The sequence below is a fragment of the Gasterosteus aculeatus genome, chromosome 15 (assembly GCF_964276395.1).
Source record: "Gasterosteus aculeatus chromosome 15, fGasAcu3.hap1.1, whole genome shotgun sequence".
In the NCBI taxonomy this organism is placed as follows: Eukaryota; Metazoa; Chordata; class Actinopteri; order Perciformes; family Gasterosteidae; genus Gasterosteus; species Gasterosteus aculeatus.
Genome location: NC_135703.1, coordinates 17,158,411 through 17,230,499, shown reverse-complemented (window position 1 = coordinate 17,230,499; position 72,089 = coordinate 17,158,411). Strand labels below are relative to the sequence as shown.

The window sequence follows — 72,089 nt, the reverse complement described above, 5'->3', positions numbered from 1 at the left end:
GTAAAGGAAGTCTTCCTTCCTGAACTACTGCTTAAGCTCCATTCTTGGTACTGCATTCATCCCACTGTTAGATTTGATTGGTTTCTGTCAGAGTGTACAGAAACCTACTCATTGTTTTAAGTGCACACTCTTCCTCGTTTTGGTGTATGGTATTGGGGTAGAACATTTAACAGTCTTTCCACAGAACCGCACCGAAGTCATCATTTCATAAACTGTAGTCACAGCTACGGAACCTAAGTGTGCTGCCCAAGAACCCGTTGAAATGGAGACAAGCAGAGCGGGGGATCCTATACTCTTTATACTATACCATCCCATACTCTCCACAGCCTCCTCTAAGCCCACAGGGGGAGGGGGAGGGGGTTGAATTAAGTAATGAATGGCATGACAGATTGGCAGAATGACTGCCAGAAAGTCAGAGTCGAACCTTTAAACCGTTAGCACAGGTGCACTTTTCTGAGAGTTGTGGTTTTTAAACACAGGATGTTTACTTCAAACAATTGAAATGAGTAAATGAGTGCATGCATCGAATCCACCAGCAGAAGATATGCAGGTATCGGTTGATAAGCCACATCCTGTGACTGAGGGCCTTTACATGTGAGCAGTGGACTCACTCTGAATGATGGTTCGAGTTTGCAGGAGGTAAAAGGCCCTGTGTGGACGGGTAAAAGAGGCAGGTGATGGGGAAACAAGGCAATGTCCAAGGGACAAGATATGGAAAATATGAATATTTTGATTTCTGCAGAGAGAGGTCAACATCTATTGACAGTATAAATAATAAAAAGCAGAAGAAATATCCATGTCATTTCAAAAGGGTTTGCAGCGTTCAGGGTTTTTTAGTCTGATCATTTTTTGAAAAAGGGTTGCTCTAGTTTATACACTAGAAATAATTTGAACCCTTTCGTCAATGTTTTGATGTTTTTAATCATGGCTGCACTGAAGGGTTTTTCTTTTTCCCTCTGCTTAATCATACCATTTCTTTTACAGTCTGCAGGTGTACATTTAAAAATACCAAAAGCATTGACCGACAAACTTTTGAGATGGATAAGACCAAGAACCTTCAAGGCCTCACAAAGACAAGGCTTCCATATATCACATATCTAGGTCCACATTGGCAGGAGATCTTACAGCTCTTTGTGGGGCTGAAACATTACAGTAAATCACGGGTGGGCAGTTCTTTTTCTCAAGGAGGCCACATGACAAACACTGCTGTTGTGGAGGGCTGGACCAATGGACTGAACTCGATCCTGCACTATATTATAACAATAAATTATAAAAAGCCGTACATTGAATGGTTTCGATAAGCTGTGAGTCGTAAGATCAAATATTATGATCAGTGGTGGAATGAAACTAGTATATTTACTTAAGTACTGTACTCAAGTACGAATTCAAGTTACTTTATTTGAGTATCTAAATTTTACTCAACCATGTTCATTTGATTATAATACATTTTTAGTAAGCTTGAATTACTAGTTACTTTGCTCATAATCATTTATAATAACCCAAAGTGAACAACAGATAATGGAGCAAAGCAAACAAAAAGGTGACCGCTCTCCGCTTTTCCTTGTTTGAACGCTCATTATATTAGATGTTATTTAGCTGACGCTTTTATCTAAACCGACTTACAATAAGTGCATTCATGCACTTATTTTGCTATAGATAAGTGGTGTTACAAGTACAATTTAAGTGCTACAGTTTATTAGTCTTTTAGTGGAGGTAGAGTCTGAAGAGGTGTGTCTTTTGCTCTCAGTGAGGAGGAACAAGCAGTTTAGCAGATGCGGAGAGTGCAGGTTGGGATGTAGGGTTTGACCATGTCCTGGATGTAAGCTGGACCCGATCCATTCACAGCATGGTACGTGAGCACAAATGTTTTGAACTGGATGCGGGCAGCCACCGGTAGCCAGTGAAGAGAGCGGAGGAGTGGAGTAGTGTGGGAAATTTTGGAAGGTTAAAGACCAGTCGAGCTGCTGCATTCTGGATGAGCTGCAGAGGTCGAATGCCGGTAGCGGGGAGACCAGCCAGGAGAGAGTTGCAGTCGTCCAGACGGGAGATGAAAAGAGCCTGAATCAGTACCTGCGCTGCCTTCCGAGTGAGAAGAGGACGTACCTCCTGATGTTGTAGACCGTGTTGTTGCAGTGATTTTGAGAGTCAGAGAAAGTTGGCTGTCGAGTGTCACGCCGAGGTTCCTAGCAGTCAAAGTGGGAGTTAACCAAAGTTGCCAAAGTTCACCGTCAAGTCATGAGTCGGAGAATCTTTTCCCGGAAAGAGAAGTAGTTCAGTCTGGTCGGGGTTGATTTTCAGATGCTGAGTGGGCATCCACTGAGAGATCTCAGTCAGACAGGCAGAGATCCCTGCCGCCACCTGGGTGTCCGAGTGAGGGAAGGAGAGAAGTGGTTGGGTGTCATCGGCAAAGCTGTGGTAGGAGAAGCCATGCGAGCGAATGACAGTGCCGAGACAGTTGGTGTAGAGCGAGAAGAGGCGGGGACGTAGGACGGAACCCTGAGGACAAGGGGAGTTGGTTAAAGATCGCACGTTCAAGGGTTTTGGACAAAAAGGGAAGAAGAGAGACCGGTCTGTAGTTGTTTTCTTCAGAGGGGTTGAGGGTTGGTTTCTTCAGGAGTGGGTTAACTCTTGCCTCCTTCAGAGAATTGGGAAAACAGCCAGAGGTTACCAGGGTAAGAATTTGGTTAGGAGACAGGGGGGTGAAAGAGGAGAGTCAGGGCGATAGAGGTGAAGCCAGTGGGACGCAAGTAGTAGGGGGTGGGTTTATACATCTACTGAATACGTGTGTGTAGACACACAGTATGTGTGCTGAAAGTACCAGTGTACTTCTGTGTGTGTCTACCCCCTGTGTTTCAGTTAAGAGCAAGAAATATAGTCTTTGTTGGGCTTCAACAAGTGCACTGAAGTCAGGCTGAATGTCTGAGGTTGAGATGAGAAGGACATCTGACAAGTGATCATCAGTGAGAGAGGATATGTATCTGGATTTGTTTAACTTCATCGCAGAAAATGTCTGTTTATAGATGTAGGTAAAGAGAACCAACATCTTCTGAGCCTGCCTCCTGATGTGTGAAAAGTTCTCCTCTTTGAGGGAAGAATAACAATCCAGGAGTGATTCCAACTTTAATTGGTCTGCCAGTACTGAAAACGACTGCAGGTCAATGATTTCCAGCTGCACATCACTGGGAGCATTATCCACACTGCACGTGAAGGGAGAAGAAAACCATGTTCATTTCACTATCAACTGTTTTAAAGTCTTGGAACTGCAGAGGGGATCAACTGGTGGTGGCGTCTACCATAAACTGAGGCCACAACCATCATCTTCTCCTGAGGCTACAGAGGCGCAATGCAACAGCTTCATTGACTTTTTCAGATCAAAGGTGATATAATATATGATATAACTAACATATAACTATTATAAATATCACATAATACATATTATATTAAAGGATAAATAATACAATATAAATGTATTTATATAGAATCTATTAGAGCATGTATATGTATATATTGAGATGCACCTATAGTTTGTTGGGGAAAACCCGATCAGTGTGTTGAGACCAACTAAAAGGTCCCACAAAACTTCACACAATGAAATACTTTGGATAAAAACTGCCTGTTTTCATCCACGTCCTGTTTGTGTGTCATTACTGCAGTCCTGTGTGCGTCGCAGCACGGTAGCGATGTTAACTTTAACACAGCGACGTCATATAATAATAATATATGGTGTTAGCATTATTATTATTATGATATCACTCATTAACTTTAGCAGTGCTTGGCTAACTGTTTCTTAGACCCGCTGCCTTGGGACCATGCCCGAGCCCAGGTGAGACATGCAGACATGCAGAGAGGATGTGCAGGAAAAGCATACATTTTGCGCAGATTTTTATTTACAAATATTACCGGGTATATAATCTATGTTTGAAATCTATGTTTGAAAAACACAAATATCACATATAACCAAAATTATTAACCTTCAAATTCAGTCTGGCTGTGTCCCACCTACTCTCAAGGTCACTGCACTCCATTGCGTTCTCAAGAAGCGCACCCCCGGGTCCTGGAAGTTCTAGCCAACCACTGTCATGGTTGTGCAGGGCTGAAGCCATGAGCTATAACAACGACGCAGAGTAGATCAGCATTCTCTTTTTTAACTGAGCCGTGGTGTGAAAGGTAAGGGGTAGGTGTGAAAAGCACAGGATAGTGAAAATTACGAATAGTCTTCTACTTGCATCGGACTAAGGACTCATGTCTTTTCTTGTCTTGCTGAACCTCAGTGCCGCATTTGATACCATAGACCATTGTATCCTGTTGCAGAGACTAGAAAGTTTGATTGGTATCAAAGGAACTGCACTCAGCTGGTTTAAATCCTATTTATTGGATCCCAGTTTGTGCTTGTAAACGGTGAATCCTCGAAGACCACGAATGTTGGTCACGGAGTCCCACAAGGTTGTGAACTTGGACCGATTTTATTTACCCTCTACATGCTTCCTTTGGGCGATCTTATTAGGAAACACCGCATAAACTTCCATTTTTATGCAGACGATACTCAACTGTAATTGTCGATCAAACCAAAAGAGACCGACCAGCTTGTTAGACTTCAAGAACTTGGATGACCTGCAACTTCCTGATGCTAAACTCAGAAAAAACAGAACTTATCTTGATAGGCACCAGAGCACCTTCGAAGTCAGCTCTCACATGATACCAGAACAATTCCATCCATAAAAAGTGTATCTTCAGTGTATCTTCAACTCTCATATAAAGATGACTTTAAGGACTGCCTTTTTTCATCTACGGAATATATCCAAAATGAGGAACTTCCTTTCTCAAAGTGATGCAGAAAAACTAGTTTTGTGCGTCATGCTAGTTCAGTTATCAGGCTCCTATATTTTCCACTTTCAGTCCGGGGGGGAGACACGGTCCACTCATTTAAGATAAAGCTTAAAACTCTTTGATATTGCTTATAGTTAGGGCTGGCTCGGGTTAGCCTGGACCAGCCCTTAGTTAAGCTGCTATAGGCCTACATTGCCGGGGGACTTCTTAGGACACACCAAGCTCCACACTGTCTCTCTCGCTTTCTCTCGGTCTCTCTCCTTCTACAAATAATTCACGTCTTATTAATGCAATTTTTTGTGCTTTCTTGCCTCGCAGGTGTCCGTAGATTGTAGTTCCGTCTGGACCCTGGTCCTAACCCGTGCCTGGCCCCGCGGAAACCTACTGCTTCTTACACTATTAATCTTCCCTTTTCTATTACTGTAAAACTTCTTACCACCTGCCTGGGTCCACACCCAACCATCTATCTCTAATCTCTAATATTCCCCTGTACACAGACCACCTCCTCATGACGTAATGGTGACCTGCCGAGGCTTCTTTTGGCTAAATAAAGAGGGATAATTGGCTATTATTGTCTTCCCCAGGCACTGCTGCAATAGTGGCGGCAAAATGCTGGTGTCCAGATGCCTGGACCCCGGCTCTAAGGGCCTTAATTAAAGTGAACCTCAGGACCCGGAAAAGGCCAATTAGAAATACTACTCCCACATACAGCCTCCAGAACATGCGCGCGCGCACACACACACACACACACACGTCACATAGATGCCACTATCCACTTTCTTAATAACTCCTCTTTTTGCCAATCTTCCCCTAATCTCCTCCCATTTGCCTGAATGCAGGTTATGGAATCAAGGTTGAGGGTGAGGGATATTTTTTTTCTTTACACTGAAACACATTAATTCATCACACAGGTCTGTACGACAATATGGAAATTGCTAATTTAATCAAATTATTAAAAAGTGATACCCTTTGGATAACGTGGAACAAACTGCTATGTGCTATGCTAACTGTATGTATATATATGTGTATATACGTATGTATGTATGTGTATATATATATATATATATATATATATATATATATATATATGTGTATAGTGGTGAATATGTTGTTTATTTGAAACTTAATTGTAATTGTTGCATGGGAACTTGATTTTGCGGAGACTGGGCTTTTGTCTTCACCAAGGTCTCTTCTTTCATTTTGCTTTTGTATTATTCAAATAGTTATTTTGTTATCATACATATTTTCTTTCCAAGGCAAAAAACGGAAATGAACCTGTTCATGACAGGAACTCTCTTCCTATGAGTGGGACTGCTTTTTCAGAAAGCTTCTGCACTTTTTGCATTGGGAAACGCCTTTACTCCACTGAACGGTGATTACATTTAAACAGGTGTAATAGCTGATACTGCAGCCATGTGTTGCTTGCTGTGTAGTAGAACACAGTAAATGCATGCTGTCATAATCAGATTCCCTCTTCGGGGTTTATGAAAGCTCAGGTACATGAAGTATGATGCAGGGGATAGCAGGAGTAAAAGGTCAGGGGGAATAATTGCTTAATCCGTGAATTAATGAGTCTTTCCAAAGCGATATTTACGCATGCAATTTAAAACCCGGAAGGTATCAGTGGTGTTCAACCAATCTGTTCTATCTTTTGTTTGTGAGACTCATGGTGAAATACATCTCAGATTAACCAGAGCTGAAGTTTCTGCATGTTGAAAAAAGGACCTTTTAGTAGGTTGAAGAAGCAGCCTTACATGTATTTACATTATTCATGAGAGCAATTTGGATAATGCTGCCTCTCACTATTGCTTCCTCTATGGTGTGTTAACATGTATTAAGAATGATTTGATGAGATGTGGATTCATTGGGAATTGGGGTGACAATCACCACTGGAGTAGGTTTGAGTGAGCAATTGGTGAGCTCATGTAACATTGATGTAATTCTTTGGGGAAAAAAATATTTAAATTGATAAACTGGTTTAAACATGCGAGTAATCAATTTTAAAGAGATTTAAAAGAGCCATTCCACCTTCCATGCTACCCTGTGTTAAGTTTTAAAACCGTTTGCGCTTTTCAGATGTTAATTAGCTCCTTGCCATGAACCACGCAACAGGAACAAATTACCATGATGCATGCTTGTTAATATATGGAGAGTCCATCTAACGTACTAATCCATATGAATTTCTGGCTGTTGGTGCTACATGCTACTTTCTGCTGCATTCTCAGCTAATGTCTCTTGTTAGGTGTCAGGCGGCCTAATAACAGTTTTATAGTGTTCATCTACGTTATCTCATCCTTCAACACCTTCAGAAATGACAGAAGGCAACAAAATAAGGTTTGCGCTAAGAGATTGAAATCAAATTTACTGTAAGACATATGTATGAAAAAGGCCATAAAAATCAAGTGAAGTGCCAGGCATAAGAGTGAGATAATTGAACACACACGGTTTTATGATTAATGAAATCAAAGAGACACTTTTTTCCTTAAGGAGGTCAGAGGTTAGCTGTAGAGCTGGTTGGATTAACTCATGTGGGTTCCTCTCAGAGGAGGTCCAAAATACTGGGAAAGACAATGTATGGGACCATCAGACAGGATGTGAAACAAACCGTTAAATGGGTAAGTGGGCATATCACAAATGTTGATAATAATTGCTACTTGCAGTCCTTGCCCCCTAAGAAAACTAGAAGCACAGTCATTTTCTTTCTCCAGTTTATCTGGAAGAAAAAGGAGACATGGATGTTAATATTTCAACTAAGGAACTTGAACATAAACAAGAAAACATTAGCATCAGGCAAGTATAAACATGGAGACTCCTGGAAAACATCCCATCTAGGATTAACACTTTTTCCTCCTTTTGCCTCTGGTAACAAGCCCAGTGATTGGCCAAGAGGGGCTCTTTTCATCTATTAACTTTGAACAAGAGAGTCCTTCGAAAGGAGAGTTGTTCTAAGCTCTCACGCTATCAGTGTAATCTTCTGCCAAAACGAACACAAAGCCTTATCTTAATAATGACCATCAAAATTATATTTTAATGCTGAGATCCGCACTGGCAGTGTACCCCAGAGAAGGACTTCTTAGGGATGAGTGCGACTAGATGTTATCCAGTATGGCGGTTATCAGATCTGCTGCAAAGAATGTGAGGCTTTCCGAGCTGGGATTGATGGAGGAGAGAGACAACGAACCATCCTATTGCCCAGGACAGCGTGGAGGGCGGATGAACGCTGTAACGTGCACACTAGCAGCTGACTGTGCTCCCTAACTGTCTTACACACACTGTGTGAAGACATTCATCAATATGAACGCTCCTCTCTCTCTTCCTCCGTTGGTTTGTCTCTCTGGCATGCAGCTAATCCAAGGGACAGGCGTGGATTTTACTGAGATTCATGGACATAAAACCTCCTCTTCTGCATGTCTGCATGTAGCTCTTACCCTCAGGGGCAGTGATCGTCCTTAACAACCCCCAACACCCCACCCTCCCTTCATTACACACATCTTCCAATAACAACACTACATTGCAGATTTGGAGACCTGATCAAACCAGTTCGCACTGGATAAAAAACAGATTTCATCAAACTGGAACTGCAGATAATCTCATTAAAAACATTGAAGGAGCCTAAATGCCCAAGGCAAAATGATTTCAGCAGCAGCTGCTAAGGGCCCCATAGCAAACCAGGGGACCTGACTTTGCTAACTGCAAGTGCAAAAGTAAAGTCCTCTGCTGTTGAGAAATGTAGCCATTCATGCTAGTTTAATCCTTAACCTTATATCTCGGATAAAGGCATTTACCATATTAATGATAACCACTGACACTATACACTCTAAACCAGCTAACTTCATGGCCAATATCTGCCCATGAACTCCTGTCAAGAGTACCGGTGGACGCCTCTCCACTGTCACTGGACCAAAAAGATATGGATGAAAATCCCACATTATAGATGTTCTGCTGCTGCTACGACAAAGACCACCAGCCAAATTGCAAAGAAATGTATTTGTTTATAAGTAAATTAGAGGAACCAGATGATTGGTACATCTGTTCAAACCCAGTGTTGGTAGCCCCCACAGAAACCAGTGAGAAAGGAAAAATGTGAAACATAAGAAGAAGAGGATAAGAAGATAATGAAAATATAAAGGTAGAGAGGAAGAAAAGATGAGCAGATGGGGATGGGGCTATTTATCAGTCTAATTATGAGCGACAGATTAGAGGCCCCAGTGGAAAGTGGGATGGTCTGGGTCAGGGCAAAAACTCCAGCCGGTTGCACTGAATATTAATAGAAAAAGTAGAGAATGGGGAAGCATTTTATTAGAGACTAATGGTGATTGCGAGTAACCCTCTTCTTCCAATATCTGGGTTGCTTATACCTCTCTCATCTCTGTGGCCTCCTTAAACAACTCTCAGATAAGATGAGCCAATAGAGGGCCACCTTCTCAGATTTCAATATAAGATACCAGATATTAACCCATTGTTAATCAAGGAGAGAATATTAGGGATGACTAGGAGTTGGGCACAGTTTGATTCTGTTGGTTTAACGTTTTTGATTTGCTTTTCAAAACATTCACAAAATGATAGCAGCCATATGTAGTATGTTTGCTTGCTTGCTTATTCAAGTTCACTCCACACTCAAAGTGGTTTGTAAAATGTTTTTTAAAGTTAAAAATTAAGAGCCTTATACCACTTTCTTTTTGCTCATGATTCCAAACAACATCAACAAAAATATTTCATTTTAATGTTTGAAAATGAAAAAAGTTAACTGACAGTTTTGCCTTTGGACATATGCAGGTGTTTTATACACTTTCTTAGAAAACAGAGGCTGTCAATCTAGTTAGGAAAACAGTCTAATGATTTTAATGGAATTTTCTTAATGAACAGTGTATAAGATTTAGTGATATCTAGTGGCGAGGTTGCACACTACAAGCAGTAAAAAAATTCAGCTCACCCCCTCGCTTTCCGAGTGTGTCTTAGAATGTGGCCTTGAAATGATAGGTATCCTTAAGATTGTATTACCACTAGGAGCTACACGCATCCTTACCCTGTTCTTTATGACAAAATAATTACTTTTAAAATGTATATAGAATTGAAAAAATACATGAATTCAGGATTACATTACATTGTCACGGCTAGCTGGACTAGTCGTCCCCTGTAATGTGAGGGCCCAAATGCAGATACTGTAGGCAGAGGTGGGAGTGAGAACAATGTTTATTGGGTAGAAATGTTGAAGATCTTCAGGGGGGTGGGGGGTGAGGACCCTCAGGAAAGGAGGGGCATGTAGTAGAGGGGAGTCCAGATAGGAGAGGAGGGAGCTGGCTGTATGCTGAGGCTACAGTCCGTGGTGGGGCGAGCAGGCAGGGGGCGAAGCGGAAGGCGGTGAAGGCTCCAAACGTGTAGCCGATTCCGGCAACGGGAGGTAAGCTAGGTAAGGAGACAAAAGGTGAAATGTCAAAACTCGGGAAACAGCTTCTCTCAGAAGCGATAAGTGGAAGCCGTATTACCACTCTAGAAGCAAGATAATCTGGCGAAGACTGGAGCTCCTGCAGATCCTTAAGAAGGGTGTTCAGACGAGGGTTGATTATTAGCAGGTGTGATGGCAGGAGTGATCCAGCCTCCGTCCCAGGAAACCTGCCCCGCCCTCACCTAAGACTCAGAAAACAGCAACAGCCAAGCATGATCGTGACAGTACCCCCCCCTCAACGCTGCCCCAGGCATGCCGGAGAACTCACCCCTCCTGGCCCTGTTGAAATCTGAGATGAGGGATGGATCCAGGATGAACTGACGAGGGACCCAAGAATGTTCCTTTGGGCCATATCCCTCCCAGTGTACCAGGTACTGTAAACCGCGACCCCGGTGTCGAACATCCACAATCCGATTGACCGTGTAGACAGGCTGACCGTCCACGACCCGGGGGGGGTAGAGGGGGATTGACTGGAGGGCAAAGTGGACTGGAGAAAAGGGGTTTTAACAGAGACACATGGAAAGTGGGATGGATACGCATAGAAGCTGGGAGTTTAAGACGGACAGCAGAAGGGCTGATGATGGAGTCAATCTCGTATGGACTGATGAATTTGGGTGCAAGCTTCTTGGCGTCTTAGCGGGATGTTCTTTGTGGACAACCACACCCGTTGGCCGGGAGCGTAACTGGGAGCAGGGACACTGTCGATCTGCCAAACGTTGATTGCGTTCGGCTGTGCGAACCAGGGCTTCGTGAGTCTGGGTCCACACTCTCCGGGCCTGCTAGAGGTGATGTTGCACAGAGGTGACCGCCAAATCCCTCTCCTCCTCGGGGAACAAAGGTGGTTGGTAACCCAGAGATGCCTCAAAGGGTGATAGTCCCGTGGCGGAGGAGGTGAGTGCGTTGTGGGCGTATTCCACCCAGGGTAAATGGAGACTCCAGGAAGACGGGTTCCTTGCGGTAACGCAGCGCAGGGCGGCCTTGAGCTCCTGGTTGAGTCGCTCAGTCTGACCATTGGACTGGGGGTGATAACCTGAGCTAAGAGAGACCTTGGCTCCCAGGGCTGTACAAAAAGGTACGGCCAGGGACTTCGAGGGGTTGTAACAAATCAGACGGTGACCGGTTGGTGCCTTTGCTCCTGGCACAAACAGAGCAGGCGAAGACATACTCCCTGGCATCAGCCTCCATGGAAGGCCACCAGAAATAGCGCTGGAGGAGAGTAATGGTGCGATGTATCCCCGGATGACCAGCGAATCTGGCGGTATGGGCCCAGTGGATTACTGCAGAGCGGGATGGAGAGGGGACGAACCTGCGGTCTGGGGGGCCTGTGCCAGGGTCAGGGTCCGCAACAAGCCCTTGAGACTCTCAGCCCCGACCCCGACTCGGCCAGTACCGGCCCCAAGACTCTCAGCCCCGACCCGACTCGGCCAGTCCCTGGTCCGCTCTCTGCTAGTGTGAGCCGTCTGGAATTCGGCCCTTGAGGGGGGGGTACTGTCACGGTGTGGTTTTATTTCCTGTCTTATTTTGTAGTTTTCTGCTTTTTGTCTCCCTGGGTAACTTCACTTCCTGCCTTGTCCTGTCATCGTCTGTCATTGTCTGATTGGACACAGGTGGAAACAATCACCTGCACCTCCCAGTGTTTAAGCCTTGTGTGTCTCCTGTCACTTGTCGCGTCATTGTCAATCGTCCTGGATGTTCCCAGTCTTTTGTCCTGGATGTCTCTAGTTCCCGCTGGCCTTTTTGCCCCCTGTTCCTGTCTGCCTTTTTGCTCCCCAGTTCCTGTGCATGCTTTTGACCGTTGGCCTTTGCTTTGTTTCCTTTTTGACTATTAAAGTCATTTTTGCTTTTGAACTCTGCATTTGAGTCCTGCCTCCCACGCAACCCTGACAGACCCTCAGGAAAGGAGGGGCATGTAGTAGAGTGGAATCCAGATCGGAGAGGAGGGTGCTGGCTGTATGCTGAGGCTACAGTCCGTGGTGGGGCGAGCAGGCAGGGGGTGAACCGGAAGGCAGTGAAGGCTCCAAACGTGCAGCCGAATTCCGGCAACGGGAGGTAAGCTAGGTAAGGAGACAAAAAGCGAAATGTCAAAACTCGGGACACAGCTTCTCTCAGAAACGGTAAATGGAAGCCGTATTACCACTCTAGAAGCGAGATAATCTGGCGAAGACTGGAGCTCCTGCAGATCCTTAAGAAGGATGTTCAGACGAGGGTTGATTATTAGCAGGTGTGATGGCAGGAGTGATCCAGCCTCCGCCCCAGGAAACCTGCCCCGCCCTCACCTAAGACTCAGAAAACAGCAACAGCCAAGCATGATCGTGACATACATTACACTACATGTCATTTAGCTGACGCTTTTATCCAAAGCGTACAATAAGTGTATCTCAAACATGAGGATACAAACTCTGAGAACAAGAAACAAGAAAGTCCAATTGGCAAGGGGTTTTGTTAATAGAATAAACATGGAGTTGATTTTGGCTAACCCCATACAGAAAGGGGCCTGTCTCAAAAGGCAGACCGGACACAAATTCATTACTTGTCGAACAAGAGATTTACAAATTTCCAAAAATCACAGAAATGTGTAGGTCATCCTTCCTTCATCATGCACATTTTCATCTCAGGGGATTGCCTGCGACCTCGATCTGCTCCTCCCACTCCTACTAGACGCAGTGGTGCCTAGTTGTTTTTTTTCTTGGTAGGGCCAACCAATAAGTTCCAGTAAACATCCCAGTATGTCGATGCCAAAAATAGGTATCATACACACGTTATTACTTTGCAGTTAAATATTTAACATGTATTCCAACGTAATAAGGACATCTTATTCAAACAATTCAGTATATTAACAATATTTAGAATATGATACAACAATCATATTGTACCTATTTATAACTAAATATCCAATGTAAATATATCATAAATATATTACAATTTTAATATATTTACTACTAAGTGGTCACTAGTTATATATCTATATATAACTAGTGACCACTTCTCACTAGTTTGTTGGGGAAACACCCAATCAGTGTGTTGAGGAAAGACCAACTCAAAAGCCCCACAAAACACACAATTAATTATTTTGGATAAAATGTAAAGAAAATTTTAATTAATTAAATTTAAATTTAATTAAATTTTAAATGTTTTGTTTGTGTGGCTTAAGGTGAGGCCACGCCCCCTTGCCCTCTATGGACCAGCAGCCACTGATTAGACGTGATTTCAAGAGTAACAAAACTGTCACTAAGATTTTCATATGAATGAAATGGTTGGCAACATTTGGTCTACGCGAGGACATAATTTAAACATATTTAATATAACTTAAAACGTCAAAAACGACGGACTGTACGGTTAAAAAGATGCTTCAAGGACATAGTAATGCATAGTAGTTCTGAGACGCTAACAGAGTTTTGACGGATGCAACACGAGGCAAAGATATTCTACGAAACCAGAGCGGCATGAACAACAGAGCGCCTTCGAAGCCAGCTGTCACGTGATACAGTTTTTATGGATGGAATTGCTCTGGTACCCAGCAGCACCGTCAGGAATCTGGTAGTTCTCTTCGACCAGGATATGACCTTCAACTCGCATATCAAGAAGACCTCAAGGACTGCCTATTTTCATCTACGTAACATATCAAAAATCAGGAACTTCCTGTCTCAAAGTGATGCAGAAAAATTAGTTCAGGCGTTTGTCACTTCCAGACTGGACTACTGTAATTCTTTGTTATCGGGCTGCTCTTGTAAATCTCTTAAGCCTCTCCAGTTGATTCAGAATGCTGCAGCATGTGTATTAACGAGAACTAAGAAAAGGGATCATATCACTCCTGTATTACCTTCTCTGAACTGGCTCCCTGTTAAATCAAGAATTTATTTTAAGGTACTTCTCCTCACCTACAAGGTACTTGCTGGTGAGTCACCGTCGTATTTTAAAGAGCTTGTAACACCTTATTGCCCTACAAGGCAGCTGAGCTCCATAGATGCTGGGTTACTTGTTGTTCCTAGGGTTTTAAAAAGTAGGCTGGGGGCCAGAGCCTTCAGTTAAGCTCCTCTTTTGTGGAACCAGGTTCCACTTTCAGTCCAAGGGGCAGATTCGGTCAGCTCTTTTAAAGTAAAACTTAAAACTTTTCTCTTTGATTCTGCCTATAGTTAGGGCTGGCTCAGGTTAGTCCGGACCAGCCCTTAGTTAAGCTGCTATAGGCTTAGAATGCTGGGGGACTTCTTAGGACACACCGAGCTCCTCTCTCACGCTCTCGTTCTACCATAATTCACGTTTTATTAATGCACATGACTAATTCAGCTTCGTTCCGGGAGTTTTTTTGTGCTTTCTCCCCTAGCAGGTCATCATCACCATTATTATTTTAGATATTAAGTAAACCAACATTACCCTCTCCTAAAGTCTCTGGTGGTTGCCCCTGCAGTGGTCCTTCTGTGCGCCTGGCTTACTACTCACAATTACTTGAATCATTTCTGTCATAGGAATTGCATGTATTATACATTGTTCATTCTGTACACATGGCATCCATTGTAGTCTGTCCATCGCGGGAGTGGGATCCCTCCTCTGACGTTCTCCCTAAGGTTTCTTCCTTTTTTTCCCTCTTGGAAGGGTTTTTTCATTGTTTGGGGAGTTGTTCCTGTGCCGATGGTGGGTTTCGGGACAGAGGATGTTGTATGTGTACAGACTGTCAAGCCCTCTGAGGCAAATTTGTCATTTGCAATTTTGGGCTATAAAAAATAAAATGAATTGAACACATACCCTGTAAGTATATAATTGTTGAAATGAAGCACACCGGCAATTATAACCAGTATTTGTTTTACTTGTGCGGTACACTCGATACGTGGTAGGTTGCATACTAGTTAGCGTTGAGGCAAGTAAGCGCAGCGTCGTAAATACTAAAGGGCAAAGGTCAAAATTGCCCCCAATATCACATAGTATGTTTTGATATGCCTCAACTGCGTGTGCGAGAAGAAGCAAATGTTCTTAAACAAAGAAGGAGCGCTGCATGGAGAGCAAATCCAGCCTCCGTCACCATCTCTGGTTCAAAAGAAAAAATCCACTCACCCATCGACCACAGAAAAATGGAAAAAAAACCCGTTGTTGGCAGTTGTCCACCAGCACGGGAAAATTATTCTGCTGACTTTGTCAAGGGGAGCGAAAACATCAAGGAATACGTGTCCTTTCATCACCAGATGACCGAGCCTACGGCGAGCGATAGCCTTAAGTATTCATTATTTTGAAATGATTTAGTTAAGTTAGCTTACGTTTCCTAGCTCTGATTAGCTATTTAGCTAAAGTTAGATATGACGGCTTGCTAGCCAGCTAACGTTAGCCAGAGTGCAGTCAGTTAGAGATGTTTTATCTCCTCATTAGTTACTGCCATCTTGTGGTTGAAAAGCCAATCGTCTATTTGGGTAAAATACAATTAGTTGAGACTGGAGTTTGTGGTTGTTACGCCCCAGTCTAGGGGTGCCTAAGGTGCAACATGGATAGGCCCCAATCTTCCCAGTCTCCCAAGTAGCCACACACACTTTATATATATATATATATATATATATATATATATATATATATATATTATATATGGCGTTTATATAGGGGATATTTATTGAAAAAAAGAGCTAGGTTGAGTAAACCAGGTATGTTGGGGTAAAAACAAACCACGGCTTCGCAGTTGCCCATCACCAATATAACAAGCAAACCAAAAAACGATCCTAGCTAAAAATAAGACGCTGACCTGCCAAAACAAAGGAGAAAAATAATGACATCAGTCTTACCTACCTAACTACTTTAAAACAGGAGAAAACCAACTCAAAAGAAAAACGGCATACTTATTAGGCTTCACAGTATGACACAAGTGGCTGGTTGGAAGAGGGGGAGGACGAGGGTTGTGTGCTGCTGCTGCTGCTGTTCTCCCCGCTCTGGCCTGCTCTGCCTCGGACGCCATCTTTGCTTCCCTTATGTGCAGGCTACAGCCAATCACAGGACGGGTAGGAGACCGTCCACCAATCCGCGCCTGGTTGTGGCACATCCCTGTTTGAATAAAGGGAAACCAGAAAGACACAAAGGAAACCCCAAAACACTAGACATATGACCCCAGTCATAACAGTGGTATTATGGAATAATAGTGTAAAGAATGTTTTATTGTCTAGTAACAGGAAGTGATGTTGGTGGCGGGAAGCGGATGCTCGAGGAGAAATGGAAGGCACTAGCCGTGGGCTGCCGTACAGAGTTGGTAAATAAAGACAGACTCAAAATACGTCGTTGTACGAACCTCTTTTACAACTAACTTGACAGAGTTGACTGGGGGTTTCAAGGTTTCAATGTTATGTGTTTTTACAGAAGCATGGAGCAGTCAGCTCAATAACAGATCTATTACTGTCCTCATAAACCAACATTGTGACTTGCTTCTTTCCTGAAGTCTTTGTGCTTTCCCGCCTCACAGATTTCTGTGGATGGTGTTTACATCTGAAGGGAGCCACATCTGATGGTGGTTGTTCCTCTAGTGGTCCCGCCGTACATGTCACGGGGGGAGCTTCTGAGGAGGACTCGGACGCAGAGTAGGTAATCAGCTGGTGTTTTTTATTGTCCAATAAAGAAAAACACAGGGAGGTCCCTGGAAACAAAAAACTTCTCCGAAGGGAGATGGCACCTGGACATACAGGTGTGACAGTACACTTGGCGTACTACTCTCAATATTACATTACATTACATTACATGTCATTTAGCTGACGCTTTTATCCAAAGCGACGTACAATAAGTGCATTCAACCATAGGGTACAAACTCAGGAGAACAAGAAACAAGAAAGTGCAATTTCCTCAAATAAGCGAATTTACAATTTGCTATAGATGAGTGACGTCACAAGTACAATTTAAGTGCTACAATTTGTTAGTCTTTAGTCGAGGTAGAGTCTGAAGAGGTGTGTCTTTAGTTTGCGGCGGAAGATGTGAAGGCTCTCTGCGGTCCTGATGTCTTCAGAGAGCGCGTTCCACCATTTCGGCGCAAGGACAGCAAAGAGTCGAGACCTAGTCGAGTGTTTTGCTCTCAGTGAGGGAGGGACGAGTAGTTTTGCAGATGCAGAGCGGAGAGTGCGGGTTGGGATGTAGGGTTTGACCATGTCCTGGATGTAAGCTGGACCCGATCCATTCACAGCATGGTACGTGAGCACCAGTGTCTTGAACTGGATGCGGGCGGCCACCGGTAGCCAGTGAAGAGAGCGGAAGAGTGGAGTAGTGTGGGAGAATTTCGGAAGGTTGAAGACCAGTCGAGCTGCTGCATTCTGAATGAGCTGCAGAGGTCGAATGGCGGTGGCAGGGAGACCTGCCAGGAGGGAGTTGCAGTAGTCCAGACAGGCAGAGATCAGGTTGGTATAATTTCTGTCATACGAATTGAACGTATCATACATTGTTCATTCTGTACACATGACATCCTCTGCAGTCTGCCCATCTCTGGAGAGGGATCCTCCTCTGCCGTTCTTTCTTTTCTACCCCCTTTTTTTATTTTTTGGGGGTTTTCCTGTGCCCAGGGTTTGGGGACACAGGATGTTGCATGTGTACAGACTGTAAAGCCCTCTGAGGCAAATATGTGATTTTGGGCTGTACAAAATGTAATTCATTAAATCAAGTTAAAGTTGAACTTGATATAAAATATTCAGACATAATTCCTTCTTCCCAGAAAGTACTGTATATTATTGTAGATTGGTTCCACTACCAATTTCGGCACTTTTTAATGGTACTGTTCTCTACAATGCTTTTTAAAGCTTTGCATGAAGGAGTGGATGACCACTTTGTGGCTGAGGGTACCCTCTTACAATCTAGAAAAACATATTTCTTTAGTTTGTTGGGTGCTTATTGTGTCATCAAACCTCTTCAGAACGTTAACGCAATAAGTTTACATTGTGCTTGCTTTTACTTGCAGGCTACTGTCCCTTCAATTAAATGAAATACACGTGTGCTCTGCATGTTGCCAGTATGATAATCAGAAAGTGTCTTTTAATATTGGGTGCTTCAATAGAGGTTGGACTAGCAGAAAGATGTATGATGTTATATATCCTTGATGCAGTTTGGTTTGCATGGAGAGTTTTAGATAGATTTATATTGCTTCAATCATTAAAGACATAGAAATAATTGTGTCGTTGCCATCAGGCCAGATGAGTCTGTCAGCCATCTCAAACACTTAGGCGCCCTCTTGATAATTGCAGCAGTTTCACCACTACATAACAAATACATCCAAGATTATATACAATCTATATACACAAAGAGAAGGAAAGCTTGCAACGTAATATTTTAATTGAGGACATTTACTTGCTTCATCTGAATTATCAACTTTAAAACTGGTGTTGTACAACTTGCACTGTTCCTCTCACTGAATGACCTCAATTTATGGACTTAAAAAGGTGGACAGATATCGGGCCCTGTGGTCCAGGAGGTAATTACTAATGTTACCGCATCTCCTCGGGGAGGAAAGATGTGATGCCTCAGCCAGCGCTCCTGTTTGGAACAGGGCCCGTCATTTCCTGTGAATGCAGGCAGTATTAACCTCATGGATGCAGATCCATTTGGTTAAATTAACAACCAATTAGGAGGTGCTCGTCATCTTTTGGAGACAGTGCAGATGAAAAACTCATCAAGAAATGATATTGAGGAAAATTATCCACAATTTATGGAGATAATCATTTTTAGGTGGTACTTAAAGTTAGCAGACATCATCTCAGATGTAAAGTGACAGCTAATATTTATTGGAAAATATTGCATCTTATCTACAGTCTAATAAATTACATTATTGTGTTAATCTGATAAATAATATGTAAAACAACCTTCATTACAGATGTTCATCAGAGTCAATCTGAGAAACTCAACTGAATCTGAGAGGAGGCTGACGTTGATCTGAGGAGGCTCAGCTCAACGGAGTCTAAGAGGAGTATCGCTGCGCTTGTCTCTGCCTCACCTCTTCTCTGGTGTCTGTCCTGAACAAGACATGCGCAAATCCAGCAGTTTTTAGAATAAAAATTTAAATTGTGAGCATACATAAATTACATGTAGAGCACAGATGGGCTACAGATGGGTCTTTTTCACTCACAGAGCAACACTAGTCAAAATAGAAAAATATATTCACATATCAATTTTCACGCTTTATAAACAACTGTCACCAATTGTCACCAACTAAGGACCGGCTCACAGTCGGCAGATTGAGCTGTGAGGGGATGCTTGAGCTGGCTGCCAATCTCCAGGCCACCTATGGTGTCCACGCTGTGCCGCAGCGCCTTCCCGCTCCCGCTGGGCCGCAGCGACCTCCCGTTCCACGACGCCTATCCTGGTCCTCGTCTCCACTACCGGCTCCACAACGCCTGTACAGGCTCCACGACGCCTGACCCCGTCCCCAACTCCAGTACCGGCTCACAACTCAGGCCCCCCGAATCCAGTACCGGCTCCACAACTCGTGCCCCTGTCCCCGACTCCGCCAGTACCGGCACCATGACTCAGGCCCCTGACTCCAGTCCAGGCTCCACGACTCAGGCCCTTGACTCCAGTCCCGGCTCCACGACTCAGGCCCTCGATTTGGAGGCTACCTGGCTGCCTGACAGTCCTCCGGGCCGCCCGCCGGAGTTCCCCGGGCTGCCCGACCCTCGTCCCCCTGTCCTCTCCCTCCCACCCTGTTGTCTGTTTTGTGCCGGTCCCGCCCGCCCTTGTGTGTCTTAGGTCCGTCTGGGATCCGTTCCTTATGGGGGGGGGGTACTGTCACGGTTTGGGTTTATTTCCTGTTTTATTTTGTTTCTTGCCTCTTTTGTCCCCGGGTTAGCTTTACTTCCTGCCTTGTCCTGTCATCCCCTGTGACTTTCTGCCGTGTCTTTGATTGTTTCCACCTGTGTCCAATCACCTGCACCTTCCCAGTGTATTTAAGCCATGTCTGTCGCTTGTCCCTTGTAGCTTCATTGAATGTTATGCCTGAATGTCTAGCCTGTTCCTGGGCTCTGTCTGCATTTTGCCCCTTGACAGTTTGATTTGAATCAATAAAGTAGTCTAGGTGTTTGGACTCTGCGTTTGGGTCCTGCCTCTACCTACCAGATTGTGACATCAATGGAAAGTTGAGTTACTTCACATTAAGTAATAAGTAATGCCAAAACGACGATTCTACTCTTTGTTATCATTTTATTCCAATTTTTAGACTTCGTAAGAACCTTTTATGCTGTATATGCGGTCTAAAGACCCTTTTCACAGATGATGTCGGCACCCTGGGGCCAATCAAGATCCTTCTCTTAATCGGACCGGTGTCGGAGCATTTGTAGCCTTTGAAAAAATGATATTTCGACCTTTAACTAAGACACCCCCTGCTAGTCCAATCAGTGGAATGTGTGAAACGTCAGAGCTCCGCGGCAAAATATACCCTCTCTCCCAGTTCCGTCAAAATCCAAGCAGCAGTCTGAGAACACGTTTGTGTTCAAAATTGTGACATTTAATCAGAGCAACCTTGTTGCAATAACAAGACCGCAGATTATAAAGTTTACAATGATAGCGTACATAACAAGATAGATTTTGGGGAAAAGTGTATAAAACTGCAAAAAAGATTTCCATTTGAGTCATTGGTGCCACCTAACAAAACATGGATTATCTCATCTGGTATAACATCTTAGAACTTTGATGGAGAGCCGACATATATGGATTATATATGATATCCCAATGAATATGGTATGATGCCAAGAGCACAACGATCCTAATGAACTGAGATGTTTGACCTGGATGGCACTGTAAATGCAAGCATGTGCTGCTGCAATCTATGCACCATTATCGCCAATGAATATGCACATACACACTTGAAGCATGTTTGTGTAAGTCTGTGTTTGTGTGTGTTTTGCCCGGGGCCTTGTCTGGCTCTGAAGAAGAGAAATGGGTAGACAGTGGCATGTATTGTGTGTGTGTGTGTGTATGTATCCAGCTGGTAGGCTGAGGCCTTTGTACAGCCTTTTAATATTGTCTTATCAATTCACAAATAAACATGGCTGCTGATGAAACCCACAAGGAAAAAATAGGTTTGTTCATGTGTTACTGCCTGTGTGTGTGCATTATGAACATGGTCTATCCTGCAAAGCAAAGCTATGGTGGCTTAAAGGTCTGGACCCAGAAAAATGACCGGACCGGAAGACCTTTTGAAAGCCCTGCTGAACTTTCTTACCAAAATGTGTTGGAGATACTAGGAATTTGACTTTACGGTTGGTGCATAACATCAGACAGTAAGACAATGGACAACCAGACAGATGAGACAACATAGTGCAAGAAGAATTTAAATTAAAAATAAAAGGTTAAAAATAATAAGTAATAAAAGTTAAAAAGTTAAAAGATAAATTGCACCAGCGAACAGAAAGTGACAAGTGTATGTGCATGTGGAGTGTGAAGGGAGTGACCGGTGGAGAGACATGTCAGAGTCTGTCAGTAGGGAATGCAGGCTCTGTTGATGAGCCCTACTGCCGACGGGAAGAAACTGTTTGTGTGTCTTTTTAGATCACTTCAGGGTCCTGGAAGCAAACAAGTCCTGGAGAGACGGCAGATTGCAACCGATCACTATATCTGCAGAGCGGATGACACGCTGCAGCTTGCCCTTGTCCTCGACTGTGGCTGTAGCGTACCAGACAGTGATGGCGTAGCAGAGGATGGACTCCATGATGGCCGTGTAGAAGTGCACCATCATTGTCTTTGGCAAGTTGAATTTCTTCAGGTGCCTCAGGCAGAACAGCCTCTGCTGAGCCTTCTTGGTGATGGAGCTGATGTTCAGCTTCCACTTGAGGTCCTGGGTGATGATGGAGTACAGGAAACGGAAGGAATCCACAGGTGACTGGGGAGTCACAGGGCTATGGGGGAAGGTGGGACTCTGTTCTTCCTAAAATCTACAACCATCTCCACCTGTCTTCGGAGCGTTGAGCTCCACATTGACTATCAAATCTGAAGTAGAACTTGTTCAGCGCGTCTGACAAGCGGAGGTCATTCATGGAGTGTGGGGGGGGGGGTTTGGCTTGTAGATTGTGAGGTGTTTAAGGCCTCTCCAAACCAAGCACTGAGAACTGTTGTTGAAGTTTCTCAGAGTACATTCATTTAGCATCTTTCACCGCCTTGCTGAACCTGAATTTTGACTCTGTGTACAAGACTTTGTCTCCACTTCTAAATGCCTGATCCTTCTGCAGTCGTACACTGTAAGACTTTGATGTAAATTTACAGTGAAATTCGCTTACCTACTGTGTTACAGTTTACTGCTGAAAAAGCAAGGCATTCTGGGAATTATAACACTTGCTTCTTAATGGGAAGTCTTCTAAGAGTAATTTACTAGGTAGTGCTAAGAATCTCAGGAAAGTAACATATGTTCATTTTAAAGTAAGCTTAAATAATGAGGTGCGGTGAGAGCTGAGTTTTGCAATTCCTCAATTATATATATTATCCTTCAATTATAATATATTACATGTCATTTAGCTGACGCTTTTATCCAAAGCGTTGCATTGCATTTTTAATCCATGGTTTAAAATTGATTTATTTTTTGAACCCACCCCACAGTGGAAGTAGTGTACAGCCGTAAGGGCTCCCCAGGGTTGGGTGTCTTGCTCAGACACTTCGACGTCCAGGGTTCAAACCATTTAAAGTCGCGCAACAGAGTTTTCTCTGTTGTACGTGGTATGTACTCCTTCCTACTTCCTGTTCCAGTGCAAGTGGAGGGGACACAAAACAACGCTCGCGTGAGAGCGACTCTTTCCCGCGACGGTTTGATTCGCGCATGGGCGTCGTTTACGCTCTCGTATTTAGACATTGATTTGCCTTCAACTCATGGTAAGTTGTGTTTCAGTTTAAGTTTTCGATCCCTTTTGCTTGCATGTAGCACATGTTTCTCCATGCGGTAGGCATGGATGTTAGCTAGCTAAGCTGTTCTTAACTTAGTCAACATTTAAATACTGAATACAATTAACTTAGTAACGCAACTTAAATAATACCAAGGGAGACAAGGCAGCAGTCAAGTGTATTCTTCTCCATAGTGTTCAGTTGTCAATTTTGCGGCCATGCATGTATATGTTACTAAATATGCCTTTCTAAGGCATACGAGTTCACCAAAATACCCCAGATCAGAGTTGTAGCCGTTCATTTGGCAATTTTTTGGCTTTAAAATTTAATTTATACAGAGATCATCCAGGTCAGAGGGAGTCAAGATTGAAGGAAGGATGTACCGGCACAAGGACATTCACATTAGATGTTTTATTGTTATGCCACTTTGATTTCTGTACTGTCAAGTGTGACAGTTTGTCAGGTTTATTTTCTCACTTGAAGACTCACATTAAAGAGGGAAGACCAGTCTTATGTCCATTCCAAAGCTGAAGTTTTTACTGTGATATCTACATTTTCATCAGACTTGTCAAGAACACATAAACGTTGTCCAGTTGATAATCTTCTAAGCCCGACAACATCAGATAGAGGTAACGTTAATGGAGAGAATACTGTTGAGCAAGCAGGGTGCTCTCATGAAGAAACAGAGGCTTCCCATGTTAATTATGACATAGATATTGTTGTGTTCAAAAATGAAGAAACGCCAGACGGACAGAGATCATCTCTGATCAAAAGGTTAAAATCAAATGTATTTAATAAAAGAGATGGTGTTGTGGTAAAAAGAACATCTCAGCTGAGGAGCTGCTGGTCTCTGCAACCAACAGGCCCCAGGTCAGTCCTTTTGACCATCCCTAGTGCCCATTTGTCGTCTCCACCAGCGAACTCGAGAACAATGGTTCCTACAGGTATTTATAACAATGCTTAAAAGGTGTGAAAGTTAGTGTCCACACCTCTGGGAGTCTTCTGGTGAGTTCAATGTAACTCGGATTTCGAATGACCCTCAGTCAATATCAGTTGTTGTGCAAGTATTACATGCATGCATTCCAGTTGATTACATTACATCAAATACAATCATGACTGCATTGGTATTATTCTATTACAGTTGCAGAATTACAGTGGTTTTACAATATTGTCATTACTTTATTGATTACAGTTTCAGAATCATGGCTGTATTCGGGTGTACACAAAATGCATTTTATAAATTTTATGAACCGGGTCGTCAATTTATTTCTAATATCCTACAAAAGTGACCAGGAAGAAGTGTTTCCAGAAAGCACAGATGGGCCACTTTTCCTGAACAACTTTGTTTTAGGCTTTGTTTTACCTTAAACTTCAAGCAAAGTTGTTGCTCCCATCTACAGTTATACACAGCATCATTGAAGATTTCCAGGCCGTGCATGATATGAAACAGTCTCATCTGTTTCATAAAATGAGGGAAAAGTTGGAAACTTTAAGGATTCCTGATGGTGACGTTAAGAATGTATTAGATGCCTTGAAATCAGATGAGTACCAGTGTTGGGCTTGCGACACTGGTACTCTGAAGATGGATAAAAGAAGAAAACCTTTTTTTTTTTTTTTTCAGATATGTTGAAACGATGCCTTTGTATCTTCGGCAGAATGAATCTGGAAAGGAATGTTTTGTTCAGTATGTACCTGTTGTCAGTCACTTCTTCAGTGTGACTCAGTCAGTCAGCAAGTTCTACATCCTCCAGCATCTGGACTCCCCAGGAACTTACGCCTGGATCCTGTTTGTGGACAGCTCTGCCTTCAACACGTTCATCCCGCCTCTGCTGCAGGACAAACTCTCCCAGCTGCACGTGCCCGACTCCACCTGCAAGTGGATCACAGACCTGTCTGACAGGAAGCAGCACGTGAAGCTGGGGAAACATGTCTCAGCCTCCCGGACCATCAGCACCGGTTCCCCCCAAGGCTGCGTCGGCCTACAGGTGGGAGTCTGACCCTCTGATGTCGTGGTGCAGCAGGAAGAACCTGGAGCTTAACGCTCTGAAGACAGTGGAGATAGTTGTGGATTTCAGGAAGAACAGAGCCCCACCTTCCCCCATCACCCCGTGTGACTTCCCCGTCACTATTGTGGATTCCTTCCGTTTCCGTATCACCCAGGACCTGAACATCAGCTCCATCACCAAGAAGGCTCAGCAGAGGTTGTTCTTTCTGAGGCAGCTGTAGAAATTCAACCTGCTAAATACAGTCATGGTGCACTTTTACACGGCCATCGTGTAGTCCATCCTCTGCTCCTCTATCACCGTCTGGTACGCTGCAGCCACAGCCAAGGACAAGGGCAGACTGCAGTGTGTCTGCAGAGGGTGATCGGCTGCAATCTGCCGTCCCTGCAGGACTTGTTCACTTCAAGGACCCTGAAGCGAGCTAAAAAGATCGTAGCTGACCCCTCTCACCCCGGACAAAAACTGTTTGTGCCCCTCCCATCTGGCAGGAGGCTGAGGTCCATCAGGACTAAGACCTCCCGCCACACGGACGGGGACCGGGACCACTTCGACATGGACTTTTGGACATTCCACAGTGACGCGACAAGTGACGAGACACATATGGCTTAAATACACTAGGGAGGTGCAGGTGATTGGACACAGGTGGAAACAATCATTGCACGGCAGACAATCCCAGGGGATGACGGGAAGTGACGTTACCCAGGGAGACAAGAGGCAAGAAACTAACAAGAAACAAAATAAAACAGGACATGAACCCAAACCGTGACAGTTCATGCACAAAAGCAAAGGATGCATTCTTATCATTCTTATTCTCTGATTCTTATGGACTAAAAGACATTTTGAAGGATGTATGAGATGTTATTAATATGACAAGTAATTTGTTGTTTCAATCCGATGATCAGCCTTGGGTTTGGTACTATATCAGGATGCATTTGAAGTTTCCAACCCACTTAGCTCAGGCAAAAAGAACCATAGTTCTTGCAGTGTACGTTAGTCTTGTCAATATAGCACCTCATAACAAGTCAATCGTTGAACAAATGCAACTGGCTCTACTATGCAGGGAGCAGGATTACAAGTACTTTGGCCAAGAAAAAGTCTTTAGTACACATGTTGCAGATCTCAGAGATCTAGAGGATAACGGCATAGCCACACTAGACGGGCAGGTGAAAGGCACTCTGTGTGCTGGAGATAATCTGGGATCACACAACATCGGTGGTTTCATTGAAAACTTTAGCAGGAGTACTCAAGTTTACAGATTTTGTGACATAGTGCAACATTTAATTCCGCACCACTGGCCAGGTTCCCTCCTGGCCAGTGGTGGGAGTCCTATATAAATAAAAATAATATGTAAAACATAAAATGTGCAGCAGATAATTGCAAATGATCTAGACTCATCGATTGGTTTTAAATCAGATTCCAAGTTCAATGAACTTATTCCTGGTTTACCGCCTTGCTTGGGGCATGATTTTTTGAAGGCATTGTATCATATGACCTGACATTGTATATCAGCCATGTCATTGAACAGAAGGAGTTCACTTACTTGCAAATAAATAAACGCATAAATCACTTATGATATCTTGCCAAAGATGCCAATAACAAACCATGTGTTGTTAATCCTGGAAGTGAAAGGTTAGGTGGACATGCTGTCCAGCATTGGATGCTACTCAGGTTCCTGCCAGTCTTGATAGGGGACATGTTTCAAAGTCCAGTTGAAAATGAAGTGTGGCAACCTGTATTACAGCTTAGACAAATTCTCAAGCTAATTTGTGCACCTGCAATCACCGGGGCCAGATAGCTTACTTGAAGGTACTGATAGAGGAGTACATTGTCAGTAGAAGGTTGCGGTTCGAGGCCCGGTTGCTCCATGTCCCATGTCGAAGTGTCCCTGAGCAAGACACCAAACCCCTAATTGGTCCCCGGGCAAAAATGTATAGAGCCAAAAGTAGGAATCCTAAGGATTACGCCAAAAATATGTGGTGGCTATTAACAATGGTTTAGAAGTGGTGTGACTGGTGTTTATTTCTTTTTGTTTTACCTTGCCAGAAGCTGTCTTGGAATTAACCCTGTTATTTGGATGCTATTTTCGCTCAAACTTATACTATTCTAATAAACAAGTTGTAAATACGTTGTTTTTCATACTTGTTAATTGTAGAGATGCTTCCACTAAAGTTAATGTTATGTGGTAAAGGGCGGACACTGAAATACTGTTAGTTTTGGAATTATTTTAGCAGTATAACGTACATTTTTAATCAACAAGTCACTGTAAATTTTACAGTATCATACAAGTTACAAAAACTGCTAACAGTAATGTGTTGTACCTTTTTTATAATTACACCATTTTACTGAACATTTCTATTACAATAACATACTGTATTTCTCTGTCACAGTAGAGGTACTGTAAATTTGACAGTATCTTACAGGTGAAACTGCTGCCAGTAAGTTACAGTAAAAAGTTTTACAGTGTAAATTTCCACTGTAAACCAGGGTTTGTCATTGTTATAACTCACCCTGGTGCATGATGGTACACAGCTGTCCTCACAGAAGCCAATGTAAAAAGTTTCAGCCCCTATGAACTCATCCACACTTAGGGCTGCCACCTTTATTACAGAAAAATAAGGGACGCTACGGCCGACGGGGGGGCGTTACGGGACAGGTAGCTTGGGAGCTACCTCCGCCATTCTTTCAAATCGACACACCGTCAAGAGTCTCCCCCTCCACTGTCTCTGATTGGTTTAGTTCAGGCTCACGGCCAATCAAACCAACGATGGCAGCGAGTATTACCCAATACGGGGCGGAATAGGATGCTGCATTGACGACAGCTCGGAAAATACGGGACAAACCCCGTCCCGTATTGATTCAAAGCGGGAAGCGTTATTTTATTCTCAAATACGGGACGATTCCGTATTTTAAGGGAAGGGTGGCAACTGTTAGTATCAGTCCTGAAAACATCCCAGTCTGTCCAGTCCAAGCACGCCAAGATCCTCCAGCGCCTCACTGGTCCACTTCTTGAATTCCCTCACCACAGGTTAGCAGAGCTTTAGTTTCTGCCTGTATGCAGGAATCAGATGGACCCACAGCCCTGCTTTCTGTGGTGTAACAGTGTGCCAACATGCTCTCCTCTTTGTGAGGGAATTTAATAAACAGTTTGTACTTAGGAAGTTCATGGCTGAGATTTCCTTTGTTAAAGTCCCCGAGGACAATAACAAAGGAGTCCGGGTTGGTCCGCTCCACGCGCCGTATCTGGTCGGCGAGTGTCCACTGTGCCTCCTGCACTTTGCTCGCCGGCGGCATGTAAACACCGACTCACAGGGGTGTAAAAGTGTAACAGTTGATGATGAAAGATTCCAGATCAGGAGAACAGTGTTGTAAGATAACTGTTACGTTGTTGCACCAGCTGGTGTTGGAGTAGAGTCCCCGGGCTTTCGTCTTGCCGGAGAGCTCCGTGTCGCGGCCCACTCTCAGCTGGAGCGCAGAGTTCAGTATCGGTCCACAAAGTCAGGTCTCCGTGAAGCACAAAACAGAGGATGCAGAAAAGTCTCTGTCTCTCCTCGCCAGCAGCTGTAGTTCGTCCAGTTTGTTGTAATGTGAGGGCACTTCGAGAGAAACATGCCTGGCAACGGTGTGCGAGCCCGTTTTCCTCTCCTACGGCGCCTCACCGCGTGAGTAAAGGTGAGCGCACCTTTGATGAGAATGTCCAGTAATTCCACTAAAGACAGAAGAAAAGTTGGAGTTGTACCCTGGATCTTCATGAGCTCATCTCTGGAGAAAGAGCTGTGGGAATCCCAACAGAAAACAGAATTAACAATAAAAAAACCCCCAAAACAAACAGCCATCTGAGATCAGATGTTTGAGATGATCCTACATTATGTTTCTCTTTTTCTCACTCTGCCTTTATCTTCAATCACACACACGTACATCTTTTCTCCAGAGTAAAGCACAACTAAAGGGTGTGTTCAGGGTTTCCAGACATAGGTAATTATACTTTAACACGTCCCCGTTAAATTACAGTAAACAACTGGCAGCTACATCTTCCTGTATTCAACTGTAATTAAAAAAACAACTTAATACTGTAAATATCATTACAGTACAGTGCCGTATAGAAAGGGCATTTTACTGTTATTTCCGTGTTCCTACTGTAATGTCCATGAACAGTTAATAACTCTAAACTGCTGTACGGTACTGTAGAATCAATATTTACTACTAGAATTTACTGATTTGAAAATGTTATATTCCAAAATAAAACCCCTTAAAAAAGGAGGCATAGAAAAGAACTCAAACCAGGGTTACACAGAGACAAACAACCATTCACACTCACATCCACACACCTATGGGTAATTTAGAGTTACCATTAACTTAATCCCCAGCACATGTCTTTGGAGTGTGGGAGGAAGCCAGAGTACCCAGAGAGAACCCACAGATAGGGAGATCATGGAACCTGCACACGGAAAGGCCACTGGGCGCAGTTGAAGCCAGGACCTTCTTGCTGTGAAGCAACAGTGCTTACCACCACACCACCGTGCCGCCCTTGGAATAGGATTTCATTAAAGCTAAGGCAATGTCTAACACATTCAACAGTGGTCACATTTTTGAAAAATACAAATAATAAAAGTGCCAAATGCAGATGGATTTATCGGAGTAAATGCAAACATATTAAATACCAGAAAACATTTGGAGTAATTAAATTAGTGTACAATATAATCAGAACAGAATACGCAACACATTCTCTAACAATCTGCAACTTAACAAATACAATTTGTAAAATAAAAACTCTGGAACTTCATGTTTAGGGAAATCAACAGTACACAATTAAAAAAAGTGTTACCTAGGGGGAAAGGAGAGATAGCACACTGGATCCCGGTGTTCTCCTTTCTATGCGAGGTCCTCTGTGGAAATATGCAGTAGGCCTCATAAAGCGCCACTCAAAGTCCAGGAGGTGTTTGATGAGCGTGGCCACATGGGAGTTAACATTTGCTGCCTTCCTCTGGACCAGCTTCCCCCCTTTGACAGAGAGATACAGATAATGAATATTGGCACGCAAGAGAGTAACGTTAGCTGAAGTTAGCTGAAATTAGCTGGAAGCGGTTAACGTCAAGTCACGTTATGGGCAAAATATTCAACACAAAATGACTGAACACTGTAATGCTGACATTGACAATATCCACGATCTTTGTTGAGCCTCAGGGGCCGGATGGAATACGATGTGCGCTCCGCTGTTTGAAGGCGAGGTAGAGCAGGATGGGGAGCGAGGTTCACTTTGTTCTTAAGAGTGATGGAAATTGAAAAAAAAATCCACCGTGAAAATAATCACCAATCGATAACGTCTATGGATCTATTTACACTATCGTTACACTGAACGCACTAACTTCATGTTGTGAGTAATGGGCTGATTTAGTGTACACTGTATGTGTATATGACTGACACATGCTGAAGCCTGTTATGTCTGCTCCAGTCTGTCATACACTTTTCTTTTTCTGTGTATTGGTTGTGTCTATACGTTGCTGTCCATTTGTTTATAAATGTTAGTTACATTTTATTTTCAGATTTTGTTTTATTATTTTTGGCTGCCTTAATAACATCTGTCCGTAGACCGCATATTTTAGTGGCTATACAACTGTTGATTAGTGGGCATTGTCCCTGAAAAATAAAAGAATAAATAAATAGTATACTAAGTTTAAACAGTAGCGTGATGTAAGAAATGTTTTCTTCCGAGTTGTAAACTGCCGTATTTAAACTGTATTCAACTGTATTTAAGGAGAACAGTATGTTACTGTTGAGCGTTATCATAATTTTACAGCAATTTATTAGTGTGAGTGTTGCTAAATCTTTTCTTCTTTGATTAGAACAGATTGGTCAAATGAGGTGTGAGACAATGTTTTTTTCTTCATGTTAACATTGGCAATATCCTCCTGGAGGAGGTTCAGGGCTACTTGATTTTAATCATTGGAGGAAGGACAAATCACCAATAAACAATCGTCATTCATAAACAAAGGAGATGAAGGAAGAAAGCCAGAGGACGGGATGAAGACACGCTGGAGCTGGAGAGGATAATATGAAAGGGAAAGAAGGACAAGTGACAGAGTTAAAGAGGGAAGAGACACAAGATGAAGGGAAAGAAGACAAAGAGAAAAATTGTGACCAGTTGAAAAGGAGTAGAGGTAATGAAAGGGTAGCGGATGAAAATAAAAGAAAGGATACAAGAAGAATAGAACATAAGCAGGAACAACAATAGGAGGCAACCAAACAAGAGAAAAGCTCCTAGACATAATCTCCCCCCTCTTTTCTCCGCTTCCTCCTATTTCTCTCTCTCTCTCTCTTCCCGTTATCTGATGCGTCCCGCTCAGCCCGTCACGGCTGACTGATTGAGGAGGCCAATTGCCGTCGTCAACAGCCGCCCGCCCCCTCCTAATGTAAATAACCTCCCCGCTGGTTCAAGGTGGGACGTCACTCCAACTCCATTAGTTTATTTTATTACTCAAGAAAGGATGGTGGTGGTGGTGGTGGATACGCTGGAGTGTGAGACGGGGTAGGAGCTGGATGCGTGGGGAGGGGTGGGAGGAGAAGATATCTCTTATGGGGGGGGCGAGGTAGGAACGATGGAGATGGGCGAGATTAGCAGAGACAGAGGAAGAGCGAGAGAGAAATGATAGAGAATGATAGAAAGAAGCAATCTAAAAGAGACAGATGGGTCTGGAAAGAGAAGGGGGGGGTGACAGTTGTTGACATGAGAAGGCGTATGTCCACATGTGAATGAATTCTCTCTGGAAAAGATGTAGAACCGTGGAGAAGTGCCAGCACTACTTCTTCAAGCACCACATTTGAAAACACCACCTCTGAATCTTCTAACCGTTTACACATGGCAGCTCCACCCACGGTCTCTGGTCCTGGTAAAGGGACCTTCATACAGCGGCTCTTTAGTCCTCCGACCCCTCAAAGCTCTTTGACACTGCATGTCATTAGGCCTTCATTTTCCTTACGAAACATTGCTCAAAGTACAGTTTCTTTACATATATTAACATTCAAGTACATAGTTTTATGTTTGGAGAATTGGGAACTATATTTCTTTAATGCCAAATCTGTCATTAATCTGTCTAATATTTGAATGACGAATGATTGTTTTGGTATCATATATACTTTTCAAATGCTGTGGTGAGAAGGCCGTGTAACACCATGTTCGTTTCGCCCTGCTTGGTCTTTATTTCTACAATCCTGGCGGGGGTGTAAAATAAAAGCTCTGAAACAAGGCAATAACTGTGATAACTGATAATGTCTCTATCGGCCTGTAATGCAGGTTTTTACCCCGGTAACTTCCCCTCTATTTGAAATAAAACCTAAAAACACTTTCACTGGTCAGAGGTATCTGATCTGTTTCGTCCCGCTGGCTTTAATGTAAGCAGATTCCCAATCAGCAAAGATGAATCCAATCAAGACGAGGGGAGGGGGGGGGCACAACAATCTAGGGCACTTTTCCCAATGACTGCTGCAGGCCAAGAGATTAAAGGACAGAGTGAGGCGGAGCGGAGGGGGGGTTAGAAAGACAGAATATGACTAAGATGAAACCTTTCATCCAGCGATGCAACACTAAATAACACATGCATTCACCTTCACCTGCATCCCTCCCTCCCAAACCGCATCCCCTGCTCTTGGATAGGGAAATGCAAATTCTCCTCCTGTATCCATATACACGCGTTTCCTCAATTCAGCTCGACTACTGGTTGATTTATCCTCAAACTTTTCGTCCTCCCATCCCTTCATCCTCGTGCCACCGATGCCTGGTGACGGCTCCCCTTCCTCTCCTCTCTTTCCTATTTCCAAAGCTTAACTTCATTGTCTCAAGCCCCACTCCGCTTTCATCCTAAGACAAAGATTTATGTAAATCTTTGGGCTGGGCGTTAATGCGGAGTGCGGTGTGAGAAATAGCATCCCTAAATCGCGGCATTGTTGTTGGAAATGACAAGGCAGGCCCGTTAATCCCACAATACGATCATCCAAATGTGTCATAATGCCGTGTGCAGGCAGACGAATCTGAATATCAAAAAGACGCCACGCGCCTCTCATGGAGCGCCTTCAGTGCTTACAACGCACTACTTCCCTGTATCTCTCCCCTCCGTCTCTTCTTGAAGGACTCGCCCAGCTCGTCGCTTTGCTCACATTAAAAGAGGGAATAAAATGCTTAAGATGCCACAATCCTCAATTTCAGAAATTATTGTCGCATTTAACTCGTGATTGTTTCGCTTGTTTTTCTCCCAAATATGAAAGCTTTGATTCCTTCAGATAATAACAAACGACATCTGTGTAATTGTCTAGGTGTCTGGGATAGTAGGTTGAAATGAATCAATGGCTTCTGCTTTGTCACTGAGGTGTATTTATTTGAGAATCAGCAATAGGAGCCTTTGTGGTGGAAAAATGTGCAGATTCAAAGGGAAACAGAGATTTCAGCCACCTCTCAACATGTATGGAGCATTTAACTCACAATCAGTTCCCCTGTTCTCCTTTTTGTTCTCTTTATGTTCTCTTATTTGCGCATAGCGCTGCACTCAAATTGAGCCCGGTGAACTTGTGCCGGATGAAGTGCAGCCGAGAGGCGCGATTTCTGAGAGAGCCACGCAGCCGCCATGTCAATCAATCGGACAGGGACGAGGCTGGCGAATGATAACGTTAATAATTAGCAGCCACGCCAAGGGACCCCCCCCCCCTGATTGGCCGTGAAACCTCTGCGTTAATGAAAGTAGCCGTGCTTTTCCTTTCCTCCCAGCTTTACCTCCTGACATGGTGACACCTCCTCGTCTGACCCCTTCTCTCTCTCTCTCTCTCTCTCTCTCTCTCTCTCTCTCTCTCTCTCTCTCTCCCCTCCGCCTCCCTCCTTAATTCCTCTGCCATCCAGTCGGGGAGGAGCCCTGCGGGGGGATTTTGTCAGGGAGAATAGCGGCGTTGATCTTGAAGGCTTAAGACCCTACTGTACCTGTCAACAGTGTGGCTTTGGAGCTGACGACCAGCGGCTTAAGTCATTTGAAGTTGGTTCTTTTTTTTTTTTAATGAGGGGAGGAGGCGCAGCGAGCGCTGACAGCCAGTCAGGGTCTTGAAATAATTCCATACCTCTGAATAACCAGAGGTGTCGGTCTGACTTAATCCAACCTCCCTTCACACGGGCACGCGCACACGCACGCACACACACACTAAAGCAGGGGAGATAAAAGCAGATTGCAGGGATAATAATGAGCGAATGGTGGCTGGGAGGAGGACTTCCTCATCCTGTCACAGCGCAGCTCTGCTGTGCCACAGTGGATCAAACAAACAAAGAAGGAGCCTTAATTACTGAAATAAACGTATTGAAAATCTCTCACTAAAATATGGTCATCTTTTATAATAACACTGAAAATGACTTTGATCCTAAATCTATTTTTTTATTCTACATGATTTATTATCTTGATTAGGGTATAAAATATGTCCCAGATGACGTCTTTAAAGGTTTTGTACCACCAAAAGTCTAAAACATTTTTTATATTACGAGATTATATATAATCTCGTAATATAATAAACAGTATTGTATATATACAAATATCCACATTTGGAACCAAAATGTATATTGCAGTTTCATTTTCTGTCAATGACTGACAATTATATTTACTTCATTGCTTTCATATTTATTTAAAATATGTGATGTTTATTTTGGGATGTTGTTTTACCTGCGACACCAATCTCTATAATTAATTATTTAAAATAAATGACTGGTGATTTCAGATTTCTTTTTTAGAGTGAAGCTTGAGTCCTTGTTGTCTCAATCTCTCGGCCCTCTCGTTGGGTCTCATTACTCCGCTCTCGCTTTCGTACACTTGGCTGGGATAATCCCCGCTGTAGGGGACTTCAAAGTGCAGGCCGGCAAGGGAAAAGCCTTAATTACCCATTTGCCTTGAAACTCATCCAAATCCCACCTCGCCCTGGTCCGTCCGACTCTCTTGCCTCCCTCAGACTAATTGTGGGTCGGTATTTTTTTTCTCTTTCCTCCTCCTGCTATGAAAATGAAAGATAAAATAAAGTCACGTCAGACATGAGTCTTCTGCATGAGAGCCTAAGGCAAAAGACAGGGTTCCACTATAACAATATGACGTATCAACACTAAATAATGATAGTTTGATATTGCATTATTGGAGTTACTTTAGTTTGATTGGTGGGATTGCTCTCTGTAAAAAATGTCGAATTAAAAAGCCTTTGGACACATTTTCAGCATTTAAAATTTAAATTAGGTAATATAATTTATTTACGAAGATAATTCCCAGTTATTAAAAAGTTACTATTTTTTAAATTAAATGATTTATTGATATAAGCCAAATCATTACAATGCTATAACTACAATGTTTATCATATATTTTTGTTTCATGGCCCTTTTCATTGTAAATGATGTCATAGACGAACAGAGCTTTGTGAGAATTAATGATTTTTATTTCTGTTTATGGTGCATTATTAGTTTTTCTACAGTTGGCAGCATACAATTAAAAGTTACCCATTTCTAAAAATCCACTTGGCCAAAACAGACTGTAATGAGGTTTGCCTCTCAGCCTGAATTTTTTTTTACTCTTTTTGTCCTGTTTTTATCCAAAAGATTATCAACACATTTCACCATTTTCATCAAGTTGTAGTCAGATCTCAAAACATATTATCATGGAGTCATGAGGGCCGAGCGAGTGCGGAAACTGACAGCTGGCTCTTCTGCTGTAAGGCTGTGTTGGCCAATCAGCAGCCTCCATGCAAAACAGTTCCAGAGAAGACGTGGTTGCCTGTGATTCCACAATCTGTGGATAAAACGACTCTGTTCTATCAAAAAACAAGGAGGAAGGCAACTTTTATCAGTTATTTCAGCTGTCAAAAATCTTCCTAAAACTTAAAGAAGTAAAGAAGATATACTTTGAGTCTGTTAGTTTTATAAAGTGTCAAAACTGACGGATTAACTCAAAGTGAAGAAATATTTTCAACCAGGGTTACGGGTTTAATTATAAGGGCTTTAATATACTGATGCAGTTATGAATGTACAACTTCTGTCTTAATGACAATTAAGATCACTTACGTTTACAATCTTTACTGTGAAATGGAAAATGTTTAAATTTCCCAGAGTTCTACACAATCAGACTTCTTCTTGGAACCAGAGTAGTTGCCCTCTGATGGCCGTTAGAACATTTTTAGACACGTCCACGTTGGCTTTCCTTGTCTGAACCGTCGGCTTTAAACAGGTGAAAAGTATTAGTCAGTTGTTTTACTTTACCGGTCATTTAGCTGATGCTTTTATCCAAAGTGACTTACATTGCGTTGTATTGTTAAATTGCTCTAAACTATCTGCAATATTGAACTGAGTCTTTTGCTGTGGACCGAAGGATTCGTTCATTTGCTTTCCATGTGCTGCTAATAGACCTTTGCTTTGTGGTGCGGTGCACTTTTAACAGAGAAGAAGTAGACAGCGAGAGTCTCGTGATCACGTTTACTGTAACCAGCCAATGGCGTCCGCGGGCCGCATTATAGAGAACACAAGCCGCAGCCTATAAGTCAGTTCATGTATTTAAATAAAGTGACATCACAAACATCATTACGTCTCTACCCTGAAAGCCCCGCCTCCAGTCCCAGCGCCTACCCTCTGCATTATAGAACAGGACTTCATTTCCTCAACTTCATCTTGACAGTATCGGGGAAGTGACGCTAAAGGTGCCCGCCACTTTCCGATGTGTCATAAGAAATTCCTCAGCTTTCCAGCTTTTATCTAAGCACCAACCACTTTCTACGGGCTTGTGAAATAGCATTAAAGGAATGGAATTGTTTTATTTTTCATCATCTCGGCAATTTTTTTGATTTGATGTGTTTTATACGATTGTCAACGGTAGTAGATGTTTCTGACAAATTATGACTAAAACCTCGGGCAAAATGTTGATGTTTGTGAATACCATCTCAGGTTTATGTACATCAGTGTGTTGCCATGGAGCCTTTCTGTCAGACCAGCTCAAAGAAAATGAGACAAACAAGCAGAAGATGAACAATTTTAACAGCTTGTATTTGTGCTCTGTTCTCAAGCCGAAAAATATCAATGGGGGAAGCATTTGCCTGAAAATTGACATGGAGGTCACAAAGGTGAAAAAGAATAGACTCCCCAAAGCCCCCCCTCACCCCTCCTACTCCCCCGCAAAACCCCATCAACCCCACACGCAGACACAGCAAGTCCCTGCCAATGCCAGATAAAAATCCCAAACAAATAAAAATAAAGAATAGAGGTTAAATCAAATAAAAACAGCGTAGTCATAGAAAACTATGTACAACCAATAAAGGGGTAAGCAAAACATTGACGTGTTTTCATCACTAAAAGGCTGTCAAACATCCCTTTCTGTACAACGTGATTCATTACAACAGTACAAATTTGTAAGGTTATCTATTCTGCCCAATGAGAGGAGAAATAGCCAATGGCAGCCTGTGAGTAATATCTTGTCATTGGCATAAAGTCACTCTCCCCCTGCAAGGGACCCAGAGTACCCGATTCACAAAAGGATGCACAAAAGGATGCACATAGCCCACAAGATAAAAAAGACAAGCTCCTTAGGAAAGACAGCAAGTGCCTACACAAGTATTTCAAACCATCCATTAAAGAATAATCCATTCCAGAAGAAGAAAAATAGATACAAGTTAGGATTCTCAGTTTGAAAAGAAGAACAAATGTTCTGTTGTTTCCAAGGGATAACGGATGTTCACCATTTCCCCGACCCCAAGAGCTATCCCACCACCAAATCGAAGGTTGTTACAGTTCAGTCATTTTTTAATTTGTTTATTTTTTATTTCATTACACCCAAGGCAGAATAAAAGTTACTAAAACTTAAGACTTGTACAGTTACAGTGACAAAAACAGTTTTAAGAGACCCACAATTTAATTGGACTGCAAAATAAAAAATAAAAAAACAACCTTTTTTCTATTTTTGTAAAATGCCCAGGCATTCTCCAATATTACAAATACTGGTATACTTTTACAGTAAACAAGAAAAATGTAATATATATTCATATATATTTATATATATATATATACTAAAACCCGTCACCAAAAAAAGAAAAAAAAGAAAAAGAAAAGAATATACACATTGCCAATACGGCATTCAGAGAAAACTTTATAAGCAAACCTGGAAAAAAAATACTTGTTTGTTTAAAACACACATACACACAAATATTATTTTACCCTTGTACTTGTTTCAATACTGTAAACTTATTTTAAGACAGAGTGCACTAAATTCATTTTTTAGGTTCTGCATTTCCTGATTTTTTGTCAAGTCTAATTTTTTACTTTTTTTGTGGCTTTTGTCCACTCCTGGAATTTTCTGCTGTGGGACAGACTCTTGTCCTTATGAGTGAGGAATTTGATATATATCTATATATAGGTTTGTGCCTTTATATGTACATATGCATACATATATACACACACAGACACACTGATATTGTGCTGGGTATTCCTAAATCCAAACTGAGCATTGTTTCATAGGTATTGATCTGAATATTTCTGTGACAAAGTCTACATAACACATTTTCTATTTTTTTTCCTTGTTCAATTTGTTCCTTCTTAAAAGGTGTTGTAGTTGTCATAGATAATAAATAAGAAGATCATTATTCAAGGCACACTCATATCAAATTTGATGGCAGTCCAAAAAATGTTTTTTATTTTTATTTTTCAATTTTATAGTGCCAACATTGGGAAAGCATAGCCTATCAACCCTGGGCACGAGCGCCAAGAGATCCCAAGCTCTAGAACCTATTTAACTTTTCTGTCCAGCTGTGTGTGTGTGTGTGTGTGTGTGTGTGTGTGTGTGTGTGTGTGTGTGTGTGTGTGTGTGTGTGTGTGTGTGTGTGTGTGTGTGTGTGTGCGTGTGTGTTGGATGCAAAAATCATAAAGTTCAGGGCTGTTGTTTTTGTAAAGCTCTGATTTCAGTCTGATTTGAAAGGGAAAAAGTGCCATTATGAAGGATGAGGCATACAAAAAAATGGGATAATGATATTTAAAAGAACAAAGGGGCATGGAGCGGGCTGATGCTGCTTGTTTTACTATTACTACTTCAGCACACACTCGTATGTATATGTATATAGTTCCTATTCTACACAAAACTTCCGCAGAACCAACTGAGAAACTATTCCTGGAGATCAGATTGTACAAAATCACTATAACCACTAAATTCCAGTGAAAACTTGCTGTACCACTTTTTTTGCACATCAAATGCATAGGGGTGTTGATTTTTTTTCTAAATCTGAGAGCATGTGACTTCTAATTTAAATTGAACAATTAAATCAACAACAATATATAGCTCACCCTGAGAAGTCCCTGTGTTTGCTGTCTTGTGTCATTTTTATTTCTAGCTCTATGTATACTTGTATGGAACAGCTTAATTCCCAGTTTACTGCAAATAAATAGTAGTCCCGATCATATGGCTTTATGCAAAATATAATACATGGATCTATTAATGGAGGTAAAATGGAGGGAGGGTGGAAAACAGGGGAAATGAGGGATGGTTGTTGTACCAGTCAGCAGCTGCCTTATCTAGAATCTTTCTTCTGGCTGTGAATGATGTTCTCAGGAGGAGACCTTGGGATCCTCTTTGATTTTAGATTTAATGTCAAATATGACGCTCAGTGCTACATATCCAATTATATTGACATGTTTTAGACTCAGTTCATGCTACAATGCCTAAGGATTGTTGTCCGCGTATCATCATCATCATCTCACAAAATTCTAGCATTCTCAGTTAACGCCACTTTCAAATTGAAGATTGAAGTTCTCTTCAAGAAATCACACATTTAGCGTAATATACAATTCCCTACAAGCAGCGGCCCAAAAAAAAGTAGTCAAAGTTGACTTTAGTCTTGTAAAAACCTCTCAGGTATCATGTGATTTCAACACAGTAACACAAACAAGTAAAACAAGTAAAAAAAAATCCTAAATAATATTGTACCTGCACATGCCAAAATACAAAATCCAATAAATACAGAAATTATTGCACAGTTAAAGGCTCCACTTATGTTTTAACTCAACTGACTGATTGTTTAAAAAGGAACCCCAAATGAGGCAGTTTAGACAGCTTCTGTTGGTGTTAAGATTTCTATTTTCACTTTTTTTTCAGTTGGCAGTTTCTTGAAAACAGGAAATTAACATTTCAGAACTACCCCCTTCTGTTTATTTTTCTAGTCCCAAGTGTGGCACGGAGTATGGAAACAGGTAATCTAGTTTAGCTTCTCTCTGCTTGTTCAATTTTGACCTCATTGGTCATCAAATGTTCTCCATGCCACTTTTTCATATGTTTTTCCAGAGTGCTGTACACGCTGAAGGGCATTTGGCAAATGTCACAGCGGTAGACCTCCTTGCCATGTTGACCATGTGTCTTCATGTGGCGTGTGAGCTTGGAGCTCTGGGCGCAGGCATAGTTGCACAGCTCACACTTGTAGGGCCTCTCGCCTGTGTGACTGCGCCGGTGCACCGTCAGGTTGCTACAGTTCTTGAACACTTTGCCACAGTATTCACAGGTGTCGCTCCTCCTGCTATCCTTGGAGCTAGGCCGGCCTGGACCTCCGCCCAGATGAGGGGTGCTGCCCCCACTGGCAGTGCCGCTACGGCCTGACAGGCCTCCATCCAGCAGGTCGCCCGGAGGCGTTGAGAACCGCAAGCTGCCGTTCTCGGACGAGTGCTCAGATGAAGTGGCAAAGGGCGATTGTCTAGAGTCAGTGAAGCCGAGGAAAGGGTCTTTGATGAAGTGGCGTGAGGCAGCATAGCCTACCAGCCACTGGGAGTACACGTTCTCAGAGGGTATGTGGGGTGTTGGGGGAATGTCCAAGTCCTTCTCAATTTTGATCCTTTTATTTGAAGAGTTTGACAGGCTGGGGCTGGTAATAGGGGCAGGCTTATGGGGAAACAGGCCTGAAAAAGAGTCACCGGAGCCACAGTTACGGCCGTTAATGGTTGTCCTCTCTTCCTGTTGGTGGTGGTCCATCTCACCAACAACTGAGTCCTCATCCCCAGTGTCCCGTTGGCCATCTGAGCCCCTCTTAGAGAAGGGCATCCTTTTACGATTGTCAACTATCAAATTATTGTACTGCTGTATAGAATTAAGCCCCCCACCAACAACCATCTTCTCAAGGACAAGTTGTGACTTCTCTGATGGGAGTTTGGAGCCATTTTCCCTGTTTCGGTAAAATTCAGACTCCATGCTGAAGTTTGATTCTGGTCGACTCTCATTCTCGAGTTCCTCTTCTTCCTCCTCCTCTTCTTCCTCTTCATTGCCTTCACCTTGAAAGTCCCCATCACGATTTTTCATGCCCTCACCTGTGACATCACTGGTACCTGGCTCTGGCGAGCTTGTGGTGGACAATCCATCATCTGAACGCCCTGTCAGGGATCCAGCCTTGTGCATGTGGGTCTTCATGTGGCGCTTCAGCTTGCTTGCCTGAGAGCAGGCGTGATCACACAGCTGGCACTTGTATGGTTTTTCTCCAGTATGGCTGCGCCGATGCACCACCAAATTGCTCTGGAACTTGAAGGTCTTCCCGCAAAACTCACAAGACTTGACCTTGTTTTGTGTCTGGGGAGGGGTGATGCTGTTTGGTGGCATTGGTGGTAAGGGAGGGGTGCTCAGAAAAGGGGATTTTGTCCCAGGCTGGTAGGGGTTGGGGTTCAGGAGTCGGTGCATAGGGTTGACCCTGCTGGGTGACAAAGGTGGTGTGGTATTGTTGTTGTTCCCCGCCAACTCTCGTAGGCGCCTAGAGAAGTCCATGGACTGGGACTCCATGGCCATTGGAGTAAGCCGCATCACCCTCTCAAAGGCACTGGGGTGCTGTGAGATTAGGCCCATTTCCTCTACGCTGAGGCGTTCCAGCCGATGTGGATCTAGATGGTGGCGGGGAGGCGGGCTGATGAATGGAGGCGTGTTGGGAAGCCGGTTCTCCATGAAGCCTGGGGGAGGCTCCCTGAGCAGGGGGCCCGTCATTCTCAGGAGGTGGAAAGGGTTGTTGTCCCCCAGGAAGTTGCTGAGGGGGGATTGCGGGATGGAGTTGTTGCCCATGGGTGGGGGCATAGCGATGCGTGGTGTGAGGGCTGTGCTGGAAGGGTTGGACTCCAGGTATATGCGGATGCCGTGGGTGTTCTGGGCATGTTGCAGCAGGAACCAGGCGCTAGGGAAGGGTTGCTTGCAGGTGGTACATATATAGCTAGAAGGCTCATCCTTGCCACCTGCAACAGACAAAGAAAGTAATACATTCAATATTTCAGCTGACAACTAACTGACCTCAGTCATAGATCGAGCGCATCTCAACCGACACACCAGATTATGATGCAAAACATGGATATCTTTTCAAAGAGTATTAGGTCAAAGGCAAACCTACTACTACCTACTACTACAATGAGTTTGAAAGATAAAATAGGTAGAAGTAGAAATGTCCTCGCTCATTGTGTTGTAATGTAAATCCTAAATACTTGTCACACTTTTGACAAGTACATTTTCACAGTGACATTGTACTGTCCCAAGCATCGAGGTTTTGAGAGGTACTTAACCTCTGAGGATGGGGGGGATAGGAATATTTACCTACACACAGCTGGGTTATTATATTGTGGCTCTGTGCATTGGGCTGCATCTGGGTTTACACCTACATTAAGCATTATGTTAGATGTACATCAATTGTGAGCATTGGATGAATGACTTGAAAAAATATGAACCCCCTGCAACTGTTTGCAAAGCAAGACATGTCAAACTCTTTTTGTTAATGAATGATGTACCAGTACTACTAGAATAAGAATTTAAGGAGGATAAAAATCTGACAAGTGAGTGCATCAAGAAATAAGACCTCTATCACAGATAGCATAGAATTACTAACAAGGGCAAAGGGATGATGGTTACACATTGATCATTCTAAAATAAATACGTTTAGTAAATAAATGCAGTTGTATATCTCTCAACATCTAGTCTGCATACATACGGAACAACCTCTGATAATGTTGGCAGAAATAAACCCTTTGAGAAAGCACATCCTGCTGTAGTTTTATATCACCGTCTTATCAATAATTGTATTGTTCTTTTACACACAGCATTCAAAGGAGAATTGTTACCACTGAGGTACAACCAGGCCAGACCAAACACACTACAGAGGCTGAGGAGCTCTCCAAAAGGAAGTATACACAGACACACACACACTTACAGATAGTGGTAATTGGGCTGATGTTCTCGCTTGTATTAAATGAATGCATGTTGTCTTGACCTCATACACTAATTTCAGATACTAGGGGAAAGACATGCTGCTGTAATTGGTTCACTTATTTGTAAAAGTATGTGTGCAGGTGGCTGCAGCTGTTTCTGGCAGCAACACACAGTTACACAATGGGACGATGTATACTAATATTTTTTTCATTGTTACATTTTTCAGAAGTCTTTTTCAGGATGTGTTCATATAAGAATATACTACGCATGCAAATTTGATATCATTTTATACAAATGGAAGTATTAACTTTAGTTTCTGGAATCTCAAACCTGAACAAATATTTTGAAACAAATCGCATGCGTAATGAAAAATAAAATCAACAGATCAATATATTGTATAGTTTTTACAGATGTGTGTCATAATGATGACATCGACGCACCAAGCTCCTCTCTCACTGTCTCTTTCTACAATTAATGCACATGACTAATTCAGCTTCTTTCCGGGAGTTTTTTTGTGCTTTCTCCCCTAGCAGGTCTCCGTAGATCGTAGTTCCTTCTGGACCCTGGTCCTGACACCTTCCTGGCCCTGCTGACACCCGCTGCTGCCATCATCATCATCATTATTATTTTAGATATTAATCATATTACTGTACTCATAAACCAACATTACCCTCCTAAAGTCGTTGTGCTTTCCTTCCCCACAGGCTTCTGTGGATGGTGGTTCTATCTGATGGTGGTTCTATCTGATGGTGGTTCTATCTGATGGTGGTTCTATCTGATGGTGGTTCTATCTGATGGTGGCCCTTTGGGCTATACAAAATAAAATGTATTGAATTTAATTTAATTGAAGTATCTATAATTGTTTTTGCAGATTTTTGCGAAAAAGTATCACTCAGTTAACTCATTTTTTAATTTATCTTTGACGTGACACTTCTTCAATTCTTCTCATGGAAACACGTCTCTCTTGGCGTTCGCTTGTGTGTGTGTGTGTGTTTGTGTGTGTGTGTTAAGGAAGACAGGCGAGAGGGACAACAGCTGTTCACCTCAGAAGTCGTCTTGAGCCTTCCCACTTAATTATAGTGGACAGCACATTTGCGTGCACACACACACACACACACACACACACACACACACACACACACACACACACACACATACATACTGTGAAAATAACAGCTTTTCCATGCCTCAGCTTTGGTCTCCACCTTTCCCTTGTTATGCTTACACACACACACACACACACACACACACACACACACACACACACACACACACATACACACACTGCTGTGCAGTTTTACTGCTGAATCACTCAAAAAAAGAAACATCTATTCCTCTCTCTGCTCGCTCGACCGACTGACTCATCAATAAAAACTCGAGAGAGAACGATCCTCCCTCCATCCTTTGTCTTTCGGATGAACTTCTAGTCTGCACCCCCCGCCCCCGATGAGTGCAGATGAGTCTAGGCTCATGAGGGGGGGGGTAGAGTTGATGTTCATTTCAGCCAAACAATTAAGAGCAGAGGGGTGTGTGTGTGTTTATTTGTGTGTGTTGGTGTCAGAGGGATGAGATAGTGTTTTTCTGCACTGAAAAGCCATTTCTCATGCTGCAGTGGAAGGAGCGTGGTTTCTGTTTAGGGGAAGTGTGTACGTGTGTGCGCGTACAAGTCTTTGTGTATGTGTGTGTGTGTGTGTGTGTGTGTGTGTGTGTGCCCTCCCAGGGGATCGGAGTCCAACGCAGATGGCAAATAAAGTATGCAGCCCGAGGCGAAAGCACATTATGCTAATTCTAATGTCAGCTGTACTTTAATATACGACTCTATTTAATCACCCCATTATTTCCTATTTCCATATGAAAAAAAGAGAGCGAGGTAGAGAGAAAAACAGCCAGCCAAGATTTTACAAAATGGGACAGAACGTACATTGAGACTGCATTCGGAATGTGGCTTGAAACACCAAATAATGGACAGAATAATAACCAAATAATGCACACAAGAATCGGGCCGACCAGTTAACAAAATTCAAAAGGGAACATTTCAATTACAAGCACTAAAAGAAAGTGAGCCCGACACGCTCCATAACAAAGCCACCCTCTTGAAACTAGAGCGATGCCCAGCTGGTTCTAGGACACCAACACAAGAGCCCCCCCCCACCAGAAGCCCCATTAGACTGAACCCAATTACAAGACAACAAATAGAGAACAACAAGGCACAAGCCAACATCCCAAACCCAGAGCCGAAGAAGAGAACACACTGTGGCACACTAGCCGAGGAAACCTCTGACCTCTGACCTCTAACAAACTCACACTACAGAGGATACACTCACTGCACACAACTTGAGACTGGAAACAAAGCTGCACTACGCTACCGCCAACTGTACCAAGACGTCAGGCATATTTACTTCCCACACGTAGAAGATTTAAAGAAGAAAAACTGCTGATGCGATGTGCAAATACAGCAGTGACGTTTGTCAGCTGTTGATGAAGAAAGTCTGTGTGATGGAACCTCGAATAGGTTCAACAACACAGGTAACTTCTTCAATCATCTTGTATTGTTTAACTATCAAGTCCAATTCTTCCTGTATCGATTTCCAGTTGTCTTTGTCTGTTTGTTGCCTATTGTACACACATTTAAGTGAAAAATCTAACTGCAGGCTAAAAGTTTACTTTGTGAATACAAAGCCTGCATATTGTATTACAGTGTTTTAACGTTGCACAGCTCAGTTCACGTATTCCGTACTATTATTTTGCCTATTGGAAATCTTTATGTCGATATTGTGTCTTTGTTACACAGCTGCTCTGACAATACAAACAAATGTTTAACATTTTGATCAAGACCCCTCGAAATGAACAATGAGATCTCATCTGTGTTTCCCTCTTTACACCAACTGTCCATGTGTGTACAGTAAGTGGGCCGCTTTGTGTGTGTGTGTGTGTGTGTGTGTGTGTGTGTGTGTGTGTGCGTGTGTGTGTGAGGAGTGCAGAGGCCCTAAACAACTATACAAAGATGTGTGTACTCCGCTCCAACGTGGGGTTACACATTACAATCTGACCCAATGAAACATTAAACACAGTAAAAAAGAGTAAATAAATAAATATATTGTTCCTATATTAATATTGTATATATGTATTCTTGATAAAACATGTTTTTTGTACCAACATACTGAAATTGTATCTCGCTCTTTGCTGCTGGTGGATTACAGAGAAATGAATATTCAGTCCAGCGTTTAGCCTGTGGCTTCTGGGATTAGTGGTAACTAAGCATTTGTTAGCAGCTCTGAGCTTTATTTTGACGTGTATACATTACAAATCAGTTTTTTCTTGCTAATTCATGCCTCCACAATATAGTACTCCAACCCTTTCATATCATTTACTGGCAATATTTGACACACGTCAACTGTCACCTTTTAAATATTGATATCTCGCACAGGCAATGTCCCACAAATCCAACTACTTTCTACTTTCAAAAGAAAAAAAGAAAAGAAACATTTTAAAAAACTACTGTAAAACATACAGGTGGTGGCAAAATGCATCCATGTAACTTTAGTCCGTCTCACACACACATCGTGGGTTCGATGATTTCATGGCACACAAACGCACACTTTGTGACAGCACAAAGAAGAGAAGCATGCTTCAGTGTGTGTAGCAATCTGTCATTGTGATTACCGTGTGTGCGTTTTAAGTAGACATTCATGTCTGCATATGTTTTCTATCCAAGACACTACATGTTGTGTGTGTGTGTGTGTGTGTGTGTGTGTGTGTCCCTCAGTGCTTCTAGGTATTCTGGCTCTGTTTCACACAGTATAAAACTCTCATTAGTGACTGAATCCAGTTTTCGCTGTGATTCAATTTGCCATAATTACTGCGGCCGCGGCTCATGAAAAAGGGAAGCGAGAGAAGGGCTTGAAATAAGGGCGAAGGTCAACCGGCAGTTAGCGGCGTTCATTTTCATCTCAGTGTATTCATGTCGGGTGGCTAATGGCGCACGCACCCCCCCCCCCCCCCCCCCCCGCTCCTCAATAAATATTGCTGGAATTACAGGTTAAATAGCTAAATTAAATCACCGCTATTACAGATGAGGGAGGGAGGAAGAGAGCAGATTAGAGTGGGAGTGAAATCTGTGCAATTACAGGGGAAACGCAGATCTCTGTGAATCGTGCGGTAAATGCAGCGGATGTCGGAGGAGCGCTGTCGGATTATCGTGTCCAATGGTCACGTTCACCTCTGTGGCCTCTGTGGGTCTGCTCCCATGTCCCATGTCCAAGTGTCCCTGAGCAAGACACCAAACCCCTCACTGCTCCCCGGGGGGCCAACATGTATAAAGGTTAAAAATGCAATGTAAGTCGCTTTGGATAAAAGCTAAATGACCTGTAATGTAATGAGGAGAAGACAAACACTGAAGTGGACCGTGAAGAGTTAAACACTTTCATTAGTAAGTGGAGTCTTTTACAGCGTCCTTCTGGTGATTGTTGGTAGAGAGAGCAAAACAAATCAACCGGAGGTTCATTTCCCAGTGTCAACTCCTGGATTGAGTAACATGCAAGAAAACATTCCACCTTAGAAGTTGCCGGTAGCTTTTGGTGGAATCCCTTTTTCAGGGCCGTTGTGTCTAATAGTTTTAGACACAAACTAGTTAAAAACAACGGCATGTCTTTAAGCAGCGGCCCCTGGAGACTCCTGCAGAGACGCGTGGCGTCCACGTGTGATAGGAGGATGTTACTGTAATATCCGGCGTGAACATGCCCTCATGACCTCTCCTTCGAATGCACCCTACACACCTCTAACTATCTCTGACTGTATCATTAATCTCAAGATGCACGATGAAGAGGGGAACTCAACACAAGCGGCACTTGAAAATGCAGAGCTCACGCCTTTGCTCAGTGGATTTATACTCCTGGCTTTGAATAGTTTCTATTGTATATATTTTGAGTTGCTAAGCATTTCTGCAGAAAGCCAATTTGCTTTGCTGGAGGTACAGTGTGGCTTTAGACATATAGAACTGTTTATCATGATCGATAGAGATATTTTTCAGAGTAAGGTGATTCAAATTAGGCTCTAGCTTTTCCTTTCTGTCTGTCTCTCTCATCCAGTCTGCGTTTCATCATTTCATCCCACTGGGTCGTGTAGAACTCTCCTCCTCCTCTGCCTCTTCATCCTCACCTATCAATCAGGGAGGCTTAAGAGTCGCGGCCTGTTTAGAGATCTGAGCTGGTTTGCATACAGGAAGTGGAGAAGCAGAGCAGGTCTGTGTGTGTGTGTGTGTGTGTGTGTGTGTGTGTTCCTCCATTGGCCTTTTGTCACGCTTGTAAAAACTTCCTGACATGTTCTGTTTTTTTGCATTATTAAGCCTTATTATTAAGTGTCTTTAACATGGGAATGATCATGAGGTGATCCCCATAACACACACACACACACACACACACACGACATGGAGGCACAAATCCTCATCTTGCATCACTAATATTTTCAGATGTGCGTGTTGTTTCCATGTTTCCACACTATGGTAAGAAGTAGATTTCGCTTTTGCCGAGAGATAAAAGTGTCTGTGTGTGTCCTCCTAATAAGATCATTTCAAACGCACACTTTATTTGCCCAGCGACCTTTAAGCAGTCTGGTAGTTTTGAATGAAGTGGTGAGAGAACAGGGTTTCTGCGTCATTCAACAGGCTTTGTAAAAGCTTTAATAGCAACTAAAATCACTACAGGACCACACAGCAGTGGCGTTAATTAGATGGCCCCAACTGCAGGGAAATGAGAATGTGAAGCCAGTGTCGGCTTTATGTGCTGCGTCTGAGTCACTGATTCAATCCAGCTACTTCGCAGCTCCCGGGGCTTCGGTTGGCCACACTTAAAAATCCTTTTGGGGAAACTGAGTCATCTCGGAGCTCAGTTTGCCACAGATGCCGTTGGCTTAAGACCAAGAGGCGAGCCCCAAACTCTATACAGGCTTCTACTGTTAGCCTTCATGCCATGAGCCGGGTTCTCATCCAAGCTTTTTTTCCTATTCTCTTTGTGAATTAGGATGTGCCAAAAGTTAAAGCTGATTGCAAAATTCAATATCTGTGCACATTTGAAGAGGGGATCGTTTTAAAAAGGATGAAAAGTGGTGTTTGCTTCTGGATTCAAAAGACGAAAACAGTTTTCTTCAGTCTGCATAGACGGCCAAAGCTAACCTAGAACTGTGATCACATTAACATTAACTCATATGAATATAATAGGCTTATATTCAGGTGGGCTCTATAGTCCGGAATATACGGTAAATGAATATGCATTGTAGTCGTATTTGAAAGGAGATCAAATTAGGATCCATCGGGTATCTCAGAAAAAAGAAAAGCAACTCGGTGTGAACAGGAACCAGTAGTCCTCGGAGCTCTAGTCAAAACCAGGTGCTGAGACGCCATCCAAAACAAACTGCTGCACTGAGTGTGTCTGCCCTGTTCACAAATTAGAGGGATTAACAGAACAGAGTGCCAGAGCATGCAAGCTAATCCCACACACTGGCCTGCACCACTGCACATGGGGAGTGTGTGCAGAACTACATTTGTGTGTATGTGAGAGGTTTGGTGGCAGAAAAGGGCTCTGCGGGGGCATCGTCCTCCCTGAAGACACAGCCCACTGGTGCCAGTGGTCCCCCTAATCCTAGACACACACACACACACACACACACACACACACACACACGTAGGATACACCTGGTACATGTCCCTGTATGAGCTGGTGATTAGACAGGCGAGCCTAGGAGTGAAGGGCCAATACTAGCCCCCAGTTAAAGGGGCCTTGGATTGTAGAGTAGTGTGAAGTTTGTTTTTACACCTGTGTGGTCGAAAGGCTTTCCCAGAGAAGTGGCGTCTCTTACAGCAGCACAGCGGTTCTCAAAGGTTTTGGGGTGAGATGTTCAGCTATTGCATACTGGTGTAAAACTGGAAAAAGTTGGTGACCTCATGGTACTATGTTTTGGTTGGTAAGAGACCATGACGCTCTATGGAGGGCCCCTGACAGTCAGACTCTCTTCCACCACCTGGACTCTGTCATTACTCCTCGTCTCAATACAATAAGGGGGGGGGGGGGGGGGGGGGGACACTAAATACTGGCCTCTTGTTAGTATAAGTATTTTAGCATTCCTTTGAGAAAATACATATTTTCCCGATATGAGGTGTCAGACTCAATAGGCACAATTGGGTTAGAAAAGATGGTTTTCTGGGATTTGCACATGTTGTCTTCTCTAAGGCAAGAGAACATTTTACAAGACCAGAAGATTTGTGGAACTGTAAAATAAAGCATATTATCATTTTATAACGGGCTATGTTACTATTACTAGTACCTTTATGTTTAAATGTCTAATAGGACGCAATATGAGTACCCTACAGAAACCAGTACTAAACTGTACTACGTCTTGCACCACCTTTATTTGATGATCAATCTATTAGTGGGCGTAGTCATCCCAATATTCAGTGTTTCCTCTGTAGACACTCAAAGTGTCTTTGTCTTCAAAGGCTCATTTTGTGACCCGTTGTTGGGTGAAGTGCTTTCTTGGGAACAATAGAGAAACTCTGCCATGAGCCCAATTGGACCAGGACAGCACTCCAACACATTTTGGATCCTTCTCTCTCCCTCTACGGCTCATGGTGGCCTGTCTTCTACAAAGCTTGTCCAAATCGCACACTGCTGAGTGGGAGACCCCTGGAACACACCACACACGTGCATGCCAGAGCTCCGTCCCAGACTATGATGTAGCAGTGCCCCTCCTGTATGAATAAGACATATTACAGGCCTGCCTGACTCCAATGTCTGTATCCCTTTGTCTCTCTCTGCTGTTGCTGCAGTCATTCCACCTGTGAACAGGACTGCTGTGTGATCCCATCTTTATGAATTTAATATTATGCCCTCTGATCAGTCTCACCATTTCTTGTACATATAACCTTCAGCGGCTATTTGAATATATCGACAGAATAAAAGAAGATATATTGGAGTTGACTAACTGCACCCGTGCAGGCAGATGCAGAAGGAAGCGGTTTCCAGAGGTGGAAAAAGAGGTGGAGCAGGGAGGGGATGAAAATGATGGAGTGTAGCCTGGGGTCTGGGTGTTATGGTCAGACTCTACTTGTTTATCCAGAAATGGCAGCGAGAAGTAGCAGCGGGGAGGGAGAGGGGGACCGAGGGGGGCAGGTCGAGGAGGAGAGCAGTTCCAGACCAGATGGAGGTGAGAGGAGGGCATGGATGGAGGGATGAGGGGACAGGTCTGTGCTGGAGGCCCTTATATGGCCTGGATGACTGTAGAGCTATGAAGCAGCAGCGGGGACACAGCAAAACTGGATACCTTAAGTTAGGTTCACAAACATGCCAATGGGTTCAACAGCTTATACAGATCACATAATGCTCCATATTGCTGCTGGATCATACTTATTTGACATTAATATAGCAAAATTCCAGTTTTTGTGAACTTAAACTCAAATTAAACAAAAACACAAAAATTGAAATCCATGTCATCAAATCAAATATAAAAGTAAAGCTATTTGTCACTGCCAGGGTATTGACGTTTTATCTCTGTTTGTCATAGGAAAAAATGAAAATAAAAATGTCCACCAGAGAGTTTGCTACCTTTCTCCATTTCCCTACCAGTTCTTTGTTGATTCCATTGTGAGCGCTGCAGTTGTGTGAGGCCAGCCCCCAAATGCTCTCATTGGTTGGGACGCCTGATGAAGCCTCTCCCCAGCCAATGGGAGCAACTGCCGCAATGAAATGTGTTAACGTGTGTATGCCCAGCCATAATATTTATATATATATATATATATATATATATATATATATATATATATATATATATATATATATATATATATATATATATATATATATATGTGTATATATATATATGTGTGTGTGTGTATATATATATGTATATATATATATATATACACAATGTATATATGTAATGTATATATGTATATATATGTAACAGATGTGTTTAGGGCATGGAAGTAGTCGACTCAGGTAGACAGTGTATTTCTAACTCCGTTACATATATACAAGATTAGCCGTTTTCACACATGCTACTTTTTATTGCCAGTCTGTTGGTCTGCTATACAACTCTTAACAAATGTGACTCATAGAGGAGCTGTGATTATGTGGTGTCAACAGCTGCATTAGAGCGTAAATGCTGGATTGAAAGTGCAGATTTTTTTTTAAATGTATTTTGTGTGAAGAAGTGTTTTTAGATCTGCTGTGGTAAATTGTCAGGTTGATGGTTGGATGGAGTATTCTGGACAAAGTATAAAAACTTTTCTTTCTTGAAAGAGAGGAGTGAGAGGGAAGGGAAGGAGCTCCATTGTCTCCACTGTAACTGGAAACAGGCCTGCTCCCATAACCACTCCAATCTGTTTTCATTTGTTGAGCCTCATTCCATCTCACACACACACACACACAAACACACACACACACACAGTCTGAAGCATAGTCTAGTGAGGCTGTTCTAACTCTTAAAGGGGCAATGCACTAGTTTTATTTGGTTAAAATAACAGTTCCCTTGTCACATAATCAGTAAACCAGTAAGCAGTCAGACAGAGTCAGTGAGTGAGTATAATACAGCACACTGTAACCTACGTCACATCCTGCAGATGCAACACACAGCCACATCCTGCAATGGGCTACCATGTGCAGCCACAATCTCTGTCACGCTGTAACATGAGGCCACTGCTGCAGTGCATGCTAAGATAAATCAGAACAAGCTGCATCACGCTGTGTCACAAACTTTGAAAAATAAGTTGCCTAATGAGCAAAAATGAGAGGAACGGAAAAGCTCTTAGAGACATGACATTGGTAGGCTCAGTTTTTCCTACAGCAGCCAAACACAACAACAATGTGAACACAGAGGATGAGTGATAAGAGAGAGTTTGCATTCAAGGGATCATCTCATAGAAATACATTTAAAACAAGGTATTTTGCCGTCACTGACAAAAATTCACAGATCTTAGATCTTACTTAGGACCTCGGGACCTCTGCCTGTATTTTAACCAGAATCAGAGTTCAGTATTTTTTATATGAAAGGAATTTTCTTTGATAGGTTCCTGCATAACAAAAAATATCAAGGGAACCTCATTTAATTCACAGCAAAAGTGAATAGGAACATAAAGAAAACACTTACAGAAGAAGAATCAGGACCTTTTGAGGAACTTCATCTGTTTTTTGGACATTTGCTTTCCTTAGCATTGTTGCAAAACCTAGAAAAGGCTCAGATTGTGATGGTTGCTTCTTTTCAACATATTTGAATTATTAAATGTGTGATGTGCCGCTAACTGATCTGATGAGGCTTTCTCACTACACTTTCAAAATGCATCTAGACTTCCATCACGCCTCCCTGGAGTCTGCACCTCATTTTAATTCAAACATCAGAAGCCTACCAAAACAAAATTGCTGTCTCGTCATGTAGAAACACGACATGTGGTGAAATTGCGTTAAATCCATTATCGGTCTAAATGTCTGGGAATAATAACAATTTTAGTGATCCTGCCCCCTTAGGGCCTTGGACAATTTGTTAAATATATATTAGGTGTGACCCACAGAAATTACCAGTATTTTAGGCACCTTATAGTTGCGTTTGTGTGCTTTTTTCCTGTCTCTTTACAGAATGAATCTGTCACAAAAACACAGGCTAGTGTCTGTGTTGGTCAAAGCTGAGATCCCAGCCCGTACAGAACATTTAGGTCAAGGCACTATACTCTGCATTGCCTTCAGTGTTTCTGTGTGTAAGAGTGCTTTTGTCTAGCTCACGTTGACCTGACCAGGACGCTCCAACCACATTTCCCTTGCTAGCAAGCCTCCGCATCCAAGCAGATGGCGGTGCTGTGATGGCAGCCATGGTGGGAGGCCTGTCAAGGACCAAGGCACAGTCGTTGTGGTGAAGGCCTTCACGGGTGGCTGTGGAGTATTGGAGCGACTTAAGCCCCTTGATGTGCTGATGGGCAAGGGGATTGAAAACAATGGAGAAGCCCTCCGCTGATTAGGCTGCCTTAGTCAGGGAGGCAGAAAACAATGTTCCCGCCAACCCTCTATTTCCTCCCAGGTATACGCTTTTTTATCAGCAAGAAGTGGTGCCAAAGGGGCAGTTCAGGGATCCTGCGGTTGGCCGGGAGTGTTGTTAAATGGAGCAAAAAGCCCACAGTGTGTCATACAGAGGCAGAAAGACAAGTTGACATGGTAAGATGTGTCTGCAAGTCTGGACTCAGCAATGTTAGGAGCATCTTTTATTCTGAGACACTCGCTCCATGTTTCCCAGAACACAAAGGACAGGCGGATCTGCCTGCAGTTCTAATCACACGAGGGTAGTTGGTCCTCAGCCAGCATTGTTTACCCCCAACCTCGCTCTAAATGGCAAATTACCCCAGCGTTTGTTGCCGAACCAACAGGTCGAAAAGACTGTTCCCACCTGGCAAGGCCCCCGATCCATAGATACATATACCAACTATAGCGAAATAATAAAGTAGATATATTTAAATGTGTTATTAACTTTCCTGGGAACCAGGGCACAGGTTGCTTTCTCAGGAGTTATTGATTGATTTACAGATGAAAAAAAAAGAGACAGCAGCAGCCCAGCTCCTCTCCATCGGCCCTCTTTTTGTAATCTATGATGTTGCCCAGAGAAATCAATAGAACAACTGTAGCTGGCAAGCTTTGTTTATCTTTTCCTCTAAGTGAATAATTCAGGGGTTTCAGCAGGGGTGAGCCAAAGCTTTGATACAAACCAAAGGGTTTGGTGTTCATGGGGGAAATCGAACCAATTCTTTTCCCGCTCCTCCTCCCTCCTTCATGCTGAAAGCACTTCAAAATCTGGTTCTGTGAGTAAACAGAGAGACCGCTGCTGTGGTTTCACTGCAATAATGTTCCTCACACCAAATAAATAGAAGAATATGAGCACTGACGACAGCAACCTCTGATGATTATTGGGCAAAGCCAGTAAATGGCTTTGCCCAATAAAGTGGTGGAAGGAGTTGTGCAAAATGAAGCTCAGGCGTAAATCCAGTCAGGAAGATGAGCTGAAAGAACCTCCCTGTGGTTGCACTGTTAGCTGATTGGGGGCGGGCTCGTTAAGATCTAGCCAATCGGTGCTGTCACACTACAAACTGTTCTCACTGTTGCCGTCAGTTGTCATTTCAGTGTGCAGCAGATGCAACCGTCCAACAGCCCAGACACATCCCAAGCAGCAAACGCATTCTCCTCCTCCACCACCAGTGTCTGGACCCAAGGGGGGGATATGACTTATCTGAGTAGGGGGCATCCCGGCCCCTAGTTCATCCTACGACAGAATGGAGTCCCAGCTATAAGGACGTGTGGGATCATTGTTAAATAAAGAAGTCTCTCCTGATTGAAATGGTTTTAAGAGGCGCTTAAGGGCTTCTCGCAGTGCCGTGGGATGCTACAAGGAGCAGGAAAGGCTCTTAACTGCGTGCTAGAACTAGGACGCCATGCCAAGGGATACATTTGAAACCAAAGTGGGTAAAAGAGTTTAGTAGCTGCACCAAATGACCACTGAAACCTGCTCCCACTGAGGGGAGTGAGAAGCAGGCTAGGCAACATGACACCGTAAACAAAGCACAAACAGGGAGCGTTCAAAATGCTGTTGTGTCATAAGCTTCGATTGTGAGCAGTCAGTCCTCGCTGCTAGTATGTGAGTTTGGGCAAGTTAAACCGTACTAAACAAAGGGATCAACATGTATTTGTCAGGCTATGACACCCTAGGCTGTGTGCACAAATATACGCACGCACACACGCATGCACAAGAAGGGAGCAAACATTTTCAGCTAAAGTCGCTAAACCTCGGCGTCCCACCTTCGCCACGGACACACAAAAGCCCTCAGTCCCTTGTAATTGGGGCTTAAATCCTTCCCTAACATCCCTCCATCCCTCACTCTTCACCAAACAGGGATTGTGCCGTCACAGAGCCCCTAATCCTTCCCAGTTTAACCAAGTGAGAAATTAGCTTTTGTTAAGTGGTGATTTGGCCGGGGCCAACAGCCCGATGTGGAGGAGAGGGGCAGTAGTGAGTCCCCCAATGCAGATGGGTAATCCCATCGTGTCCGCGCCGCCGCTCCGCAGCCGCCTGCTATCGTATTATTGGCACGTTATTTTTAGTCAAGCATGTTTAGTCCAAAGATGTTTTCATGTAGCAGCTTTTTCCTGAGGTGTTTGCGTGTTTACAAAGTCAAATGTTGCAGGAAGACTTGAAGTGTAAGCCCCCAGTGTCTGGTTGATGAGCAGCACAAGGACCAGATCCTCAAAGACGCTGAGAAGGAGCCGGCTGCGACCTGGTCCCCGTCCAAGCACAAGTCCTGAGTCAGTTCAGAGTCTACGATGACGCGCTGCTACGTGTCGCTGACAGCGGATATTTCCAGGAGATCAAAAGTGCTGCTGGAGAGAAACTAGGAGATGAGCAATAAAAAAACAATAAAAAGTCATCTGTCACTTAAGTAATATATTGGTATTAATATATTGAATATATTGATTCACATTACATCCAATCGATTACTTTTTTTCGGCTCACAAGTTACTTTTCAATCGACCAAGTCACTGCAATCTCATTACCTCGGATGACTTGCACTGATTGGAGTCAGCCAGGGCTGCTTTTGAATTCAATTAAATTTAAATTTTAAATTCCTACGGTCGACCACCCATGCAACCAATGAGATTTTTTTTCAATGCTGAGGTGATCCACCGGCGCTGCCTCGGTTACCGACCTGTTGGGGCCCCCTGATCTAGAGCCAAGCAAGAAACCCAAATCCCCATCTACAAAAAACATACATGACCCGTACATTTAAAGCGTCTGTGCCAATCCCACAAGCTAAACGCTGCCATGAATAAATGCCCAAATTCCGGAGGGAGCAAGAAGAACCCCACTAACTGGTTCAGCAGGGGTATGTTCAACCTGATCGGCCCTCTGGGGTATTTAAATGAGCCAGTCCTTGGGGGGAAGGATTTAAATAAACTGAAAGCTTTTAAAATCAACCTTCACTCACTTAGATGCCATTTTCATCAAGGAAAGCTGGTTTTCCAAAGATATTGAAAAAAAGCAGGAAACAGCAGTAAACATGTCTGAGTAGCTACTAAACCAAGTGGTTCTCAAAAGGGGGGTCCGTGGACCTGAGAGGGTTACCAGGTCACTCTATTGAGGGGGCTGTTTTATCGAAAAGGCCCCCTGCTGCACATTCCATCACAAAGCCAACGCATCGAACAAATTTACAACAACAACAAAAGAGGAAACATATTAATAAATCCAGAATCCATTGATAAAAGCTGAGGAGCTGAGTGCAAAATAAGGTATCTCGTATTTGAAATGAAGAACTGAAGGAAAATAATAGATCCACAGATGGCTGGCAGCCAGCTTCTGTGACTAAATGTGATAGTGTGCGTGTGTGTGTGTGTGTGTGTGTGTGTGTGTGTGTGTGTGTGTGTGTGTGTGTGTGTGTGTGTGTGTGTGTGTGTGTGTGTGTGTGTGTGTGTGTGTGTGTGTGTGTGCGTGTGTGTGCGTGTGTGTGTTGACTGAACAGACCCCCATTTTACTCTCCAAAATGAAAGGAGATTTTGTAAAAATCAAGACATGTATCGACTCACACAACAACAACAACAACACTAACAACATGATCCCATCTTCGTCATCTGCGCCCCATCTTCATCCTCCACACATACACACACGCTTACTCCACCAATCTCATTCCTGACGCCAAGTCGCCGAAAATTACCATGCTTGAATGCAAAAAAGGCTGATCAGGAGTAATTAACACGGCTTCATATGCAAATTTTATTAATGCAGAACTACAAAGTCATTATGCAAATGTGGGTCTCATGGAGCCTCTTGACAAATACTCCCAGCTCCAGCCACGGAGCAGCCGGGATGGATGAGAAGTCTGCTCCTTTGGTTTACACTGGGAAGATGTCTGCGAAACGCTGTCTAGTTAGCGGATAAGCGCTGGTTAGCGCTGGTGGCTAGCAGCGTTCACGCGTGTGCGCGTGCACACCTACTAGTCTGCGTGTGTAAACCGCGTGATTAGGGAAGAGGCTAATGGCTGCGTAGCGGAGTAATGAACCTGAAACCTCGGGGAGGGAGCGATGGAGGGGCGAGGGGGGCTAAGATGATATGAATATGCATGATGCTCACTGGCTTTGATGATTAAAGACAATTTTAATATTTAAATGAGTGCATGCAAAGTGATTAACGTGGCGGGGAGAGGCAACGAGGCGAAAATCACAAAAAGGGATTTGAAAGATTCCAACGGGCCTTTGTGTGCTCTATTAATGGTAACAGCTCCGTCTTTTCAAGCGTTGGTGTCTGAGCTGGTTTGCGTCCAGGATGCCGAGGAAAGGTAGAGGAGAGAGGGGGGAGAAGATCGCACCATCCACACACACGCACGGCACGTCTGGTTGTATCAGCAACATGTTAGCTATATTTAGTAGTAAAGAATCATTGTGCGTGTTCGCGTGTCGCTCTGGTTAGATGGCCGGTCACAGGTTGCGTGAAGGAAACAGAACTCAGTACAGCATTTCTGTGAAGGTTTCATTGTGGCACATAATATCAAATAATCTAAAATGGGCGATTTGCTCATTTATATTTATCACGTGTTAGGGATGAGTGTTTGACGTCTTATGAAATATGGTAGCGTGAACATTTAAAAACCAAAAAGACGAGATCCTTGACTGCACGTTGAAGCACATGTGCGTGTCCTCACGCGTCACAAACACAACAAGGTATTGTAAAACTGTACGCAACACAAAGCGGACGGTCTGGTCTGCGGCGGGGGGGGGGGTTTGGCGCGGGTGGTCCGGGAGGGGACACACAGTCATTTTCAAGCGGGTGCTGCTGCGGGTGCTGGGTCTAACGCAGGCGTCCCGCCGCCAGCGACCTGGTCCCAGTAAGAGCAACTTTTTAGGAAGAGCAGCTACCTGCCTAGAAATGCAATTCATGTCTTTGTGTAATTCTTACATTAGCAAAGTCATCCAGCACCTGGACAGGTGAGTTTGACACCTGTGGTCTAAGACAGAATTAATGATAAAAGTGCAAGTTTAAGGTCAAGTGAAGACCAGGACCCTTTGGCAGTGACCGCCCTGATTCAAACCAGCAGTTCTAGTCCCCCTTAACTAGTCCTCATAATACCTGAACACCTTTAGAGGACACGGCTCATCCACCCGAGGAGGGCGACCATCAACTGTTTAATCAACAGACGCAATCTCAATGAATTCCAGCGTGTGTGTGTGTGTGTGTGTGTGTGTGTGTGTGCGCGTGTGTGTGAGCGTCCACATCCTTTCAGGCCGATTAAAAAAAGCATCATACTGTGTGTGACACACAAAATACCCAAACGGAAACTTGCCAGAAGCACACAGTATACAGAGGGCGAGCAAGCTACAGAAGACAGGGAGAGAGAGAGAGACGTGATACAAACCAGTAATTACCACCTCAAACCGGCCGGCGCTCCATCCGAGAGGCCTCCAGCTTCATTGAAACAACGCTAGAAACATGAGCAGCGTAATGCCTCTACAGTACAGGCTGCTACACACACACACACACACACACACACACACACACACACACACACACACACACACTCTTTGTTGGGTCATCGTACATTTTGATTTGGATGATAAACAAGTATAGGTGCATTTTTTATGGACACGCCATTGTTCTCGGCCATTTTGTATTGAACATGTGTGTGTGTGTGTGTGTGTGTCCAAAGTGCGTAATGTTTACAGAAGATTCCAACACGCCCTCTTGCTTTTTTTCATTATGTTTTTTCTTTTGTCTGACTTGCATATATTGCACATTCTGCCTGACATCGTGTATAATGTGTTCTATTAATAATTATTTTTCCATCCAAAAATCAACCTTACGCTGTGTGTGTGTGTGTGTGTGTGTGTGTGTGCGCGCGTGTGTGTGTGTGTGTGCGTGTGTGTGTGTGTGTGTGTGTGTGTGTGTGCGCGTGTGTGTGTGTGTGTGTGCGTGTGTGTGTGTGTGTGTTAGGGCTGTCAACGAATATTCTATATATATTCAAATAGTCGTTAAAAACACAACAATGTGAAAATGAATATTCAAATTTAAAAAATAAAATAAAACAGACTAGAGGCAACAACAGCTTCATGCACTAGTTTGATTATTTGCCGTTTTATACCAATGAAAAGTCCCGTGTTTACAGCACAGCTCGGTCGGTACTGTAAAACTTCAATTACCGTTAATAATATTTGTCTCAGTGACTGAATGAAGCCTGACATATTTGGGACAAGAATCACAACCTTAAATTGCTTGCACAAAACTCTTGATCAGCACTCGGCATTTGTTTTATGTTTGTCGCTCATTTAAGCGCGACGGTGTGGGAGGGAGAGAGTTAATTTACTTATTTGTGTGTAGGTAATATGTTGTTAAATATGTTTAAACTTAAATAAATGACCTATACTGGTAGTTATGTCCCGTTGTATTAATTAGTCCACTTATTGACGCGTTTAATGCGCAACCAGATATTAATATGTGTGTTTTTTTAAAGCGAATATTCAAACGTCGTTGTTGAGCATTGAGAAGGAGACACGGACTCGTATCTAAGTAAGCGTGACATGTCACACACACACACACACACACACACACACACACACACAGAAGGATCTATAAAATAAAGGAATAAAAATGAGGTGGGAACAGACAAGAGAAAACACAGATGTAAAAGCTGAGGTGCAGCAGACAGCCGGCACACACTCAGCCCGTCCAACGGCTCCGTCAGATTAAAAGGGTGTCACCATATTTGAGCTTATCAAATGTGTGTGTGTGTGTGTGTGTGAGTTCCTCTCCACTCCAGCTCCACTCGGTTAAATGTCTGAATTAAACCCGGCTGACGGGGCTTTAAGGCGCCACAGCGCCGTGTCAGGTGGTGTTACACACTCTTTGCTGATGCAGGCGTGTGTGTCTGTGCCGTTTCAAACTGTCCGTACAGGTTTACCAACCCGACTGGCAGCGGCTTACGGGCCCCTCGCGTACCCACGTGGACCAGGGGAGCTGAACCGGTTCACGATGGGACTGGTGTCTGTGTGAAGTGCTGCAGACCACGCTGTGATATGAAGGACCGACTTCCACCGTCGAACAAAGAAACAACTATTTATCTGTCAAACAAACAATTCGTTGTTTGCACTCGTGTTTGAGCACGAACTCAAATGACAACGAATGGCAGATTTGTGCTTTTGGTCGATGTACGTGGAGCTGACCAGGTTGTTCTGACGGGCCGCAGTGCACAACGCAACGCACAAACACGCCGTCTTACTGTTACACAACTGACATCTGACCACATCGACAAATCCATCGCCGAGCTCCTCAATGTGGTCGACGCCAAGCACACAAAGAACATCATAACTGGGTTTTTGGATTTGATATCTCAATATTATTCTTTTTTTGGGGGGTTATGTGGAACACACACACACACACACACACACACACACACACACACCAAAAAAAACGCTTATGCGCACAGACACTGGCATAGAAATGAGACACTGGCATTTTCCTTTCCGCGCCCCCCCAAAGCTGTAGACCTGGGGAGACACTGGAGGCTGTCTGCATGCCCGGATCCCCAGATGTCAGTGAGATCAAAGCGTGTGTGCGTGTGCGTGTGCGTGTGTGTGTGTGTGTGTGTGTGTGTGTGCGTCATGTTGCCTTCCCGTCTCTCCTGTAAAGTGTACTTTCTCCTCCGCGAGGAACAAAGGGGAGGAAACGAGCACGAGCTGATGGGAGAAGGTTGCTAGTAGACGTTCCAACTCCTGGAACACTTTTACCCCCCAGCAATGGAAGGTGTGACGTCTACTGGAAGAAGATGAGCAGGGCGGAGCGTTAAACTCCAGCTCCATTACCGTCTGTCCTCACCTGGTCATAAGGTGCAAGTCGGCCATGTTTCATATGGAAATTGTGAAGTATCGTAACTATGGAACAGAAGACGTTATACTTTCCACTTGCTTCCAATTGGGCCGCTAATATGTTTCGTCTTTATTGTAAACTTATTGTACTTTCTGTTGAGAGGAAATACTGTTCAGTTACAATATCAAACCCTTTATTGCTGCACGAGGGGAGTTGATTTCACCGGAGGACTAAAGATATATTTATATGTTAATAGTTTACTTATGCACATCAATTTGAATAATGCCGACCTGTTAACGGGGACAATGCCAATCAATCAATGCACACGCCTGAGTGCCGTTTGCACCTCCTACCGCCCACGTGGTTACGCAGTAAATGTGGAGCCAGAGCCCTGTTACAGTGGCGCGACTCAGAGGTCCAGGTGGCAGCGGCTGCAGCGCGGTGAAACATTGCTGGTTTCACAGCACAGGAGACGCTGGACAAGGACACAGAGTCAGCGTTGTATCTGTTCCCCTTCTTGAGTAGCGCGTTTTGTGCAAACGTTTAGCAGATTAAGGACAAAACTATTGGGACGGTGTCGCAAAGCGAGCAGAGCAGAAGTGGTTATTAAAAGAATTAAAGAATGGAAATTAAAAACAGGAGGACGTGTCATGCGAATGAGAATAAAAACACACGTGTGTTCATCACACAGAGTCTCCAAATTAAATTTGGACATTTGAAAGCTTGGTTTGATCTATTTACAATCTTCTAAAGTCCTCTAAATGATTTATCATCGACCTGTCGATTCCTCGTCAAATGAAAGATGTTCAATCACAATTGCACTATTCTTTCTTCATCACATGACTGCGGCGGGATTAAACAACCTGCAAAACACGCCGCCAATCGCATGGATGTGACGCTTCCTTCTATGTGAAGATATGAATCAACACTATCATCATGTCAGACAACCCAGACCAGGGTGACTGCTGGGGGCCCCTACAAGCCAGGGGCCTCCAGCAGGCCGCCGAGGCCTCTGGCTGTCCTGCAGCGTCTAGACTGGTTGGAGAGATAACTGCTGCCCCCCCCCCGTCCCCCCCGAGGGGTGAGGAACTGGCCTCTCCTAATCCTTCTTTCTGTGCTTTTTTTCCTCTTGTGCTTATTTGAATTTTAATGAGCTTTTCACCTTTTTAAGCAGATGGATTAAGCTGGATTCTCCCACAAAAATCAGGGCGAGTCTCTCTGTCACGTTTTTCACAAATTGTTTCAACTAGCCGAGTCCTTGAGTGGGTTTAGGGCTTTGAAAGGATAATGTCCTCCTCTCTCCCCCCATGTCTCTGCTGCTGAGGAGGATGGGGTGAGTCTGTGTGTGCCGTGTGCGTGTGTGCAGTGACATATCAGTACCACACGTGGAAGTCTTCCAGGTGTTCATCTTTCTTACCTGTCGTGGTGTTCTCCTGCTTCGGGAAAATTCCTTTAATGGGCGTCCTCTCTCGCCTCCCCCCTCTTCCCACCTCCCCGTCCTCTTCCTCTGGAGTCACCTGGATGCCAATCTCCACCGGCTCCACCACCTTCCTCGGCTGCGCCTGCTGACGGCGGCTCTGCAGAGTCGGACTCCCTCTTCCTCCCCCTCCTCCTCCTCCTCCTCCTCCTCCTCCTCCTCCCCGGTCGCTCATCTTGTCGTAGCAGCCATTGGCCAGCGTTTGGCACTGCTTCTTTTTGTGCTCGATGAACAAGAGGATGTCTCCCAGCGGGTAGGTCAACTGGCACTGGCCACAGGTCAGGAGGTCGTGGTCGGCGTGGAGGCCGGGCGGCAGGGTGTGGGCCAGACTAGGGTCCAACGGGTGGGGCAGGCCGAGCGGGTGAGCGGGCAGGCGGAGCGGGTGGAGGGAGAGAGAGTCGGAGAGTATTCTGCCATCTGGGAGCTCAACCGCCGCTGTTCAATGAGAGAAACACAAGAGACATTTCAGATCACGCTGTTTAGGGGCATTTTTAAAACTGCTTGAGCAGAAAAGAAGAACGTTTGAATTCCGGAGCTTTTTCTCTTCATTTGTCCTGAAATACTTTACTTCCCAAAGATAAATGTCAGCGGGACACACGGCCCGAGATGCCGTCCGCACAGAAGCGTCGCAGGCTGCAGTTTGATTGAAATCATTCATCCGGTCGTCCGTTTTCAATGATAATCAACGCGTTATAGCTTTTATCTAAAGTGCGAGGCAGCGTGTTCTTTCCTGAGGGACAAAAAGTAGAAGAATTCCACACTAAGTTAAGAGAGATGATCCATTATCTGAACCGGAGGCTGCCAACCATCTGAAATACGTCTGCTGACCACGTCTGAGGGTCCTGACCAGATGTTTGGGATCCACTAGTGAGTTCGTGTTGGTTCTGTTTGCCCAATGTTGTGTACATTGGGTATTACATACATTTGAGGAGCTCTGTTCTTTAGGAACTTGTGCTAATATCGGAGTAAATGATGACAAGTGTTTAGCAAACTGCTGATGAAAGTGCAGCAGGGCAGCAGACAGACAGACAGACACTCAGCATCACGTTTTTTGGGCGGGTGTGTTGTTGTGTGTTGTTGTTGTGTTGTTGTGTGTCGTTGAACACTCGGGGCTCCTGGCGTTGTGAGAGTGGGCCGATCGCCATGGAGCTGCTGCCCAAGCCGAGCACTAAGAGGACAGCGAGCTAAAAGGAGGACAGACTGTGGAGTAAAGATGAACAACGTATTGATATCAAAGCAACTCATTGCTACTAAAACCATGTTTTCTAAGCTACTATCCACCAAGTGTTGTTGGTTCATCACAAGTTTGGTTACACACACATATTTAGTTTTAAAGAAAGAAGATAGGAAGGTAGAGAAAATACACATATTATAATAATATAAACACATGAATGTGTCTCCTCTATTTCCCCTATTTATATATAGATAAATGAAATAATTATTACTGGTACAGACTAAATATATAGTTATTAGTTAGTTATAAGTTATAGTAATTTTTGTTACGGCTCGCACTGAACATTATATATACATATAGACATATATATATATATATATATATATATATATATATATATATATATATATATATATATATTAACCAAACTACACGTCAATTACTAAACTACACGTAAATGTATATATAAAAAAGTGAGAGAGCTGCAACGTTTATGGTGGTTACACACACACACACACACAAAGAAAAGCACATGGGTTTCGGGAGTGTGATTAGAATACTGTATAGATGTCAGAATATAACAATTGTAACGTCATGTTAATGTTGCTTTAATACCATCTGCAATATTAGTATGAAATAATTCAACAATTTGGTTGATTTAACAAGAGAAGAGGAGCTTTCCATTCTAAATATATTTATTCTTTTAGGCTGTTTTTTGGAATAGCAACAGGAAGCATGTGTGTGTGTGTGTGTGAGCAGGTGTACAGGCCCGAGATCTGTCAGCCCACATCCACACACACCGACCTCACCGCTCCGTCTGCATGCGCTGCAGGTTTGTACCAGATGCATCGCGTGTGTCACGTTTCTATGGTATTCACACACAAACACACACTGTGTGTTTCTCTCATGAACGAGGATAAAGGCAGTGAGCAAACACTCTGACCCCTGATGACCCCTGATGACCCCTGACCCCTGATGACTTGATGGCAGATTCAGCGGTGCGACGATAGCATGAGAGAGAGAGACGGCTTCCTGTGTGCGATCATTATATTGTGTATTTATGTGTGTTTCTTTAAACCTCACATGTATTCTGATACTTCAACGTTCATCAATACACTGTAAAATGAATATCAATCACACTGGATCACTGGGTATCATTATGTGTAGTGTGCACAGTATGTGTGTTTACGCTCTGTCTGCTGTGTCTATTTGTTTATTTACTGGATCCCCACTGCAGGCGTGTGGTGTGTATTGCGTGTGTAGTGCGTGGTGTGTACGGTGTGTGTATGTGCATGTAGTGTGTGTGCACCTGGCGAGTCAGGAGCGCGCTGACAGTGTTCACTTAACCGACGCTTAAGGACAACAGAAGAACCAAAGGAAGCCTGACGTCTAGAAATGAAGCGCTCCCAAATAACGCGAGCCTCCGTCGCCACGTGACCCCGGTGGAGCGGCTGGAGTAACGAAGCTTGCTCTGGTTGTCAACGAGAGGTTTTCTCTGAGCAGAGGCACCGGCCCACACACACACACACACACACACACTGCAGGGTCCGTTTGATCAGAAGGGCAACACCGCTACATTAGCATGTGATTTACAGCGTCCCAATGCCTCAAACAAAAGCAGGCCCTTGAGTGGCAGTAATACTGCACGCCCGACCACAGAGGAAGTACCTGATGCACGGCAGCCCGCGCAGGCCGGTTTATTGCATTCACACTCACATTTGAACATGGAAGCTGATCTCCAGTCATTTCACCCAGCGGTGCTTTTGGAGCATTATTGATTTCTATCGTTCGTCTATCTTGTTAAATAGAGCAATTAGTCGGTTGGAAGCGGCGTTCCCTTTAGCTGGATACGATTTCCCTGCCTGGGGGCTCGTGTCGGCATTCTGACGTCTGCGTTTGATGTCGCGCGTTGTCTTCTCGCTTTAACCGGGTTTCCTGTCACCTCTCCGAGGCCGACGACCAACGCTAAGGAAATATCACCACTACTTCTACTGCCGGCGCGTGCGTCGTATTAGAACAGAACACTTTGCTGCCCCGCTCGTTTAAACACACGGTCAGGATCATACAGAAACAGCAGGCATGTTTGTGTGACTCGCAGCCTGTTTTCACATGTGACCTGATTTCAGGAGGAAATGTGTTCACGGCTGTACCGAGCGACGCGGATTCTCAGCCTTTGGTTGGATTAAACAGGTAGTGGGACTCATGTTTATCCATGCAGAGGTTTCACAGTGGAAAGGGGGCACAAGGCCACCCGCCCTAGAGGTTCTGTGTCAGGAATGAAGCGTTCCTCTATAAAACGGCGCAAAGCAAACAGCAGAAGAAATAACTTTCAGATTAGTATAAATCACCGACTTATGTGGCGTCACGTTCCTATGGTATAACATGTGTAATAAAGCGTTTACAGTCACAGCAGGTTGATCACGAGCAGTTTACTGAATGTAAAGAGTTGATATTTTAAGCAAAGGAATAAGATGTAAAGCTGAATACACACACAAAGGCTGAGGTCCATTTCAATGTAATCATTTGCCATAGCGAGAATGACACACACACACACACACACACACTCACATGCTGGAGATCAGACACCTTTTATACATTTACACTACATGGTGTCAATAAAAAGACAGTAAAGTACAGAGTGTGCAGGTGTTGACAGTTAAGAGGTGAATGTGGTCTTTCACCGCTGAAGTCATCTGGTTTACACGCGCGCACACACACACACACACACACACACACACACACACACACACACACACACACACACACGGCATCACTCAGCTCCTCCTCTCATTGAGCCAGCGCTCCTCTGACAGCCTGAGAGCTCCCCCTAGCAGGAAGAGAGAGAGAGACATAGACACAGTGTGTGTGTGTGTGTGTGCGTGCGTCTGTGTGTGCGTGTGTGTGTGTGTGTGTGTGTGGGGGGGGAGGGAGGGTCGTTGAAGGGGGAACGACAGACAGACAGCTCACCAACAAACCAATACTGTGGAATGCAGGTTATGCAGGTTGTGCGTGTGTGTGTGCGTGTGTGTGTGTGTGTGCAGCGTGCTGATGAACAGGATGCGTTACGGCATGCTCTTTGGGAACTGGCCGCCCTCGTTTTCAGACACACTCGCTCGACAAAGTCACAGTCATTTAAAACATTAGATTAAAAACACGTGTTGTCATTTTAATACAGCGGTGATTAAACCAACGCAATTGTGATTGTAAGTTGTGCTGCTGTTCTGTACAATAAACGTGTTTTTTGGGGGACTATCGCTCTGATTGTCTCAACGAGTCGATCTGTTTCCTTCACTTCAGTGAACCGACGGTTAAACTCAGAAGAGAAACGCACCGGCTTCCATCCGCCGCAGACGCTTAATAAGTCACAACGTGTGGAGAAGCTGCAGGTCGTCTCCGTGTGTCAGAGACCCGGCAGGGTGCCGGCCACCTGACGAGCCCCCCCCCCCTCTCCACGTGTGCGTTTGCGTGTGTGTGTGTTTGCGGCTACAATGGGAGCTCTCGTCCTGTTTGCGTTCTTCGCACCGCATCCGCCTCTCGGAGGAGATCCGGGGTTATTTGCAGCAAATGAGAAGCAGACGGCGCGTCTGCACCTTCGGGTGCAAACTGTGACGGCGCGCGGCGATGCCAGGAGACCCCACCGGGGCTACCCAAATGCCAAGATGTGCCCACCGCTCCTTTTCTACGCCCAAAGATGAAGGTGGAGAACAGAATCAGTGTAAACTTGGAGGCAAGTGTGCAGAAACAACGGAGCTTCGGCCTCCCGTTTGTAGTTTATTGCTTGGTGCCATAAAGTCGGCGTACGGCCGAGAAATCCGTCCCCCCCGTTTCAAACAAATGTGATCACTACCAAAAGACAGACGAGGTGGAGGCTCTCGCGTGCTTCTCCGTCCGCCAACCCTCAATAAATACACAATGTAATATTTGGGGCCGTGATGCAGCGTGTCGTGGAATCCGAGTGAGAACTGTGATTAAAACACACGCCCGTCAGATTTTATGACCTGACACCTTGAGAAGAATTATGGCGATTTCTGTGAGGCGATTTGCATTCGCGTGCGTGGGTTTGCCGTCCGCGCGCCCCCCCCCTCCATCATATACAAGTGCGTGCATGTGTGTGCGCGTGCATCGGCGACCATCTCTTAAACATAAAATAATGCGAGGTATAGAACTGCGCTGCAGCCACAATTGTCATAAATCAGACAGGCAAACCTGCGGTGTGGACACAACAACTGCATTTCACACTTCACACACACACACGCACATGCACAGTCGTGAGCACCCACACACACACACACTCTATACAACACAGGACAAACAGGAAGCCGATTCAGCCTCCAGCTCTGCGTCCAATCATCTGCTCTGAGAGCTCTTTGCACAACGGGCCGTTTCTAAAGGTAACAGGTGCACACGAGTTGTGGTTGTGTGGAGCCACTCGGGACGATTGGACATGTCGCCATGCAGTGTCTGGAGGTTGTGAGCTCTGTGGATCAGGCCACCGGCGTGCACGCCGACGTGCACGCCGATACCAGAGGGGAAGGTGATCTGATCCGACACACGTCCGTCCGAAGAAGCCGGAGCCTGAAGAGAGTAGTAACGTTAAAGTGATGAAGTCCTGATTTAGTCTCTTCTCTGCACGTCTTGTGGATCAACGAGACTTTGTCCCACTAAGTGTCCCTTCCCGCTGTTGACTTGAACTTGAACTGCTTTTAGCAATTACAGTCCTGCTGCTCTTTGTCAGAACACCTACCTGAGGCCAGAAAAAACTATTTCACCGCTGAGAAGTTTAACTGCAAAAATATCAGCGTGCGCGCCAGATGAGGAAGATGACGATGATGATGATGATGATGATGATGAGCGCTTCCGCTTTCAATCAAGGCGTAATTTAGATCTGTCATATAATATAAAGTTGACTTCCCTGTTTCTAAAATATAAAGTGTCTTTGGAGGAGCCTCTCCTCATAAAAGCACCTGTAATGTGGTGTTGTTGCTGCGCACATAATACGCGCGTGATTATTTGCTGTGGACACGTCGGCTGTCAGCGCGCGCAGCGTATTAAATAATCCACGCGCACGGAGCATTGATAGCGCAAGAGAAAAGCATCGAACCGGACCAACTGCGTCCAGAGGCCGCGCGAGACACCGACGCGTCCATCAGAGACCCGCGGCCCAGCGCGTGCGCCCCGCAAAGGGTTCCAACTGTAAGATCATTAAACTTCACTCACATTTATCGGCCGCTTAAATGAACGCGAAACATAAAACAATTAGAAAGAATGAAACACTTTAAACCATAAGTGATGTATTAGTGTGTGCGTGCGTGTGTGTGTGTGTGTGTGTGTGTGTGTGTGTGTGTGTGTGTGTGTGTGTGTGTGTGTGTGTGTGTGTGCGCGCGCGTGGAATTATAGAAACGGAGCTGGTGTTTAATAGATCTGCTCATGAAAGTGCTTAAACTAAGTGTTTTAGTATCCCGTATTCCGGATATAAATTAAGGAGTAGGAATTATATTTTTAGAGTAATTTTCTGCTCGTGGACGGAGCCGTTTATAATTCGGTTTAAAGTAAAAGCGGAATAATACAAAAGTCATCTCTCGTTTAACCAACTCGCTTTTCTCCTTCAGCAACCCGACACGTTTTTCCCTTTACGCTTTATAATAATAATAATAATAATAATAATAATAATAAGAGGCAATTTACACGTTGTAATAATCGGAAAGTATTAATAGTAAATTATGGCCTTTATCTAATTTCGCCAGTGAGGAATAAAAGAGGAGAGAAACTTTCTGCTCCCAAAATGTAAGAAAAAACAAATCCAACTCTCAACTTCTCGGGGTTCCAGCAGAGAGGACAGTGTGCTGTTGCTGTGTGGACGGGTGGGGGGACACTTACGTGTTGTCTCTCTCTGGGACAGGTGCTGCGGGTTCCCCTGCTTGCGTCGGGACATCGCCCTGGCATTTACACTGGCATCGCCCGGAAAGCGGCGCTGGAAGGGTCGACTCTCCTCCTGCGGCTCCTTCGTACCGGCCGCAAACCGGCCCCCAAAAGCACGCCGAGCGGCCCACTCGGCGCTGGCCCCGCGCGTGGCCCCTCGAATGGTCCCTCCAGCGAGCCGCGGCTCCTGCGCTCTGCGGTGAGCGGCCGTGGCGCGGCGCGGCGCGGGGCGGTCGGTCGGTCGGAGTTCAGCGGCAAAGTGGCGGCGCGCCTCCCGTCTGGCAGCGAGGCGGCGGGCGGACCGGCTCCTTCCGCCGCGCTCACACCATCTTTCAGAAGAAGAAAAAAAGAGAAAAGACAACGGAGACGCGCGAGGTCGGCGGTCACCTCCGGGTGGACAGTCACTGCCCGTGTCCACTCTGCGGCCACGCTGGACACGCTGCGTCCCTGTCCACAGAACGCGGGCGAAATGACGCCAAGTCACGTCTCAAAGTGTCTCAAATAGGGATCCACTGTCCTTCTCGGTACTTCTCTGGGTGGCACCAAGTGTTGGGCACTTCTGCTGCGGCACTGACAGCGCCGGCGACGCGCGTTGCACTTGAACTCTTAAGTCAAAGCCCAAGCGCCGGTTTGAGGACAGACCGCCGCGCTCTTTTCTCTTTGTGCAGGCTGCAGTGCGCCGCTTCCTCGGGCTGTGCGCGGCTGTGTGCGGCTGCGTGCGTCGGCGTGCGGCTCTGTGCGGCTCTCTGGCTTCCACAATGGGAGAAAACTCAAGTTCAAGTGCGGACGTGACGTTCAGTCTGCGGTGAGAAGGGAGAGTGGAGACTGAAGAGCACTGGGGGCGACTAGTGGTGGCTTTCACACACACTGACACACGCCGACACGCACACACACACACACACACACACACACACACGCTGCTCTCCAACTCCCGCATACACCCGAGCGGGCGGCGCGCACGGCAGCAGCGGTCCGAGCCCCTGCAGGCCGCTCCGCGCCTCCGTGCGCCGTCGGGGACTCGTTTGGATCAGTGCGACCTGAGGCGCGTCCTCGTCTCCGGGGTTGCTGGACAAACGCGTGCGGGCCGGTAGCGCGCGACGACCGGCCGATCCGCGCACACCTTTGGCGGGATAGCGCGCATTACATGAGCTGCTTATTAAATGTTGTAAACTACATTTTAATTAACGCTTGACCCTTTGAACCGCTTTGTTCCGTTTGCGCTCACGCGCCTTTAACACAATAAAGGCCCGTCATGAAATGAAATCCTTAATAATTAATAATTGATTCCTTTTCTTAATGAAATTCACAAAGCATAAATAATCATACATTTTTTTTTATTTTGGTTGCGCGGCTCATCAGATCCGCTTTTTTCCACTTTTTATTTTTACAAGTTTTACTA

General features: G+C 44.2%; 1 protein-coding gene and 1 long non-coding RNA gene across 2 annotated transcripts; both read right to left on the bottom strand.

Annotated features, from left to right (window-relative positions):
* Window positions 1-27,296: 27,296 nt before the first annotated feature.
* LOC144388343 (uncharacterized) lies at window positions 27,297-30,068 on the bottom strand. Its single transcript, XR_013452669.1, has 2 exons — window positions 29,897-30,068; window positions 27,297-29,598 (listed from the first exon to the last, which is right to left on the bottom strand). It is a non-coding gene; the product is annotated as an uncharacterized LOC144388343 (long non-coding RNA).
* Window positions 30,069-37,086: 7,018 nt separating this feature from the next.
* On the bottom strand, window positions 37,087-71,612 carry bcl11ba (BCL11 transcription factor B a). Its single transcript, XM_040199604.2, has 3 exons — window positions 70,649-71,612; window positions 63,538-64,032; window positions 37,087-42,295 (listed from the first exon to the last, which is right to left on the bottom strand). The coding sequence occupies exons 1-3, from the start codon at window positions 70,701-70,703 to the stop codon at window positions 40,302-40,304; spliced, it is 2,544 nt and encodes an 847-aa protein (XP_040055538.2). The 5' UTR covers window positions 70,704-71,612; the 3' UTR covers window positions 37,087-40,301.
* Between the last annotated feature and the right edge of the window lie 477 nt (window positions 71,613-72,089).

Excerpts from the sequence above, each read along its gene's own strand:
- bcl11ba (XM_040199604.2), bottom strand. The coding sequence starts at position 70,703 with ATGTCCCGACGCAAGCAGGGGAACCCGCAGCACCTGTCCCAGAGAGAG. Across the intron at positions 64,033-70,648 it reads GTCCCAGAGAGAGACAACAC|CGGCGGTTGAGCTCCCAGAT; the intron begins GTAAGTGTCCCC and ends CTCATTGAACAG. Across the intron at positions 42,296-63,537 it reads GCAGGAGAACACCACGACAG|GTGGCAAGGATGAGCCTTCT; the intron begins GTAAGAAAGATG and ends TGTCTGTTGCAG.